At 40.7% G+C, this 72,089-nt stretch overlaps 1 long non-coding RNA gene across 1 annotated transcript; it reads left to right on the top strand.

The window, feature by feature from the left end:
• The first annotated feature begins 57,227 nt into the window (after positions 1 to 57,227).
• Positions 57,228 to 62,429, top strand: LOC124882546. Its single transcript, XR_007041933.1, has 2 exons — positions 57,228 to 57,359; positions 61,099 to 62,429. It is a non-coding gene; the product is annotated as an uncharacterized LOC124882546 (long non-coding RNA).
• Positions 62,430 to 72,089: the final 9,660 nt, after the last annotated feature.

Genomic DNA, 72,089 nt, shown 5'->3' with positions numbered 1-72,089 from the left:
ATAGTATTGTAATTTCTGTGCGTAATGGACGTTATAAAATTGGCAGTCTCAGCTGCTTTACGCACAGGCCTCATTGCGCACAGCTGTAGACACAGGCAGCTCATTGTTTCAACAACTCTCTTCGACGATGTTTTTTTTTTTCTCCGATGGATTTCTTTTATTGTAATGGCACAGAAGAGGAAAATGGCTGCTCTGGAAGCATTGGAAGAAATTACAAGGTTGAATGACATGTAAATAGAGGATTCTTTAGACACCAGCGTGGATTTTGATGAGGAGGAAGAGGAGCAACTTCTTCTTCATATTGACCCAATTCATAAATAAGTAATACCATTACTTTTATTTCCAGCATCTTTATATTACATGGCTGTTATTTCAAAAAGAGATGATACAGCATACTTATTTTTGTTTTGTAACCAGAAAACCTAGCAATGACCCCCTAAGCAAAACAAAGGGGTACATACCTGTCCTATATGGTTGACTCGTTGAAAGCCTGCTATTCAATACAATTCAATTCAAAAATACTTTATTAATCCCAAAGGGAAATTAAATGTTGTTGTAGCTCATTATGAAAGTTTCTTCATAGAGCCGTTGTAGATGCTGATGGCTGTGGGCAGGAAGGATCTCCTGTAGCGCTCCGTCTTACAGCAGATCTGAAGAAGCCTCTGACTGAAGACACTCTGTTGTTGTAGGACAGTCTCATGAAGAGGATGCTCAGGGTTCTCCATAATGTTCTTCATTTTCTGAGGAATCCGTCTTTCCACAATGATCTCCAGAGGTTCCAGAGGAGTCCCCAGAAGAGAGCCAGCCTTTTTTATCAGCTTGTTGAGCTTTTTTAAGTCCCTGGCTCTGATGCTGCTTCCCCAGCAGATGATGGCAGAAGAGATCACACTTTCCACAACAGACTTGTAGAAGATATGCAGCATCTTGCTGCAAACACCAAAAAACATGAACTTCCTCAATAAGTACAGTCTGCTCTGTCCCTTCTTGTAGATGACTTCACAGTTGCATCTCCACTCTAGTCTGTTGTCCAGGCGAACACTGAAGTATTTATACTCCTCCACCACCTCTACCTCTTCTCCCATGATAGAAATAGTTTTTGACTTATTCCTGTTTCTCTCAAAATCTAGAATCACCTCCTTTGTTTTAGTCACGTTCAAAATGAGATGATTGTTTCCACACCATGCCACAAAGCGGTCCACCACCTTCCTGTACTCAGCTTCTTGTCCATCTCTGATCCACCCCACAACTATAGAATCATCCGAGTATTTCTGCAGATGACAGGAGTCTGTCTTGTACTGGAAGTCTGAGGTGTACAGAGTGAAAAGGAATGGTGAGAGTACAGTCCCCTGTGGTGCTCCTGTGCTGCTGACTACCTGGTTAGGCTCATAACCCTTCAGTCTCACAAACTGTGGTCTGTTTGTCAGGTAGTCTTTGATCCAGGAGATTGTTGAGGCCTCCACCTACAAGCTCCTACGTTTTCACCGAGGCATCCTCCAGGACGCAGGATTGACACCACTAAAACATGGTCACCGTTCAGCCTGTTCAAACCTTTTCTTAAGTGTAAGCACCATCCGGACTATTATTCAGAACACAAATGAAAATGAACAAAGACTCATTTTGGCAGGGAAGAAATTCAAGTGCTCTCCTCTTACAGCTGACAACCTCTTTGTCTTCATGACCATTATAATATACAATGGGTTAGTGCAGGTCCCCTCTAGAGTTGACCTCTGGAGAACAAAGTGGACGTTGTGCATTTGTTTAGATTGTTTTCCATTGAAAATTCTTGTTTTCAATAAAATCCCTCTGTTGGGACACAAACCTATATAATTCAGCTTGTTTTCTATACATTACTTTGATACTATGCTGTGCACAGAAGGAGTCCTACAATGAAAGGCCCTGTCCCAATACCCACACTACGCCCCTCTATGAAGTGTGCACTTTGTAAAAGTGCACGTAAGGGGTCAAGTGCACAGGTTACAAGCGTGCAAAATTGCAGAAATGGGACACTAGGAGTTATCTCATCAACTTGCACCTCTGCATGGTAACTACGATATCAAAAATGGCGGGAGCCGTCTCAGTTTTTGCATTTTTGCTGGTAAAAATTATTTTTAAACTACAACAAATAATTATTTTGAGGAGAAGAAAGCGCAAGGAGGTTTATACACCAGACTCTTGCTGCGGTGCCAGTGTTTGCTCGAAAGGTAATTTCAATGTTATGGGCTATCTCTCTCGATAGATAGATAGATAGATAGATAGATAGATAGATAGATAGATAGATAGATAGATAGATAGATAGATAGATAGATAGATAGATAGATAGATAGATAGATAGATAGATAGATAGATAGATAGATAGATAGATAGATAGATAGATAGATAGATAGATAGATAGATAGATAGATAGATAGATAGATAGATAGATAGATACAGGTCCTTCTCAAAATATTAGCATATTGTGATAAAGTTCATTATTTTCCATAATGTCATGATGAAAATTTTACATTCATATATTTTAGATTCATTGCACACTAACTGAAATATTTCACGTCTTTTATTGTCTTAATACGGATGATTTTGGCATACAGCTCATGAAAACCCAAAATTCCTATCTCACAAAATTAGCATATCATTAAAAGGGTCTCTAAACAAGCTATGAACCTAATCATCTGAATCAACGAGTTAACTCTAAACACCTGCAAAACATTCCTGAGGCCTTTAAAACTCCCAGCCTGGTTCATCACTCAAAACCCCAATCATGGGTAAGACTGCCGACCTGACTGCTGTCCAGAAGGCCACTATTGACACCCTCAAGCAAGAGGGTAAGACACAGAAAGAAATTTCTGAACGAATAGGCTGTTCCCAGAGTGCTGTATCAAGGCACCTCAGTGGGAAGTCTGTGGGAAGGAAAAAGTGTAGCAGAAAACGCTGCACAACGAGAAGACCCTGAGGAAGATTGTGGAGAAGGGCCGATTCCAGACCTTGGGGGACCTGCGGAAGCAGTGGACTGAGTCTGGAGTAGAAACATCCAGAGCCACCTTGCACAGGCGTGTGCAGGAAATGGGCTACAGGTGCCGCATTCCCCAGGTCAAGCCACTTTTGAACCAGAAACAGTGGCAGAAGCGCCTGACCTGGGCTACAGAGAAGCAGCACTGGACTGTTGTGGTCCAAAGTACTTTTTTCGGATGAAAGCAAATTCTGCATGTCATGCGGAAATCAAGGTGCCAGAGTCTGGAAGAAGACTGGGGAGAAGGAAATGCCAAAATGCCAGAAGTCCAGTGTCAAGTACCCACAGTCCGTGATAGTCTGGGGTGCCGTGTCAGCTGCTGGTGTTGGTCCACTGTGTTTTATCAAGGGCAGGGTCAATGCAGCTAGCTATCAGGAGATTCTGGAGCACTTTATGCTTCCATCTGCTGAAAAGCTTTATGGAGATGAAGATTTCATTTTTCAGCACAACCTGGCACCTGCTCACAGTGCCAAAACCACTGGTAAATTGTTTACTGACCATGGTATCACTGTGCTCAATTGGCCTGCCAACTCTCCTGACCTGAACCCCATAGAGAATCTGTGGGATATTGTGAAGAGAACGTTGAGAGACTCATGACCCGACACTCTGGATGAGCTAAAGGCCGCTATCGAAGCATCCTGGGCCTCCATAAGACCTCAGCAGTTCAGGTCGTTGGCGAGGCGTCGGTTGTTGATGGAGTGGGGGGCTTTCGGCTTGTTGTTGGTGATCTGCCTGAGCCCTTTCCACACAGATGCGGGGTCGTTGGCTGAGAACTGGTTTTGGAGCTTCTCAGAGTACAGTCGTTTGGCCTCTTTCACTGCCTTGCCAAACTTGTACTTTGCCTCTCTGTATATGTCTTTGTCCCCACTCCTGAACCTCTTCCTTATCCAGTCTTAACCTTCTGAGTTTGGCTGTGAACCAGGGTTTGTCGTTGTTGTAACTCACCCTGGTGCATGATGGTACACAGCTGTCCTCACAGAAGCTGATGTAGGAAGTCACAGCCTCTGTGTACTCATCCAGACTGTTGGTAGTAGTCCTGAACACATCCCAGTCTGTACAGCCTAAACACGCCTGGAGATTCTCCACAGCCTCACTGCTCCACTTCCTTGTCATCCTCACAACAGGTTTTCAGAGCTTTAGTTTCTGCCTGTATGCAGGAATCAGGTGGACCATGATGTGGTCGGATTGGCCCAGTGCAGCACGTGGGACGGCATGATAAGCAACTCTGATGGTGGTGTAACAGTGATCCAGAATGTTGTCCTCTCTGGTCGGACATTTTATAAACTGTCTATATTTGGGGAGTACGTGGGTGAGATTACCTTTGTTAAAGTCGCCAACGACGATAACTAAGGAGTCCGGGTTGGTCCGCTCCACACTCAGTATCTGGTCGCCGAGCATGCGCATGCACGTTAGCTTGCGGCGTGATGTAAACAACAACCAGGATGAACGAAGCGAACTCACGGGGGGAATAGAAAGGCTTACAGTTTATGATGAAGGATTCCAAGTCTGGAGAACAGTGCTGCTGAATCACTGTCACGTCGTTGCACCAACCACTGTTGAGGTAGAAACAGATTCCTCCACCTTTCGCTTTGCCGGAGAGTTCCGTGTCTCTGTCCGCTCTGTAGAGCTGGAATCCTGCCAACTGCAGCGTAGAGTCTGGTATTAATCCACAAAGCCACGTCTCCGTGAAGCACAAAACTGCCGATGAATAAAAGTCCCTCTTTTTCCCCAACAGCAGTTGTAGTTCCTCAATTTTGTTGGGAAGTGAGCACACGTTAGAGAGAAATATTCCAGGTAACGGTGTTCGTAGTCCACGCTGGCAAAGACGTACCAGCACCCCAGCCCGTTTCCCTCTCTTCCGGCGTTTCACCGCGTGAGCAAAGGTGAGTGCACCTTTGACCAGAATGTCCAAAAATCCCAGAGCAGTAGGCAGAAAAGTGGGAAATAACTCCTCTGGTGTTGTAGCCCTGATGTTCATGAGTTCTTCTTTGGTGAGAGAGCTCCAGGTACCATCACAGAAGACCGTTTGAAAGCAAAAAACAAAACAAAACAATGCGCATCAACACGCCGAGGCGACCATCTTCGGCGCCATCTTGAATCTTAAAATATTCCACCTCTTTGCACAAAACGTCACATGCAGCAATGAATTGTGGGTAATATACTTTGACGAAGTCCGCTTCGATGCGCCCTCAGCCGAAATGTGGATTGAGGGCGCAAAGAGGGCGGGGCTATGGACAACTCTGGAGAATTGGGACACACTACGCACTCGAACCCATCAACGGGAACGCGCAATTCAGGGACACAAGGGTGGAAGTGCGAGTATTGGGACAGGGCCAAAATCACCACTTTTGACCAGATTCCCATTTATGACGTCAAAAACCCATCCGGCACAGTTTTGGCACATTTGCCTAAATTATGCCTAAATCCCAGCTCCGCCTGTCACATTGCAAACTAAAACCTTTGTGGAACTGTAATGGAAATTATTTTATTAAGTGTTCCAAAGTGTATGACCTTTAGGTTACCTCACTCCTCAAAACATCTGTGTTAGAGGAGGAAGCTGTAAAGCCATTATCAGAAGTTTAATGGTTAAAACCCATGCTTTAGGGTGATGCCTCAGGAAGAGCAGGAGGGTCTAGGGCCATAAAACACAGACTCTTTGAAGTTGAGATAACACTGTCATGTTTGGTATAAATACTGTGTGTAAATGTTGATCGGGGCTCTGCTTCACTGACTAACCTCATTGACAGGGTCTTCAAACGCTGAATGCCTTTGAATAAAACTTATAAAGACAAAGTCCGGATTTTCTCTTGTTGTGAGTCAACTTCTCTCACACTTTGATAAGAAAATTCCACTACAATTTTATCATCAAGAACAGGATCTAACGTGCCAGAGGAAACCGCAGAAGGGGACACGGACACCTGGCCAGCCTGGAGACTAAGTTGTCCTCAGTCCACCTCCATTTTACCGAGGGGAATCCTCATGCCCGCCTGCGGCTTCTGGCCGATTGGATCCAAACTATTTGTCTACAAATATATCTGGGTGAGAGGTTGCTCTGTATGATATAATGTATATTATTTTTTATTACACATTAACCATCATCTCCTAACTAATTAATTAGGGTCCGGAGTTGTGAGAGGAAGGACATCAGCTGAGGGCCAGGTCACCCTGTTAGGAAAACAGGGAGGTTCTTATTGGTAACAATAAGATAAAGCAAAACACAAGGTTTTGCGGGTGGTTTTTTGCAATTTTCTACACCTCATAAAAGAGAAAAGCCAGACGGCAGACGTGCCGCTGAATGGGTAAAAAGGAAAAAAAGGTTCCGGAACCTTGAGGCATCAGGGGTGCCTCCTTCTCCAGACTCTGATGGAAAAGGAAAAGGTGGAGATGATTGTGTTAAATGTGCTTTAATTTGGAAGATAAGTTTGGGTTTTCACAGCGTGGAAGTTTGAATGTAAATAAGTTAAATAGTAAAAAAAAAATTTATTGTTATAGTTTAAAGTAAAACAGTTGATGGATGGAGATGGGAAAAATAAAAAAATATAAGAAAAAGATTAAAAAGCACAGAGTGCATCAATTAAGGGGTTAAAGAGTTAAAACTTTCCTGCAGGAAATTTCGTTTGTCTTAAATATTGTGATCAGCCGGAAAAGAAGGTAAAAGTGAAAAGGGACATTAGAGATGCGAAAAGAAAGTTGTTTTAGAAAGGAGTATAGTGCATGTTGTGGAAGGAAGTAACAGGCAGGTGGACAACTGACTGACTGACTGATAATATTTCTGTGTGCAAAATCTGAACCTATACTAAACTTTTTCTTCTGCCTCTCTCACACACACATACACACATATATGGGATTTGAGTGCAACATCTGCGTTTTTGAGTCTGGACTTTAGAAACCTGCCCTTCCCATGGCTACTCCACCAGAGACGCTTCTCCAGCATGGTCTGAAAGAGAGGGAGCCTGCCTGCCTGCCAGTCTGCCTGCTTGCTGCAAATGACAGTGTGAGTTTCCACCAGAACGAAACTCAGAAGAAGTCTGGCCCCAAACCCACTGAGATGGACAATGATCCATGCTGTTTGTCAGAGCCAGAAGAGCGATACACTGGATTTATATTGAAAGCACATCTTATGCACATCTTATGCGAGCAAAGTTTCTTCTTTCTCCCTCCTGGAGAAGTTAAAGTGGACAAGGAATGATTGAATGTCCCACCAACAGACCCGGGAAGGGCCTGGGTTGTTTTTTGGACTGATAGAGGACTGTGTGCCATGACAGTCTGACTGGAGCGATTTAGAAACTGATGGGGATAACGTACAAACACACACACATTTGCATAAACCTTTTCCTATTTTCCGCAACGAAGAACGCTTATTAACCGCTGCTCATGTGACACGCTTGCTTGAGGTTGACAGATATAGCGGGTTAAAATATTATTTTAGGGTTAGAAAAGTATCTTCAAAAGGGTGATAACTTAGCTCATTTGATACTTTCCAGTTAATTCTTTTAGAGAAGCAAGTTCTCTTTCGTCGTGGAATATTCAGGGTCAATTATTCTAGTTATTAAAAGTTATTAAAAAGCAGAGGAAGTTACAACATCTCCAAAACTCAGCAGTAACCATGTGTTTTCCATGTCATTCTCAGGACAGATCTCATGAAAGTGCATTTTCAAAACCCATCGCATGTGTAACACCTGATGGGCTTCTCCTGCAGGTATTATTTTCTGTTGTCAGAGTTTCTATCCCATAAATCTAATGGTTAGAGACCTCATTAAAACAGGCTTAGTTTTACTGCAGATGGTCTTCATACAGTCTCTGACACAGTACTTACAGTGGGGTGCAGTTTTTGTCTGCAAGTGCTAACTGACGCTTGTGGAAGGTACAAATTCATTGTTTTTCACAGCGGCTGCTGGGAAGAGGTTATATTAGGTTTTTTTCCTTCCCTCTTCTGATTCATGCAGCGTGTTGATTTACACTGTACCTTATATCAGGTCCTGACAAAAACTATGAAAGGCTTGGTTCTGCAGTTTCTTTTTTCTCCCTTTGGAGAAGGAAAGAGAAACATAATCAGTTCTGTGTTGCATAGGAATCTTAAAACACTTGTTGTTTTCTAAGATATCACCAGCTAAAACTTTTAAAACTTTTGAGAGTAATTGGTTTTGTTAAACACATTTTCCTTGGTAAAACAAACCTTTAAAATGAGAATGAAAAAAAAATAGTACAGTCTGCTCTGTCCCTTCTTGTAGATGACTTCACAGTTGAATCTCCACTCTAGTCTGTTGTCCAGGCGAACACTGAAGTATTTATACTCCTCCACCACCTCTACCTCTTCTCCCATGATATAAATAGTTTTTGACTTATTCCTGTTTCTCTTAAAATCTACAATCATCTCCTTTGTTTTAGTCACGTTCAAAATGAGATGATTGTTTCCACACCATGCCACAAAGCGGTCCACCACCTTCCTGTACTCAGCTTCTTGTCCATCTGTGATCCACCCCACGACTGTAGAATCATCCGAGTATTTCTGCAGATAACAGGATTCTGTCTTGTACTGGAAGTCTGAGGTGTACAGATTGAAAAGGAATGGTGAGAGTACAGTCCCCTGTGGTGCTCCTGTGCTGCTGACTACCTGGTTAGACTCACAACCCTTCAGTCTCACAAACTGTGGTCTGTTTGTCAGGTAGTCTTTGATCCAGGAGATCCAAAGATAATTTGTGGCTAATCTGAGTAATTACGCCAATAATACTCATCAGTTGATTCGAAGAGAGATTCATCACTTTTCTGACTACTATGATCATGCTGATAATGTCTGGTGGCAACTGATACATCAAACCGTGAGGAAGATAAGAAATGATAGTTGCTATGTTTGTTGTTTGATTCCACATGCTATTAATGATCAACCATTTTTAGTACCTGTTCCTATTGATACTACTTTCTTTCCAGTTAGGCAACATAACCAGCTGGTGGAGGTTATGTTTCCTTGGGTGAGGAATTATATTGTAAGGCAAAGCAGAAATGTTAGTAGATTTTCTAGTGAGCCTAATTTAATATGTGCTACTACAGGAATTCTTTATAGATTTTGGGGTAATAGGAATCAATAAGATATTCAATTCAACTCAGTTTATTTATATAGCGCCAATTCACAACACATGTTGTCTCAAGGCACTTCACAACAGTCAGGTACATACATTCCAATTAATACTAACAGTTGAACAGTGCAGTCGGAGTTAGCTTTTTATTCAAATTGGATAAAATGTTCTTCTATCTAAGGACCCCCAGCAGATTGCATCCATTCAGTGACCTGCAGCATTCCCTCCTCCTGGATGAGCATGCAGAGACATCCAGATATCCAGATATAGGTACAGATATTTGTATCGCACAGGAGGAAAACACACCTTATTTCCTTCGAAAGACAGAAGGTTGCAAAACTATTATATCTGTTTCATGTGCTTTAATCAATAGACATAAATTTGAGTCATGTCCCATCAGAACTGCTGCTTATACTATTTCAGGAACTTTGGTCCCAGATCCCTTTGTGTTAACTCTTAATCTTACAGTCATACCGAATAGAAGTAAGTTGTATGGCCAGGCGGGTAAATTGACCAGGGTTCTTGTTACTTTTCCTAGTAGAGATGGGTACTCATGTCCTAAGAACATGGGTTGGATGTGTGGAAATAGATCATATTTGTATCTGCCTGCTAATTGGTCTGGCGTATGTTATCTAGCTCACTTACTACCTACAGTCACAACTTATACTTCAATCAGCCCATTATTAAAGAGAAAGGGTTCGCTGTTCTGACCAAGGAGCAGCAAGCTCTTAGAACGATGAGTTTGCAAAGTAGAATGGCTTTGGATTATCTGTTAGATGAGAGGGGTGATGGTTTTGAAGAATTTTCCTTTAGTTGTGATTATCTTGTAATCAGAAGAAAGGGGTTGTAATGGAAATTATTTTATTAAGTGTTCCAAAGTGTATGACCTTTAGGTTACCTCACTCCTCAGAACATCTGCGTTAGAGGAGGAAGCTATAAAGCCATTATCAGAAGTTTAATGGTTAAAACCCATGCTTTAGGGTGATGCCTCAGGAAGAGCAGGAGGGTCTAGGGCCATTAAACACAGACGCTTTGAAGTTGAGATAACACTGTCATGTTTGGTATAAATACTGTGTGTAAACGTTGATCGGGGCTCTGCTTCACTGACTAACCTCAGTGACAGGGTCTTCAAACGCTGAATGCCTTTGAATAAAATTTATAAAGACAAAGTCCGGATTTTCTCTTGTTGTGAGTAAACTTCTCTCACACTTTGATAAGAAAATTCCACTACAGAACAAATATGCTTCAACTGATTCAGTCCAAATTTGCTCCCGTTATAGAGAAGATTTGGATGAATATAACCTTGGGGATCTTCTAGGATTTCCAAAGGATTTTCATGGTGTTTTACAATGTTTATTTAGAAAAAATGTAGGCAAGGGCAAAAAAATTAAACATTTTCTATGTTTAATTACGAATAAATCAAACATAGTGACAGTTGCAACAGTGGTTCCACTGGACATATGTTCATTCATATGTCTTACCTTTACACAGGTACCAAAAGTTTGCATATAGACCTTATAACTGTGGAGCTATACTAGATTTATTTAAGTCATGTGATTTCAGGCGGAAATTGCTTTAAAACCCCTACAGGCTTAACAGGTAAAGTACAAGTACACAAATTGCATTCTTTAAATTACACATCAAAAACCTGTTACATTCACGGATTTGCTCCTTGTTCCGAAACCATTGGTGCAAAGCTATTTGTGCACTGTAACTGTGGAATTTTGCCATTGCCACGTGGGAAACGACAGTGACACCTGGAGAGGCGTGATCAGGAGGAATGGCCTCCCCGATTTGAATCCGAGTGGTGTTTTGTTATTGGACTTCTGTGCTAGTCCCGGTTTGTCCATAATGAACACCATATTCAACCATAAGGGTGTCCATCAGTGGACTTGGCACCAGGACAGCCTAGGCAGGAGGTCGATGTTGACTTTGTTGTCATATCGTCAGACCTTCGGCTGCATGTTTTGGACACTCGGGTGAACACAGGTGCTGACCTGTCCCCTGATCACTACTTGGTGGTGAGTTGGATCTGCTGGAAGAGGAGAAAGCCGGACAGACATGGCAGGCCCAAGCGCATAGTGAGGGTCTGCTGGGAACGTCTGGCAGAGCCCTCGGCCAGGGATGTATTAAACTCCCACCTCCGGGAGAGCTCTGACCAGATTCCGGGGGATGTTGGAGACATAGAGTCTGAATGGACCATGTTCTCCACATCTATTGTCGACGCAGCTGCCCGTAGCTGTGGCTGTAAGGTCTGCGGTGACTGTCGCGGCAGCAATCCCCGAACCCGGTGGTGGACATCGGCAGTAAGGGACGCTGTTGTTGTGACTATGAATCTGAATATATTATTTAATATTTAATATTAATACCATAATATTTTATCAAATAAAATTTCGGCCTGTTAAGGGTTGTCCTGTGAATACCAGCCCAGTAAGGCAGGGGCCTTAGGACAAAATTGAAAAGGGTGAGCCAAGCTCTGACATTATTGAACAGCAAAACTCTGCACACACATGGAATGAATTCACACAATTTCTTAAAATACAAAAATTTATTAACAGAAATAAGTCAACTCAAAGTCAAACATATGTCAATCAACAAAATCTTCACCATGCTAAAACAATCCAACTAAACTACCAAGCAGAATTTAAGAATAAGGCACACTAATGGGCTATATACAATATAAACAAGTGGATTAAAGATGGTTGAAACGATGACCGAAAACGTGATTCAACATTACCATACAATGTTTAATGTTTGAGAACCAAGGATTATCTTGAAGAATCTGGAAATGAACTTAAATTAGTCTTGGAACAAACTTAGGCAATAATCAGCATATCTTTAGACAACCATTCACAATGTAAGATCAGATAAAATATAATTTTAATAAAATAATGGGACTCCTGAGGCAGCTGACAGGTACCGTAAGTCCAAGCGTGGGAAAAAACCCGGGCCCGGGAGGAGTTCGGTGAAGCCATGGAGAAGGACTACCGGTTGGCCTCGAAGCGATTCTGGCAAACCGTCCGGCGCCTCAGGAGGGGGAAACAGTGATCTGGGAGGCTGCTGACCTCGAATGGGGACATTATAGGGTGGTGGAAAGAGTACTTCGAGGATTTCTTCAATCCTGCCATCACGCATTCCCTGGTGGACAGAGAGGCTGGGGAATCGGGGTTAGACTCTTTCATCACCCATTCTGAAGTCACCGAGGTGGTTATAAAGCTCCGCGGTGGCAGGGCTTCGGGGGTGGATGAGATCCGCCCTGAGTACCTCAAGTCTCTGTATGTTGTAAGGCTGTCATGGTTGACACGCCTCTTCAACATTGCGTGGCGGTCGGGGACAGTGCCTCTGGACTGGCAGACTGGGGTGGTGGTCCCCCTTCATAAGAATTGGGACTGGAGGGTGTGTTCCAACTACAGGGGGATCACACTCCTCAGCCTCCCTGGTAAGGCCTACGCCAGGGTATTGGAGAGGAGAGTCCAGCAAATAGTCGAACCTCGGCTTCAGGAGGAGCAGTGTAGTTTTCGTCTTGGCCATGGAACACTGGACCAGCTCTATACCCTCTACAAGGTACTCAAGGGTTCATGGGAGTTTGCCCAACTGGTCCACATGCGTTTTTTGGACCTGGAGAGGGCATTCAACTGTGGTGTGTGGGGGGTGCTCCACACGTATGGAATCAGGGGCCATTTATTAGGGGCCATCCGTTCTCTGTACAAGCAGAGCAGGAGTTTGGTCTGCATTGCCGGCACTAAGTCGGACCTGTTCCCGGTGCATGTTGGACTCTGGCAGGGCTGCCCTTTGTCACCGGTCCGGTTCATAACTTTTATGGTCAGGATTTCTAGGCGCTGGTTTGGGGACCAGTGGATTTCGTCTGTTCTTTTTGCGGATGACGTGATCCTGCTGGCCCCCTCTAGCCAAGACCTACAGCATGCGCTGGGGCGGTTCGCAGCCGAGTGTGAAGCAGCTGGGATGAAGATCAGCTCCTCCAAGTCCGAGGCCATGGTTCTCGACCGGAAAAGGGCGGCTTGTCCTCTTCAGGTTGGAGGGGAGTTTCTGCGTCAAGTGGAGGAGTTCAAGTATCTCGGGGTCTTGTTCACGAGTGAGGGAAGAATGGAGCGGAGGATCGACAGACTGATCGGTGCGGCTGCCGCAGTAATGGGGGCACTGTGCCGGTCCGTTGTAGTGAAGAGAGAGCTGAGCCAAAAAGCGAAGCTCTCGATTTACTGGTCGGTCTACGTTCCCACCCTCACCTATGGCCATGAACTTTGGGTCATGACTGAAAGAACAAAATCCTGGATACAAGCGGCTGAAATGAGCTTCCTCCGTAGGGTGGCCGGGCACTCCCTTGGAGATAGGGTGAGGAGCTCGGCCATCCGGGAGTAGCTCGGAGTAGAGCCGCTGCTCCTCTACATCGAGAGGAGCCAATTTAGGTGGCTCAGGCATCTATATCAGATGCCTCCTGGATGCCTTCCTTTGGAGGTGTTCCAGGCACGTCCCACCAGGAGGAGGCCCAGAGGATGGCCCAGGACCGCCTTGGGCTCCCCCCGGAAGAACTGGAAGAGGTGTCTGGGAGAGGGGTTTCTGGGCATCCCTGCTGAGTCTGCTGCCCCTGCGACTCTATCCCGGATAAAGCGCAAAACGATAAGTTCGAATACAGGCATTGTAAACTGAACTTGACTGCTCTCTTTTCTAACTTAATTCAGTTCAGTGTAGTTTACTTCATTTGCACCAATTCACAGTAAATTCACAAAACAAACAGATGCAATGCAGTGAAGTGCAGTATTATGGTTATTAGATTTCTGTCTAAGGAAACACAGCTGCATTGAGTCACCGACTTGTCAGCAGTCCCTCCTCCTGAATGATTATGCAGCAACCATGGACAGTTGATTGCAACAAGTCGTTACTGTTGCGGAATTGGAATGTTTGTAATTGAATTTTTTATGTGATTTGATTGAACAGACCATATTTGTAGCATATAAATAGGATCTGTTTGTTCTGTAAGTTGAGTTGAGATCCATTTTGCTATTATATGTGCCATAAAAATAAACTGAATTTAAATGAATTAAAAAACAACAGTTTTAATAGTTTTATGAGTTATATCTTTTCTAAAGTGACTCAACATTTCTGGAAAATGTTACACCCAGTGGAAAATGTATTTATGCAAAAACTGATAACATGCAACTTGTCTTTTAAAAAGCCTCTTTACAAAGGATCAGGGCTATGCTATGATGTAAAAAGTCAGAAAGTGGATGGTTTTATTTCCATGGTGTTAGAGGGATCTTCTATGGTGTATGTAGGATAAACTCTCTATTAGGCCTACCAGATTTGGTACTTTAATAATTTGGTGGTAGTTTAACAAGGTACTAGGAGGCGTATGAGGACATATGGTGGCAGTGTATGCAATACATTGGGCCCACATGTCCTAAAGTTTCTTAGTCATTGAGAATTTTAAGCAGGACTAGGAATACTATTCTCATTATTGACTATGACCCCATCATGCCCACACTTTGCTAGTACCACTTCAAGTAAGTTATCGCTCTTGGCATCATTGCCCAATGTTGCTCTTGCTGCAACTAAAAAGAACTCACCATGCAGCTGCAACAAACAAGCCTTGATGTCCACTTGCTAATACACATCACACAGACCCATGTGCTGAACTTGCCACTGGAGTAAGGCTCCCAGGTGAGGAAAATGGTGCACAGCTCCTAATTGTGTCCATGCTTGGCTGTGCTTGTTGTTATGAGACCAAAATAACTTGTGAGCTTTTCATTCTGCAGATCAAGCATGCAGTTGTCAAATAAAAGACCTAACAACAAATGGGGGGCTTTCACTGACATCACTGAATGGTAAATGGACTGAGCTTATATAGCGCTTTTCCAGTCATACTGACCACTCATAGCACTTTACAGTAGAGCCACATTCACCTTCAAAAAAGTTTCATGCTTTTCACAACATTGCAACATTGTAAAGTTTTTCGACCCTAGATAAGTATCTAGAGTTGCTACAACCTCCTGATAAGGTCATGTGCTTCTAGAAAATTGCGGTAATCAGCAAGGTGGATCCATATGTACTGCTTGTTGGTCTGTTTGCCACAAATCCAGACGATTGGCCGCACATAATTTTTAGACAAGTATGCAACTATTTTTTCATAGCCACAGCATAAGCAAAAATCCATGGTTCAATATTGCCTTTTGTAGGATAATTAGATAATATTGATATTACTAGATAATACATTTACAGCATAACAGTAAAGGTAAATTGCAGCCTACATCTAGCTGGTCAAGGCGTGAGAGTGCAGCTTGCTGAATTAGGTCACAGCCCTGAGTGCTGGGTGGCAGTGCTGAGCACTGATAAGCTTACAGTACTGGCAGACTGCTTTCTAGAATATTATTACAACACATGTAGACAAACATTATTTATTTAACTGTCACAAAATATGCGCTGCACACTAGCGTGTGAATGAGGTTCGGGCCATCCAAATCCGCCCTGAATATCCGATTCAGCCACAGTAGTCAATGTGTACTCAGTGTTTTTGTTTTCTCAAACTGATTTACAATCACGGCTGGCAGACGATAGAATGAACGTTGGTCTTCAATACCACATGCAGCACAACCCACAATTAAGCAAGTTTTACCCATAGTTAAATTGAATGGTCCAAAGTTTTTCTTCACTGATCATGCTAAAACAACCAAAACAGACTGCGGCTGCCAACCAATGTCATTTGAAAACAACCCATTCATGACGAAGTGAGAGGAGTAGTGTCTCCTAGGGATTTGTGTTTTCATTGGAGTTTTAGAGAGTTTCTTAAGTTGATGGTGTCAGAAAGGCAACAGCTGATACATTTGTCACAGACTGTGTAGGGGCTTATAAGCTGTAACCAGTCCACAGCTCTGTACTCTTGTATTTTGATAGCATCTTTCTTCATGTATCCTGGGTCTTAAGACACAATTATAGATAAATAACAAAGAGACCAATTAGAAAAACACTGCACTTCTGCCAATTATACTTACACGAAGCTGCCCTTGAGCCAACGCACCATCTCTCCCCTGCAACTTACCCTAAATCAACCCCCACCATCACAAACTCTAAGGAATCATCTACAGTCATCAGCCCTATTGGCCTCCTTGAAGAGTAGCCACAACAGCTGTCCATGATGTGAAATGAAGTTAAAAGGGTGTACCAGAAGGTAGTCTGTGTCGGTTGTCTCATTATGAATGCCTACGGCTAACATACAAAATAGGGCAGTTGACAGCGCCTATTTGAGTGAAAAAAACAGCTTCCAACCCTATGTTTGACTCACTGACTCCAGTTTTGAATTGCTTTACTATGAAGGAAAACATGACCCTGTTCCTGGCACATTGGCTTTTCATGCTGTTTTAATGACTATCCTATCACAATGAAACAGGCATTATGACATTGTTATTATTTAAAGTTTAGTTATTTAATCAGACATAAGATTCCTTGAAATGTCTATCGTTTCCTCAGAATCAGCTATATTTATCTATATTTGGGAGGTTTCTAAAGTTCCACCATCAGTTTCACCCTTGCTTTAGAGGGGGAAGCGCCATCAGTGTCTTTTTTGTGAGCCCATCTACAACTTTTGGAAAATTATGATACAAACCCTTTGGCCTGCTGCTCGTGTGTATTTCTCCTCCTCCTTCATACTCTCTTCAAGAATAATGATTTTTGGACTCTGACATATAGATTTTAAATTTAAAGTTTAGCCTGAAAAATTTACAGCTTGTATCATTCTCTCAACAACCTGCTTAATGATCACAATAAAGCTGTGCACACTCTACAATCAAAAGCCCTAACATGGCGGGAAGCACACCATATGAGTGCAATAAACCTTTCGTTGTTTTCTTTTTTGCGTAGAGAACATGAATTCTTCATTTTAGCTATTTCGTGAGACCCTGTTTATTGAAACCAGAGCATTGACAGGATGACATGGAGATAGCAGCCGCTGTACCAAAGTGTAGCAGGTGCCCACGAGCCTTTACAATGAACAACTGATCTCAGACACTGAGGAAAAAACAGAGAGCTTGTGTACACAAATTGCAGGTGTCAGTGTTGTTTTTACATTTTGACTTGTGACTTGATAGTTTATCAATGAAGCTCTCCTGTAGAGAAGAATTCTCTTATCTGAACAAACGTATAAAATGGCACTGATCACAGTTAGGACTGAAAGGACCAAGCTGGCCACATAGCTTTATTGCTTTCATTTTCTCTATTAGTCCTGTAACAAAATATACTGTTTGTTGTGTAAAGATTTAATAGCAGAAATAATAACTAATACTTACTATTACCAGAAAACAATACTTACGGTAGTATAACGATTATTTTGTTATTTTTTGATAACAGACCTAAGTTGTCAATGTGTACCATAGCCTGCTGATTTCAGTAGTGTGTATTTTATTTGCTGATGCTGGGTTGACCTCACTAATAGTATCCTTTTGACCACCGTGCTCATTCAGCTAAACAACCCTGACAGGAGCAGGTTTTATGTGCTCAAGTCGATCCAGGTTAAAGCCAGGTCACAGCAGTTAGACAGACACACAGGTTTGTTTAGCCCCTGGCCTTGGAGCATTTTGTCCAAAATGAGGGCATAAGGCAGGGTTCTGCTGAGCTGCTGGAAGTGGAGGAAACACTGACCCAGCGGCTTTGAAATACATTCTCCTCCCTGTACCAAGCTGCAGAGCTCTGAGTGATTGCTGCAGTGTGAAGAAAAGCGGAACAACATTTCTGTCAAAAATAAAAACAAGTGGTATGGTTTTGTACTGTGTAAGGGCACACATTCTTCGTTGCTTTGCTGTAGTTGCAGACAGTGTTATCTTGAATTCTCCTGTGATACAGTATTTATGTCTGGTGTCCTGAAGGTACAAAGAAGTCAGTAAAATAAGAAAATGCTTCTCCTATCCCTTGAGTTTCTACATCAAACAGGTCTTACTGTGCCATTTTTAGGAAAGAGGTTGTTACATCTTAACCTGTGGGCCGAAGGGAGAGCCTGAGATGAGGAGTGATGTCGCTGTCAGCTCTGTCAGCGGACCGCTTCCTGTTTGTCTCGTGTTCTCCGCCCGCTGAGAACAGCACACAATTTACTCTCCCTCAAGTCGAGGTGTCCATTTATCTCAAGGAGAGATGTCAAAGGTGTGACAGATGAAAAGAGGACCTAATATTTCCTTTAGTTGATGCCCAGTCAGCCGCCACATAAAGTGAGTGCCTCGATTATACTTTTTCACACAGTTTCTCTCCTTCATTCTATTGTTGGTTTCCTGAAACTATGAAGAATAATTTAAAACAAAAAACACAAAGATTTGAAATACACTAAAAGAATGATAATCATATTCTATCTTGTACAGATTTTGTTTTTGTTTGAAGCTTTTACAATTGTAAAAACTAGATATGTCTAAGCATTTATACCGTGCAGCCCTGACTGACTGACTGATTGACTGGCTTTTACAATTGTAAAAACTAGATATGTCTAAGCATTTATATTCTAAAATTGTCAAAAACATGGTTGTCCCAAGTGTGGCCTGGGGGCTACTCGTGGCCCTCAAAATAATTTTTAGGAATGGTATAAATTTGGCCCACCAGCATAGGCAGGAAGGCAACTTTTTTTTTTTTTTCACTTATGCAAGGCCTTTCAAAAATTATGCTGACTACTTAAAATCTTCTTAAAATAAAAAGGTCTTACGTACAAGACAAAGAGTTTGAGTTTTGTGTTAGGCCTAATCCTGCTTGTCTGTTTCTCTGCACTTCCCTGTTTATGTTCTTTAGTTGTTATTTTAGTTCATCCAATTGTTCATGTATTTCTTGTATTCCTGTAATTAGAGTTCTGTTAAATTCCTTTCTATATTCCTGTTCATCTGTATTTATTAGCCTCGATGTTTCAGTTGCTCCAATCTCTCCATGCTACCAGCTGCTCCACATTTTATCTAATTAGCTCTTCTTGTCCATTGGTCCATTTCACTACCTTGCCTCTGTGGTTTTCATTGCTCGCCACTGGATGCTACTGTTGCACGCCATTCTGCACATGCTCTGTGCTTGCTTTCACTGCTGTAAGTTATGTTATCTGTTATTAAATACTTCAGCACACCGTGGGGCTCCTACACTTCTGTCTGCATGTTGGTCCTGTGAAACACCCCCACATTGTGACAGTAATGTTATAATTGATGAATTCCTTGTTAACTATTACCACAAAATTACCTTAATCGTCCATACAAATAAAGTAGCGGATATACCCCACTAATGCAGGTTGATGCATATTCCACACATACCAATGATATTTTTGGAAGCACACTGCTGCCTTCCATTGATCATAGTTATGTCAAATTATGCCTCATTTCACAGTAATATAGATCAAACAGGTCCACAGATGACGCCATTGCTCTAGGAGTCCACACCTCCCTCAACCACCTGGAGAGGAAACACCTTTGTAAGAATGCTCTTTATTGACAACAGCTCAGCATTCAATACATAATCCACTTCAAGCTGGTCACCAAGGTCACTGCCCTGGGACTGGAAAATCCATTTGCTGCTGGATATGGGACTTTCTTATCAACAGACCAAAAGCAGTGAAAATTGGCAGACAACTCTCCTCCACACTAGTCCTCAGCACCGGTGCACCTCAGGGCTGTGTTCTCAGTCCACTTCTCTACTCGCTCCATACATATGACTGTACTGCTAGGCACAGCTCAAATGTTATCCTGAAGTTTGCTGACGACACCACCATCTTGGGCCTTTACATACAACGACAAGAGTACCTACAGGAATGAGGTGAAATCATTGACCAGTTGGTGTTAGGAAAATAACCTCTCTCTGAACTTCAGCAAAATTAAAGAGATGATAGTGGACTTATGAAACAGCGTACAGGCCAGCATTCTCCCACCTATATTAATAATGCTGAGGTGGACCAGGTCAGCAGCTTCAGGTTCCTCAGCATTCACATTACTGAGGACTTATCCTGGACAGTACATGCAGACACTGTGGTCAAGAAAGCCAGATGGAGACTCTACTTCCTGAGAAGGCTGAGGAAGATTGGTATGAACACTAGCATCCTCACAAACCTCTTCAGGTGCACTATTGAGAGCCTGTTGACAGGCTGTGTCACAGTGTGGTACAGGAACTGCACCCGTCAGAGCCGGAAAGCACTACAGATGGTGGTGCAAACGGCGGAGGTCATCACTGACAGGAGTAACCCCCCCCCCCCCCATCCAGGACATTTACCACAGCCAATGTGTGCATAAAACACGCAGCATCATCAAGGACCACACTCACCCAGCAAAAGGACTTGCTATCAGAAGGTAGCAGAAGGACAGTCTGCTCACAGTGAGAGCCTCACTATCGTGTCTCTATATCATTCTGAAGTCCTGGTGAACACCAAGATTTTCATACTCTTGTCTATCACTGATTCAACCGCAACCGACAATTGCAGAGTCATCCAACTATCTTCGTAGATGTCAGAACTCCATATTATCCTGGAAATCTGTCATGTCCTAGAAATTGCACAGAAGAAAAAGTAATGGTAAGCGTACTGTCCCCTGTGGTGCTCCTGTGATGCTGACTACCTGGTCGAACAAACAAACCTTCAGTCGGTGGTCTGTTTGTCAGGTAGTCATTGATCCACATGATTTTTGAGTAATCCACCTGTGTCTTCAGGAAATTCTGACAAAGTAAATAAGAATGAATTCTGTTAAATCTACTGGCGAGATCAAACAACATGATCCACACTGTGCTGCCTGCTTTTTCCAGATAATAGTAGTTTTGTAGAAGTGGATGTATGATAGCGACGTTTTCTGGAATTCCGCAGCAACAAACTGTAGGGGTCTGGAAGATGCTTGTTTGTCTACTCAAGTTGGCCCGGAGTCTCTCCAGGACCTTCATGATTTGGGATTTTATGACATGTCTATAGTTAATGAGGATGGATTTGTTTTTTTAGGCAAGGTGTCTTTCAGAACACTGGAACCATATCTTTGGTCTAACAAAGGTTGAAGAGGAAATACAGAATTCTGCAGTCATGTTGTGGTTCAGTCTCAGCAGCTGCCTCTTCACCTGACTTTTGGAGACAGACAAATGGGAAGGAGAGACCAAAGGCTCACCAGCTAGAATGTAGAAGTAGAATGACCAATGAGTGATGTGGAATATAACATATTTGAGGTGTAGCCTTAATGTCACCTCACGGAATGTCTTCAGCTTCCTGTGACCGTGTTCTCACAGTTCTTTTTATCACAGGTTGGCTCTAAACAAGACTCAGCTGGGATCTCTAACTGCAACAAGGCAGAATAGGCCCCATCCAGAAGGTAGTGTGAAGAGCTGAAAGGGTCATTTGGGTGTACCCTCTTTGAACGATTTGTTGAACAGAAGTTTGGATATTGTCAGACACGCCACACAACTGCTCCATGAACCTTTGAGCTGCTGCCATAAGGCAAATCACATTATCTCATCAAAATCAGAACCAGAGCTTTCTGGCTCAATCTTTAAAAAGCTGAAATGCTGTCATGCTTGTTTTTTTTTTTTTTTATTATGAAACCTATTTTCTATGTTTCTGTTTTGGGTTTTTATCCATTTGGGTTTTATGTGTGTATGATTTGTACACCAATACTGTGTCATTTTGTTGTATGTTCTTTAGTACACCCGGAAATAACAATGAATTGGTTTGATTCAATTTAGCTTGATTTGCTAAAATGTTTTGGCTCAATAGCTCCTAAGATTGCCATGCCACTTGATTGCCAAATTCAGACAGTGCTAAATAAAAAAAACGTTATATCAGAAATAATGTTTGTAGCAACCTTGGGGCATGGTTTGAATTCTTACAAGGTAATTAATTCTCCAGCAAGGTTTTCACACTGAATCAGAGAACCTGAAACTGTTTGTTATGCCTTTCTGAAGCAAACAACACTTTCATATTTTGTACAATGCTGTCAGTGTTCACATGGAAACATTAATCTGACTCTTTTACTTGACAAATACGGTTTGCCCCCTATCCTCCTATGGGGACACAGAATACAGAGTTTTATGTTTTCAATGTCTGTTTCTGATGTATTGCAACAAAACCAGTTTCCCTCTGGGTAAAGTAAATGCTGAGTTGAATTGATTTCAGATGAACTGAGTTGAAATAAATAACTCCACAGTATAAATCCACAGTAGAAACTGTTAAAAAGGTTGTTTTGTTCTGTATCAGCTGTGTTGTCAGTGAGAGCATGTGCTAAAGAATAGACCATTGAAACCAGATATTAACATACACTGCAAATTAAGAGATATAACCTTTTATTTCACGACATCAAATCAGACTAAATCTTTCAATTCAATTCAAAGATACTTTATTGATCCCCGAGGGGAAATTAGAATTCCAATACAACCCATCCAAACATACATTATGACACAAGACAAATGGGGGGACGGGTCACCGAGGCTTTGCTGCCCGCTCACAGGCGCTGCCCTTGCTAGATGAGAAAAGAGGCCACATTAGGTAAGTAGAGGGAAAAAAAATCATATTTCACACTTTATCCTTAGCAGGATACAGTTTGAGATTGCACAAAACCTCAGCACAAAGAAGCAACACATTTACAAAATAACATCATGCTGGGAACAGTGAAGGTGGTGTGAGGGGTGCATATGTTTATCTTGAGCATGTGTGGGTGTGCAAGTGAGTGTGTGCAAGTAAGTCCATGAAGCACTGTCACAGAGGCCATTGTCCTTGATGGTTCGTTGGAACGTACATCAACCAGCCAAGTTCTGAGCAGGTCCACAGGTGTCCTCAGGGAAGGGAGGGAGCAGAGGGAGCAGAGCATCATGTTTACATAACTTCCGGGAGAAGTTGAAGATAGCCAGCCATCAAGGGGAGCCAGATTCAGAAAAACAATAATTATTTGGGTTAGGCTGACTCTTAATTTTCCGTCAGCCTTGAGAGTCTCACTGGTGCTTCTCAAAGGCGAATCCAAATAGACAAATTCCTGGTCTTTCTGCCAGATCCAAGCGAACAACTTTCTCCAAGATTTATACCATTTCACCCCTGAGTCCAGGAACCGCAACCCGCTTGCGATCCTGTATAAGGATCACATCCAGTCTGCGATTCAGCTCACGTAACATCTCAGTCTGAGTGTTGATCGCTCTGAAGATCCCATCACACATGCCAGGCAGCCTTACAATGGCCAGAACAGCTGCTGACATTCTCCGAATTTCCCGATATGCCAGGTAACCGCTGACTCCAAAAAGCAGAAATCCTGATATCAAACATCCAATTATATACACATCTTCCACATCCTCGACTGACATTATCGACAGACACACAATCCTCCACTTCTGCCAGGAGTCCATCGTGTATCTGGAGAAAAATGTCCCGTCCGGGCAAGTGGGCTCTCCCGAACCCTGTCTTCTCGTCGAGAAAATTTGATCAATTGCATTGAGAGACCAGCTGACCAAATCCATAATTTGGAAGAATTTGGAAGATGTGCAAAAAGAGGCTCCAAAAAAAAGACAAGACACAGAGCTGAAGCAGGGCAGATATGGGAGGGTTGCGGGAGACAGAGAAAAAGCGTCCACCTCCACCGAGAGCAGGAAAAACTGTTTTAAATCAGTTTAAGATTAGCAAAATTATTTCTATTTGCTAAAATAAATGCCAGACTAACTTTAATGTGTTTTGCAAATTCATATGTTTACACATTACTGTGCTTTCAAACAATTAGGGAAACCTCAGTTATGTCGGAATCTGCTAAAAGCGTCATGGACATGAGTTCTGTACCTACAATACATGGACTTAAAGAGCACTCAGAGAGGAATGCTAGCTAGGCTGAGGAGACAGCCACACAGACCGCTGCTTCCCAGCACTTTTCTCACTGACACTAGATCCCTTCCCAACAAGACTGATGACATGTCTCTCCTGACAAATCAAAAACAGATTAAAGTTATCCACCTGCCTTAATCTGTCTTTCTGTCTGTATTCATTTTAGATTTGACTCACTGAAATACTTTCTAAAAGAACACAAATATAATTAAGTGCTTTATTAAGTAATACACATTTAATAGTGAATTTGTAATTTTGTACTGTATTATTTGCAGTCAAATTTAGCCTGGATATCGCTGTAATAACACATCTATCTGTGGTCAGTAGTAGTCTAAAGTGAATGGAATAAATGCCAGTGAGTATTTGTTTGTTTTGAACAATATGGGACATGGTTCTCAGCAACGCATCCTGGCTGGAGCGGATGAACAGCAGCCATCTATTTATCCTCTCTTACCTTCATCACTTCTGTCTTTTCATCACACTCTTGTAAATATATATATTTATTAAGTTTTCAAAATACAGCATACATAAATCATACACAAGAGTATGAAGCATATATATATATTTAACAAGTTACTGTATAAGAAAAATATAATCTTATCAATACAACAATAAAAATAAAAACATACACTAACTAAAAATCAAATCAAAATAAAGACAAGTCAGGGAAATTATCTAGATAACTGGTAACACTGCACTGATTACCATTTACACTTTGGGATGGTAATATCTGTCCATAAAGGCACGGGTTGCATACTAAGAGGCTGAGCGAGCGTTGGGGTCAACCTTAGACTGAGAAAGATGGTCTAAAAACGGCTGCCAGATACTACAAAACTTATTTGTGGAGCCCACAACATCATACCGCAGTTTCTCCAAATGAAGAATCTCCGTAAAGTCACTTAACCACATTTTAAACTGAGGAACCTTATCAGTTTTCCACAACCTTAATATTACTTGCTTAGCTATTCCATACACATTCCATACACCACAGTCGTTTGCATAGAAATGCTGCGGCTCCTAAATGAAGGAGAATATCCAAACAATGCAATCTGGGGGTCTGGAACCAACATGCACTTATATATTTCAGAAAACAAGTTAAAAATGTCACACCAATATTAGAAGAGTTTGGTGCATGACCAGAATAGATGAGACAGGGAGCCATCAGCGGACTGACATTAATCACTGTGCAATATTCTGTGCAATTTAATTTTGGAATAGTGAAGTCTATGAAACACCTTGAACTGAATTAACTGGTGCTTTACATTGATAGAACATGAGCGAATCCTCCCAAGACCCTCCTCCCAGGTCTCATTCCCAATCTGCAAACCCAGCTCCTCCTCCCACGCAGCCCTCAAAATGTTTGTAGCAAAATTAATTCGCTCTGCAAAAATGTCAACAAAGCTTGAAATAATGTTTTTTGATTCTGGAGAGCCCAACAGCATTTTGCAAATCTTATTTTCTTCTGGAGGAGATACAAAATTCGGAATGTTAATTCGAACATAATTTCTAATTTGCAAATATCTGAAAAAATCTGCAACTGTAAGAGAGAAAACGGTCCCTTAAAATTGCAAATGAAGCAAACTTTTTGTTGATATACAAATTTTTCAGTGTAGTGAGGCCCTTTAGTCTCCAAGTTTTAAATGATATATCCGATAATGATGGGGGAAAAGCATGGTTATGGTAGACTGGAGCATGAACTGATGTCTCCGGTGAGTTACAGTGTGACTTAATTTGTTTCCATATTTTCAAACAATTTAAAACAATCAAATTATTTACTCCACTATTTGTTGGAGAAATTGGCGCTGAGAAAAGAAGTGCCGGAAGAGAATTGTTTCTAGCACTACTTCTTTCAATAGCCACCCAAGGAGGGGAATTTGCAGACAGTTCTTGAGCATCACCTTCCTGCCAGTATACCAAGGCCCTAGCATTCTCTGCCCAATAATAGTGCTGAAAGCAGGGTAATCCTAATCCCCCATCTCTCTTGATTTATGTAAGTGAGTTTTTGATATTCTATGGGCTTTAAAGCCCCAGACAAAAGGCAAAATTATTGAGTCCAACGATTTAAAAAAGGCATTTGTTAAAAAGATAGGCAGACCTTGAAAATGATATAAAAATTTAAGCAAGGACACCATTTTAATAGCATTTATGCAGCCCATCATTGAGAGTGGGAGTATTCTCCAATTATCAACATCTTTCCTAAGATTATCCACTTTTTCTAAGAAGTTCAATTTGAAAATTTGTTTAGGATCTTTTGGCAAAATAACTCCAAGATATTTCAGTTTGTCAGTTATCTTGAAGGTTATCTAAAAATTCAGAAGTAAGGCTTGTGCCTAATGGCATAAATTCACTCTTCTCCCAATTAATAGTATAACCTTATAGTATACATTTTGCTCAGAATAGAGTTTGAAATATGATTTTTTTTCCTCCTATCTTATTTTACCTAAATGTGCACCGACTACGCCAAAACAAATTCCTTGTATGTCCAAAAACGTACTTGGCAATAAAGCTTTTCTGATGTGTGATTTCATTACTTTTCATAGATTTTCAGATTTCTCAGAAGGATTACCAGCAAAAGCCAATTATTATTAGTATTTCATTACTTTTTCATTGATTTTTAGTTTTATCAGAAGGATTACCAGCGACAACCAAATATTACTAGTAATTTGGACTTTAGCTGCTCTTACACCAATGACCCAGCTTTCTTAATTAGACTACAATGGACTGTTATTACTTAGTTCAACTTCAGTACCAGTAAAAGCTTAGCACAAGATGCTTTCTCCGACATAGAGGACTTAATGATATAATTACCTCTTTAGAAAGATTGGTTTAGAACCAGCTCTTACCAGTAAAACCCAAAGGATTATTAATGTTATCTGTATCATTGTAATGTTGGCCAGAGATTTTTAGATTTCTCAGAAGGATTCATAGATTTTTGGATTTCTTAGAAGGATTGTACTATCATTTGATTTGCTTTTATGTGTCTGTATCTGTATTTATTTTCTTTGTGATTGTATTGTAATTGAATGTACAGCCCTTTGAGTGTCTCGTTACTGAAAAGCACTATATAAATAAACTTACCTTACCTTACCTTACCTTACATGCCTCTGGTTAGCCATAATGGCCATTGTTACATTTGTAGAAAAAAAGGGAGAAGCTTGTCTGCCTGAGAAAACCATGCCAGCTGTGAACTTTAGGGCTGGAAGCATTATGTTGTGGGAATGTTTTGTTGCAGAATAAACTAGTGCACTTCATAAAATAAATGACACCACAAGGAGAGACAATTTGCGAAAATGTTGAAGCAACATCTCAAGACATCAGCCAGGAAGACTTCCAATCGCGCAGTGGCACTGAGCATAACACAAATTAGTTACAATGTGACTTAATGACTACATGTCACTGTTTTGGAGATAACGAGCTCTGACCTCAATCTCTTAAAAGTATTAGTACGTAGAGCTGGAAAGGTGCCTCCAAACAATGCAGTCTACAGACCTGACTCAGTTCCACCAGTTCTGGCAGAATGCTCCAAAATTCCAACAAACTCTTGTAAGAAACTTCTGGAAGGATACCCAGAATGACCCGGGTCATACAGTTTAAAAAATAATGTAAAGTAAATGTATGTAAACTTATGAATGTAAAAAAAAGTTTTAAAATATGCTTTAAAAATGGTTTGCTTCATTACATTGGCATTTGACAATAATAACATTATTTATAATCCTAACTGACCTAAAACAGAAAAAGTCTAGTCTGATTAAATGTGAGAAAATTAGGTTTCCTTTGATATAGTGTTTGTATTATCTGGTTAAAACAATGTGAAGTGTTGGCTATCTGTCTTGTTGATAGGAATGACACTGAAGGTTGCCAAATGCACCTGTTATATGATGAAGAGTCTTTGCTGTATTAAAACACTCTCACATAGCCGTCAGCCAAGTACGATTGTCTCCGACCACCCAAACCATTTCATGCGAAAACTCATTTTCAGTCTCTTAATTATTTTTCATTATAGCAGTGCTGAGAAGGATAGGAATTGGGCAGTAATTGCTCGGCCTGAGTGCTGAAACACTAAAGCATCACTCTAGATGAAGTGTGACAGGAAGACATCTCACCACTGTGGAGGACCCATTAGCCTGCTTCCTCTTTTCTGATCATCTAAAAAAATGGGATTATGGTCACGGCAAGGTCAGAGTGGCAGCCTTTTAAGGACCCAAAATGCATGTGGCAGTCGGTGCAAGATGTTGATAACCTTGTTGTTGGGACTGCAGCTGTCTTTAAGCGTATCCGATTATGAGTGGCTGTCACATTGCCGTACTTTACTATTTTCCCGGAGCTGCCACGCTGGAACTAAAGGGGGCAGCTTCGGCAGGTTTAAGAAGGATGTGTTCAGCACAGCTTGTGAGGTTGCTGTAAGGATTATCTTTCTTTATTTCCTTCATCTGTGCTGTGATAGAAAATCTTCTCCAAATGTGCTATCAGGAGCTGTGCTGCCAATCAATACAGCTCACTGCAAGAGGTAAAAAGTGGTCTCCGCTGTCATTTTGCCTCAATGCCCCCATGCCTGTCCTAAAATCTCAGTTTATCTTCCCTGCATTTACCAGGTTTTTTGTCAAACACCAGAACTAAGAACATTAACTGGCAAGGAATGTGCTTCACTAATAGGCAACAACTTCCAGTCTGCTCAGATGTAGTCACCAATTTGGGTCTGTTTAATCTTTACCTTTTCTTTTTATTATCTGTTTGTACAGGCTAAAGATTCAAGCAGTTGTTTCTTAAGATGTTTTCCCCCAATCAAGTTAATAATATTTTAATAATTAATTAAAAACAAGAAAAAAATATCCAAAGTGTTTTCTGTAAAGTGCCCCTTAAACAGCAAAACAGCATATCATACTAAGGAAGATGTGAATAAAAAAAGAGTATGTAACAATCAACAATTAATTGTCACATTGTTTTGGGGTCTTTTACAGTTTTTTTATGATTGCCTCCAGCAGAGTTGGTTTCTTAAATAATAAAACTAGTTTATAGGGTCTAGGATTATTAAAAATAGATGGTGTCAGGATCTGCCATTTTGTTCTTTGTGTTTGTTTACTTTTTCCATTTGGTGTTTCTGTTCCTTTTGGTGTAGTAGTTATGTTTATTTATTTCCGCCTCGTACTACTTAGTTTTGTGACTGTTCCGTCTGTAGTTCTACCCCTTTAGTTCTAGTGGTGTGTCCTCCACTTGTCCTTAGATTCCCTTTAGTTATTGTTTTTTCAGTGGTCTGTTTTCCTTAATATTATTTGTTCCCCCAGCCTTATTCCTAGTATAGTTCTGGGTTAGTTCCTCTTTGACTAGATTCTTGTATTTGGTTTTTCAGCAGGTCAGTGCCACTTAGTTGTTAGTTTTTTTTCTCCAAGTCTTGTGTTCCCTTCTGTTTATTGTTACTTTAGATTTTGTTTTTCCCCAGGGTCGATATTTAGTATAGTTCCTCATGTCCCTGCTTTGTCTAGCTAGTGTTACTTCCAGATTTAGTTTTGTGTTTTATGTAAGGGGTTATATTTATATAGGTTTCCTTAGGTCTATTTTCCATTAGTTTAGCTTTTCCCCATGCCCCTGTTTAGTTCTTTCTAGAGTTACTATTTATATTAGCTTATGTTTAGGTTTCTATTCCCTGTTCCTCCCAGTTAGTTTAGTGTTTGTTTACTTTTTTCAGTCAGGTGTTTCTTCTGTTCCCTCTAGTTTCTCAGTTTACTTTAGTTAATGGTTATTCTATATTCTTATGCTTCATATGGTCATTTATCTTTGCCTATAGTTTTGCTTAGATCTGTTTTCCCCTGGTTATGTTATGTAGTTTAGTATCTTGCCCAGCTCCTCGTGTTCCTGGTTACCCCTGCTAATTTCACTTATTCCCTCAGTTCCCTGTAGTCTGGTCCACACCTGTTCCCCGCTGGTTCCTCCCGTTAACTACCCTCCTGTTCCTCTGCCGACTCTCTGAACTACCTTGTTGGAAATGTTTTTGGAAACCTTTTTTCATTAAAAGAACCATATCTCTAATCATGCTGCTGCGCAGTGTCTATCTGCGTTATGGTCCAAACCCACCACATACTCTGACAGATGGTGCAATTTCCCATAGTACTTTATTTCTTGGTATCAGTATGTTTTACCTCTGTTGTCCGCTTCAGCCTTGGGGGCATGTCCAAGGGCCTCCAAGGCTAAAGAGGCAAATGTCAAGACATTTTGGGACAAAGTCTGTTTTTCTTAATTTTCTTAATTTTTTAAAACGTTATATTGAAAGCATTTTACTGTGATAAATTAGAGGAGCTTAGAATCACAGCAAAACAGTTGTAGGTATAAAGTGACATTTGTTTTGCTCGTCCGCTGTAAGCAAATTTATTCAATGTGATTTGCTCATCTCTAGTTTTTACAGAATTTTGACATGATCCAGAAATCAGACCTTGTAACAAAATGTTTGAGTACGCCTGTCCTGTCTTATCAGGTTTCCTCCAACATGGAGCGAACATGGAGGTTAGCTGGTCAGATTAAGCACAGTCCAGTGTTGTTTTTGCAATGGTACCCACCAAAGCAATAGACTGGCATAATTTAGTGCCTTTGCCGCAGTCAGGAACAACAGTCTAGCGTATTTACATTTATAGAGTGTTACATTCTTTGGAAGAAAAATATATTTCTACATAAGATTCACCCTCAGTGAGTAGATCACCACCAGTGCAGTCAACAATAATTAGTTCAGTGTCCTGTAAAAGTGCCAAATGCTTTGAACTTTTTCTACGTTTTTCAAATCACAGCCATAAACCTTGATGTATTTTACAGGGACTTTATGTGATAGACAAAAACAAAATTGTGCATCATTGTTAAGTCGAAGGAAAATGGTACATGGTTTTATAAGTATTAAAAACATTTAATTTGGGAAGTGTGACATATTTGTATTTGTAGTCAGGCTGCTTTATTGAACAACCTTTTGCTGTAGTTATCAATGCTGTATGTATCCTTCATTGGGGTGCCCAACTATAATCCTTCAGACACTTCCAACTTGCAACTTTTAGATGCATTCCTTCTTGAACACACCTAAATCAAATGGACACAATATTACCTGGCTTCTGCAGAGCAGAATGACTGAATGCTGATGAGGGAATTCAGTCATTTGTGTTGGAGAAGGGATGCATCCAACAGTCTCAGGATAGATGCTATTGAGGACTGGAGTTGGCACCCTGATCTACCAGCTTTGCACATCTAGACACTGAAATTTTACCCATTCTTTTTTGCAAAATCTAATGAAGCTCATTTCAGATTGGATGGAGTGGATTTGTGAAAAACAGTTTTCAATTCATTCAGCAGATTTTCAGTTCTTGCATCTGAATTTAGACTGAGACATGAATGACACATGAATATGCTCTGATCAAAGGTTTCTATTGTACCTCTGAGTGGTTGCACTGTCAGAAGGTGAACAATTCTCGTGAAGCCTTTAACAGGTTGCCACATCTTTAACTCCATCCATAATCCCATTTACTCAGATCAGCTTGCCTGTCCCTGATGAAGAAAAAGATCCCTCTGTGAGACGTTCAAAGCTTGAGATATTGTTTTGGAACCAAAGCTTGTTTCCCACAACTTTCTTCCTGACCCATCAACTGTGTTTCTTTATCTTCATGATGCTGTTTGTTCTGTAATGTTCCCTAACAAACCTCTGAGGCCTTAAAGAAACTAGAATTATATTGAAATTAAAATATACACACGCAAACAGTTTTTTTCTAATTAGGGTGAATTCTTAGGGCCATTGGTTACACTGGATTGTATTTAGGGGTATCAGAGTAAAGAGGCTGAATGCATATTCACACCACACTTCAGATTTTTAATTGGAAAAAAGAAAAGAAGAACAATGCAGGATTTTCCTTCCACTTTACAATTATTCATAGCGTTTTGTTGCTCAATTAGATAAGATTCCAATAAAATGGCCGTTGCTTTTTAGTTATCATTTCAGACTTGTTTTGCTGTCTGTCAAAGAAAGTGAAGGAAATTAGTGAAGGAAATTAGTAACAGCTTTTTTAGATGGTGTGCTTATCAAAGATGCCTGATGAAAAAGACACTTCCAACAACATAAACTAGAACCCTCAGGCACAGAACAAAACAGGCTAATTAATAGACTAATTTCTATAAAATAGTTTTTTTTTATTTGATCAACACTTTTAGTAAGCTGTAGATGCTTACTGTCTAAAATATGCCATCACAGAACTTCCTATCTCACATTGCATCTGCTGCAGGTTTTACAAAGTAAACCAGAAAAGAAAAAAATAAACATTTAAAGTTATTTCTAACTCAATAATTTTATATCCAGTTAAACAAATGACCGGAAAGGCCTCAAACTTGTCCTGAGCTGTCCTGAACCAACATGCTCTACTCTTAAACTTTCTTTTATGAAGACTTGGCTGCTGCAGCCTGATTTCATACATGAGTGGACAAACACCTTGAGAGTAAAAGCAAATAATTTAGCCGCCAGAATCTGAGTGCCTGGACTGCCAGAGCTATTCTGGATGTCTTCAACATTCAACTTAGCCTAGATGTTTCAAGGTTAGTGTCTGCTCTCTGAAACAAGACCATCTGGGTTGGGGGGGGGGGGGGGTGCAATGGCAGCTTTTTCTGCTATGGAGCATTCAATAAAAGATCAATAAAGATCTGAAAGGGTCTGATAGCACAGTCAATGTGTTTATTATACCAATGATGATGCAGAGCTCAGAGTGTGCTTTCTGAAGCAGTTTACATGAGGCAGGGACATTACTAGACTTATGGCCCGTATTCAGCCCTTTGGGTCTGTGGCCTCCTCTGTAATACATTTGCCTTTTCAAGAAGTATTTATATTTTGCACACAATGTGACAAATCTAAATGAAGACAGATTTAAGGTAGATTTATGATAGCCTTGCACATAGTTGAAAATCTGATTATGTCATGATGTTAGGTGTTTGTGTTTTGAGTTTTTTTGTCTGTTTCTCTGTACTTACTTTTCTGGATGTCTCCATGTTCCTGCTCATCTGTGTTAATTAACCTCCCTCCTTCAGTTCCTCTACATTCTTCCTGCCACCAGCTGCTCCACATTCCACTTGATTAGATAATTTAGTTAATTGGTCATATCTCCTCCCTGCCTCTGTATTTCTACTCACTGGTTTTCATTGCTCACCACTGGATTCTCCTGGTTACTACCTGTGCCATGTCCGTAACCCTGCCTGTGTTCCATGCCCTGCCATCGCCTGTAAGTCTACCAGTTTATATTAATAAAAGATTAATCTACTCACCATGTGGCTCCTACGCCATTGTCTGCACATTGGTCCACCAACAAAGCAGTTTCTGAGACATAAAGGATGGAAAGCATCACAAAACATACAGAAATAAGATTTATCAATGAAACTACACCAAATTTTATTCTACAGTTTGTTAGGAGGCTGGTGAAAATGTGGCAAAAATCATTGTTATGAAGATGTAATAAATGTGTTGAGACCTACAGCCATGGATTTCCACATTAAAACTCCGGTACAGACTTTTCTGGAACTTTTCAAAATAAAGTGCATTAACCTTCTTCCAGCACAGCCAGGAAAGGGGATAACTGCGGACTTCCTGTGGCGCCATTACCCAAAATAAGGCACAACTCCGAAGGGGGAAGGGGGGTAGCAGAGGACGTCCCAGTGATGCCACTGCCCGTATAAGACCCCCACCCTTCCCACATATCGCTCTCTTCCTTGCAGAGGGACCGGAGAGGAAAGCGCGCTGATGTCTTTTGCTGGCAAAAAGACATAAATTCAACTGGATCTAAAGCCATACGATCATCGATCATATGCAAAGTTAAGTAGAATGAAATACTGTCTGTGTATCCGGTATTTTCATTCATGAACGGGGAAATTAAGGTGTAAGAGTTGCTTACATTTTCTCTTCGAGGCCCCACAGAAGCAAAACTGTGTCGAGGAGAGACCCCGGTGGAGAAGCTGTTTCTACAAGCCGAGTCTGATGGAAGGACTATGGCCCGCATCACCGTGTTACGGTAACGAACAGCTGGTTGACGGACCGAACAAGCCGACCAGCTCCGGAGCGAACTCTTCTGTTCACAGAGCGAATGCAGAGGTTAGCTACAGAGCCAACCGCTTATTGACAGGATGCCTTCTTCAAACTTCGCCCTTGGACAACATTCCCTCAACATGGTCAGAGGTTAGGTTTGGGCAGATTAACAGATAGGTTTAGGATGAAATGATCTAAACGTTTTCATGTTATGAAGTTTTGTTTTTGTGGAACCTGACTATCTTTAGAGCTAGTAGTCTAGCTATGGCACGTGCCAGTTCTGTGTTCTTTGTATGTTTTAAAGTTAAGATAAACTTTATTTAAAGGGTGGTTTTAACCAGAACATTGTTCATAACGCGCCGTCCGCGCTTATGCATTTTAACCCTTTTATTAACCCTGGTATTTTAAAGGTATGTGTTGATTCAAAGAAGCTAGCTAAGGTGCTAAGCTAGAAGATAGCTTAGCACCTTTGCTAGCTTCTTTGTTAGCTCAACGGCTAGCCGGTAAGGACACGTGCTAGCACTAAGACTATTAAACAGAAAGGTTGTTGGTTTTCAAGCTAGTGAATAATAGTCCCTGAACATCATTTACTAGATTTGATACCTAAGTAAACACCATTAAGCCCCATTTCTCCAGAAAGATTTGGCTCTTTTCCAAAATACTCAATAATATTTCTTCAAATATTATTTCAATAAATAAAGGCAGTTAATTAGACACCGTTGAGAATTAGTCATCCATGAGGTGGGTTTATTCAGCAGATCATTATTTAAAACATTATTTTATTAAAATAATATGTTACCTGATCTTGCATTGTGAAGGGTTGTCTAAACGTTTGCTGATTAGTTCCTAAATTAGTTCCAAGACTAACTTAACTTCACTTCCAGATTCTTCAAGATAATCCTTGGTTCTCAAACATAAACATTGCATGGTAATGTTGCATCACTCTTTTTGGTCATGATTTCCAATCATCTTTAATCAACTTGTTTATATTGTACATAGCCCATTAGTCTTAATTATTCTTTAATTCTGCTTGGTAGTTTAGTTGGATTGTTTTAGCATAGTAAAGAGTTTGTTGATTGAAATATGTTTGACTTTGAGTTGACTTATTTTTGTTAATAAATTCTTGTATTTTAAGAAATTGTGTGAATTCATTCCATATATGTGCAGAGTTTATGCTGTTCAATAATGCCAGAGCTCGTCTCACACCTTTCTATTCTGTCCTAATACCATCGCCTTAATGGGGCTGGTATTCACAGGACAATCCTTAACAGACCGAAATATTATTTGATAAAATATTACTATTAAAATATTAATATTAAATAATATTCTCACATTCATATTTACAACAAATGGGTATATTGATCAGGCACAGCATTAAGTACTGACAGCTGAAGTAAATCACACTAATTGTCTCTTCATCATGGCACCAGTTAGTGGATGAGATACAGTATACAGTACAGTATACAGTGTTATATACAAAATTTGTGCTGAACAAATCAGTCGGAGCATCAGTGAAACGACAGCTCTTGTGGAATGCTGAAAGTTTGTTTCTGTAGTATTCCAAAAAATGTTGTTAGATTCACTGATGACTCAGTACCTTTAAGAGTTGGATATGAAAATGATAAAATATGAATATTATAATGTTCTAGTTAAAGAAAATACATTTCAGTACCTGTATGAATATAAATTTGTTGGAAATTAATTATTTGTTTCATTACAAGTAAAAGTTTTCTCTCTCTTTTTGCATGTTGCATCTAATGTTTTATATCTAATGTTTTATATCTAAGTTCAGCATAGTAATCCATTTAATATAAAAAAGTTATTATACTACCTTGATAATTTTATTATGCACAACCTGTAGGAGAAACGTTGTCGTCATTTTCCAAATTGGACAATATTTGTGAATGAATTCCTAAATCTTACGATCATGGTGTCTTGTAAATAAGCATGCAGCTGTAAAAACTCCTAAGAAAGCACCACCAAAAATAAAATAAAAATACTCATATGATGTTTTGCCCTTAATGGTTCTGCCAAGACTCCGTGAAGACCAGATGCTCGACTAGTGGAGGATATGTGTTAAAGGGATGGGAGAAGGGGTAGAGGTGTTTACCCAGAGCATCGGATAGGTCACAACCTCCTGTAAGAGCTGTTTCACCCATTTGGCAATATAGTCAAATGCTAAGGGCACCGTGGACTTCAGGGGGTGCAACAAAATGAGTAAAACATTCACCATCAACATAATTTATATCCAAACTAGATATTAACAAAAACTCTTAAAATTAAAGCTGTGGTGGAGATAGGTTTAACTACAAGTAGAACTAGAAAAAAAAGAATATTCAATATTTTTGTCACTCATTTCAGAAAGTGTAATTCATATTATATAGGTTCAAAACACAAAGCATTTCAAGCCTTTATTTCTTGCAATTTTGAGGATTATGAGTTTAGTAAAACAATTTTAATATTGTAAAACGTTAAATATTATAAAATTGTGCTGTCACACCCTAATCAGATTATTAACTCCAAACACCTGCTAAGGTTTCCTGAGCTTCTAAATGGTGTCTCAGTCTGGGTTAGAGGCTACACAATCATGGTGAAGACTGCTGACTGGACAAATGTCCAGAAGACAGTCATTGACACCTTCCACAAGGATGATAAGCCACAAAAGGTAATTGCTAAAGAAACCGGTTGTTCACAAAGTATCACGAAGATCAATTGAAGGAGAAAGTGTGGTAGAAAGAAATGCACCTGCCCTAAGATGATTGTCAACCAAAGTCCATTTTAATTTGGAGGAGCTTTGCATGTAGTGAACTAAGGCTGGAGTCAGCGCAGAGCCATGACACAAAGACGAAACGTATCCTGAACCACAGACAAGAGAGAAGCACATTACTTGGAATAAGGATTGATGGTCAGTGGGCCAAACTCCTCTTTTCAGATGACAGCAAAGTTTGCATTTCATTTGAAAATTAGTCTCCCAGAGTCTGGAGAAAGAGTTAAGAGACACATAATCCACGCTGCCAGAAGACCAGTGTGACGTTTCCACAGTCAGTGATGATTTGAGGAGCCATCTCATCTGCTGGTGTTGGTCGACTGTGTGCTCTGAAGTCCAGAGTCAACCCAAACATTTACCAGGAAATATTAGAGCACTTCATGCTTCCTTCTGCTGACAAGCTTTATGGAGATGCTGATTTCATTTTCCATTAGGACTTGGTACCGTCCCACACTGCCAAAAGTATCAAAAGCTGGTTTATTGACCATAGTGTTCATGTTCTTGATTGGCCATACAACTTCCCTGACGCAAACCCTATAGAGAATCTATGGCACAGGTGTAAAACTCAAGTCCTCGAGGGCCAGTGTCCTGCAACCTTTGGATGTGCCTCTGCTTCAACACACCTGATTCTAATAATTAGGTCATTAGCAGGATTTTGGAGAACTTGACTGCATACTGAGGAGGTAATTCGGCCATAGATTCAGGTGTGTTGGACCAGGGACACATCTAAAAGTTTGAGGACACCGGCCCTTGAGGACTGGAGTTTGACATCCCTGATATGGAGTATTGTCAGGAGGAAGATGAGCGACACCAGACCCAACAATTCAGATCACCTGAAGGCAGCTAACACCATTTTCTGACACCAAATTTGGGGTTTTCATTTTCTGTAAGCCATTCCAGAAAGGTGGTGGGCCCACGTTGAGGTGACTTCTATTGTCCTTATTGTCAGTGGTCTTTATGGGGGGGCACACTCCCAATATCTCATTGTAAGATTTATTTATTTATTCTATAGCCAAACATGGATAATGGATTTTACGTGAGTGCATATGGGGATATCTGTGCTAGAGCCTGACCTAAATGTCACTGTATGATGTCACTAACAAAGTGACATCATACACAATATTTTGTTTCAGAAATAATCCAACTACTCGTACTCATCGTCTTCCGCTTTATCCGGGACCGGGTCGCGTGGGCAGCAGACTCAACAGAGACGCCCAGACGTCCCTCTCTCCAGACACCTCCTCCAGTTCCTCCAGGGGGAGCCCAAGGCGTTCCCAGGCCAGCCGAGAGACATAGTTCCTCCAGCGTGTCCTGGGCCGTCCCCTGGGCCTCCTCCCGGTGGGACGTGCCTGGAACACCTCCCGAGGAAGGCGTCCAGGAGGCATCCGGTATAGATGCCCGAGCCACCTCAACTGGCTCCTCTCGATGTGGAGGAGCAGCGGCTCTACTCCGAGCCCCTCCCGGATGGCCGAGCTCCTCACCCTATCTCTAAGGGAGTGCCCGACCACCCTACAGAGGAAGCTCATTTCAGCCGCTTGTATCCGGGATCTCGTTCTTTCGGTCATGACCCAAAGTTCATGGCCATAAGTGAGGGTAGGAACGTACACCGACCAGTAAATTGAGAGCTTTGCTTTTCGGCCCAGCTCTCTCTTCACCACAACGGACCGGCACAGTGCCCCCATTACTGTGGCAGCCGCACCGATCCGTCTGTCAATCTCCCGCTCCATTCTTCCCTCACTCGTGAACAAGACCCCGAGATACTTAAACTCCTCCACTTGAGGCGGGAACTCCCCTCCAACCTGAAGAGGACAAGCCACCCTTTTCCGGTCGAGTACCATGGCCTTGGACTTGGAGGAGCTGATCCTCATCCCAGCCGCTTCACACTCGGCTGCGAACCGCCACAGCGCATGCTGTAGGTCTTGGCTAGAGGGGGCCAGCAGGACCACGTCATCTGCAAAAAGAAGAGACGAAATCCACTGGTCCCCAAACCCGACCCCCTCCGGCCCTTGGCTGCGTCTAGAAATCCTGTCCATAAAAGTTATGAACAGGACCGGTGACAAAGGGCAGCCCTGCCGGAGTCCAACATGCACTGGGAACAGGTCCGACTTAGTGCCGGCAATGCGGACCAAACTCCTGCTCCGCTCGTACAGGGACCGGATGGCCCCTAGTTAAGGGCCCCCGATTCCATACTCCTGGAGCACCCCCCACAGGGCATCACGAGGGACACAGTCGAATGCCTTCTCCAGGTCCACAAAACACATGTGAACCGGTTGGGCAAACTCCCATGAACCCTCGAGCACCCTGTAGAGGGTATAGAGCTGGTCCAGTGTTCCACGGCCGGGACGAAAACCACACTGCTCCTCCTGAAGCCGAGGTTCGACTATCGGTCGGACTCTCCTCTCCAATACCCTGGTGTAGGCCTTACCAGGGAGGCTGAGGAGTGTGATCCCCCTGTAGTTGGAACACACCCTCCAGTCCCAATTCTTATGAAGGGGGACCACCACCCCAGTCTGCCAGTCCAGAGGCACTGTCCCCGACCGCCACGCAATGTTGAAGAGACGTGTCAACCATGACAGCCCTACAACATCCAGAGACTTGAGGTACTCAGGGCGGATCTCATCCACCCCCGAAGCCTTGCCACCGCGGAGCTTTTTAACCACCTCGGTGACTTCAGCCTGGGTGATGAAAGAGTCCAACCCCGAGTCCCCAGCCTCTGTTTCCACCACGGAATGCGTGATGGCAGGATTGAGGAGATCCTCGAAGTACTCCTTCCACCACCCGATAATGTCCTCAGTCGAGGTCAGCAGTCTCCCGCCCCCACTATAAACAGTGTTGGCGAAGCACTGCTTCCCCCTCCTGAGGCGACGGACGGTTTGCCAGAATCGCTTCGAGGCCAACCGGTAGTCCTTCTCCATGGCCTCACCGAACTCCTCCCAGGCCCGTGTTTTTGCCTCTGCCACAGCCCGGGCCGCAGCACGCTTGGCCTCACGGTACCCGTCAGACGCCTCAGGAGTCCCACAAGCCAACCACAGCCGATAGGACTCCTTCTTCAGCTTAACAGCATCCCTTACTGCCGGTGTCCACCACCGGGTTCTGGGATTGCCGCCGCGACAGGCACCGCAGACCTTACGGCCACAGCTACGGGCAGCAGCATCGACAATAGATGCGGAGAACATGGTCCACTCGGACTCTATGTCTCCAACATCCCCCGGGATCTGGTCGAAGCTCTCCCGGAGGTGGGAGTTGAATACATCCCTGGCCGAGGGCTCCGCCAGACGGTCCCAGCAGACCCTCACTATGCGCTTGGGCCTGCCAAGTCTGACTGGCTTTCTCCTCCTCCAGCGGATCCAACTCACCACCAGGTGATGATCAGTGGACAGCTCAGCCCTTCTCTTCACCCGAGTGTCCAAAACATGCGGCCGAAGATCTGATGATATGACAACAAAGTCGATCATCGACCTCCTGCCTAGGGTGTCCTGGTGCCAAGTCCACTGATGGACACCCTTATGTTTGAACATGGTGTTCGTTATGGACAATCCGTGACTAGCACAGAAGTCCAATAACAAAACACCACTCGGATTCAGATCGGGGAGGCCATTCCTCCTGATCACGCCTCTCCAGGTGTCACTGTCGTTCCCCACGTGGGCGTTGAAGTCCCCCAGCAGAATAATGGAGAATAATCCAACTATTTAACACATATATGATTTGGTCCAGCATGTTTTAAAAATGATTTGGATCTATCCATAAATGTACAAAACCCCACACCACAGATTCCACCATGCTATCATTTATTAAAGACATAGGAAAGAGATTTTGAAAATGTAAGTAAACCCCAAACACCCCAAAGTACATCACCCCTGAATTTTAAGATGTTCTTTCTTTTTCTTATAACTGTTAAAATAAACATTTAGAAAATATACATTTATCCAATGTACAGTGAAAACTGTTTAATGTAAATAGCAATAGATGTCTTTTTTTAAACATTTCATTTTTTGACAAAAAGGATTATAAAACAATAATTTTTTTTTTTTGCTAAACAACAGCTGTTGTCTAAAATGATCTTATTATAATTTACATAGGTGCTGTCACTTTGACTGTTCCATAACTGTCTATGTGCTGCACTACTGAATATACAGGCAGATAAATGAGCAATAAAACTATTTTTCTGTTTTAGACTTCCATCACTTATGTGTTATATTAAATTTGCAGCAGTAAATTGCAAAGCTAGGTGAATGGATAATTTAAATTTTAAAACAAATATGTGTTTTGTTGAAAATCATTATTGTCCATCTAGATACTCCAGAATAATAACTCTTGCATGGAAGGAAATGGCCTTGTTGTGATAGAACAAAACTGCTTTTAAAATGAAAAGTTCTATTTTTATGATCCTTTCTCAGGAGAGGAGGAAGCGGTAGTAGGGGGGAGAAAAATACTCTTTCTGCACCAAAGCTGGGAGAACTGTCTAAGGGACAGCCGATCTGTATGCTTTACAGCCAGAGCAAGCCACTTACTTCATCATCACAGAAATCCCTCCAGTACAGGCTTTGCTTGTACATTTACAGGCCTGAGTTCAGTCCTGTATCCCACCTGTCAAGAAAGAGACCCAAACATGTCCATCTTTTTCCATTTCGCAAGAACAACGCAGAGTAAAGAGCTATAGAGGGGTGTTTCTCTCACCACTCTTTTCACTTTATTGCACTGTAATCACAGAGGCGAGTGAGTTGCATATTTATCAATATTTTATGGGGAAGCAAATGCATTGCACTTGGAAAAAGAGTGCCCACTTTGGCCGTAATTACTTTGGCACAAGATACCTCTTGGTTTTATTTGTAACATTCCTTTCTCTATTTTTGCTGAACTTTAAACCTGGACGGATATTCTGGACACATTTTTGAGTTGCTATTGAGATGGTAATTTAGATGCCCCCATTATATTTTAAATGACCGGATATTAAAAATCAACACAAAATATATTGTGACCTTCCATGTCAATCTGTTTTACTGAGCACACATGCTACTACCATCATCAGCAATGTTAAGTACTAACCTATGGACTGAATTAGCCATTTTCTAGACATTCCGACTGCTCAAAGCACTTTGCGCTAGAACCACATTTATCCAATCACATTTGCACACTTAAACTGCCTTAACCAGATTAAAGTAAATAGGCAAAATAAGTTGATAAATTTAAAATTTTTGATTGAAAAAGTGTTTCTACATACTACTGAATCCAACCTGAACTTATGTTTTGCACATTGCTTCTAGATTTTGGCTGAATATGTAATGACATACATCATGTGTTGACCACCTCAAATCTTAATTCCTGCCAATGATCAAAGTAATTTAGTGTTGAGCATGAAAAGGCTCAGAGCTAAAAAGACTATACTTGCCTTCCCAGTGGCTGCATGCTGTTCAGAGTCCTGGGATGGACCATGTACCAGCTGACACAGGGGGAGATGTATACCCTGGAGAGGTTGTCATTCCACCACATAGAGACAGTCAAGCTGTTTCACCTGACACTTAAATTGTGAAGGTCCGTGGTCAAGTTTAAAAGTAGAAACAGTCAGTTGCAGTTTCTCTTTCGTCTTATATTTCAAAGCACTTTTGTAGATTTTGAAAAGCGCTGTATAAATAGATTACTGGATTAATCAATAATTTAATAAAACTCTTCTTTTTATTATTTTGTTGCATGTAATGGCACACTAATTTATATTTCTAGCTACTTATTGGCCCAGTAATTTTATTGATTCATTCATTTATTTCTGTATTTATTTTTAATTATGGCAGGATCGGTCCTCCACAGTTTTTTACATAAACTGTCCATGCTGTATGTCTTACTAAAAAAAATATAGGAAGGCGCTTTTGTTTGAGCGTTTTATGAGACTGGATCACATGTGGTCCAGTCAGGATCATGTACTTGATCTGAAATCAAGGCAGCGAGTCTTTTGTTGCCCTTCCAGTCCTCTCATTATCACCTGGAGCTCACAAGGAAACTGGGGTTAGAAAGTCCTGTTCAACATTAGCATTTGCTTTTAGCACAAACCCATTGTCAAGACACATCATTTAAGAAAGCACATGAAGCAATAGGATAAGTTGCAAATGTTGGAACTCACAGCCATGGATTTCAACATTACACTCCGGTACGGACTTTTCTGGAACTTTCAAAATAAAGTGCATTAACCGTCTTCCGGCACAGCCAGGAAACAGGATAATTGCGGACTTCCTGTGACGCCGCTACCCAAATAAAAGCACAGTTGTTTCTACATCCGCCCTCTTCCACACCGGTGTTCATCGGGATAGGAGGGGAAGCTAACCCTTTGTTCACTGTGGATACCTTCTTCAAACTGCATCGTCTTTTGGACAACATTCCTCACCACGGTTCAGAGGTTAGGGGATTTGGGCAGAGACAGATTTAGAATGAAATGATCTAAACGTTTTTCATTTTATGAAGTTTTTTTGTGTTGAACTCAGCTATCTTGGTGCTAGCAGGCTATCTGCAGCACACGTGTTCAGATTGTGTTCTTTGTGTGTTTTTAAAGTTAAGACAAACTTTACTTGAAGGGTGATTTTAAACAGAAGATTGATCATAACGCGCCGTCCGCGCTTATGCATTTTAACCCTTTTATTAACGGTATTTTAAAGGTATGTGTTGATTCTGGTGCTAAGCTATTAGCTTCTTTTGTTAGCTCAAATGCTAACCGGTAAGAACACGTGCTTGCTACTAAAGAGTATTTAACAGAAAGGTTGTTAGTTTTCAAGCTAGTGAATAATAGTCCCTGAACATCCTTTACTAGATTTGATAACTAAGTAAACACCATCGAGCCCCATTTCTCCAGAAAGATTTGGCTCTTTTCCAAAATACTCTCTTGATAATATTTCTTCAAATATTATTTCAATAAATAAAGGCAGCTAATTAGACACCGTTGAGAAATGGTCATCCAGCAGGTTGGTTTTATTCAGCAGATTTAAAACATTATTTTATTAAAATAATATTTTATCTGATCTTGCATTGTGATTGGTTGTCTAAATAGTCAGTCAGTCAGTCTAGTCTAAGTTAGCTCCAAGACTAACTTAACTTCATTTCCAGATTCTTCAAGATAATCCTTGGTTCTCAAACATAAACATTGCATGATAATGTTGCATCACTCTTTTGGTCATGGTTTTCAACCATCTTTAATCAACTTGTTTATATTGTACATAACCCATTAGTCTTCGTTATTCTTTCATTCTGCTTGGTAGTTTAGTTGGATTATGTTAGGATAGTAAAGAGTTTGTTGATTGAAATATGTTGGACTTGAGTTGACTTATTTTTGTTAATAAATTATTGTATTTTAAGAAATTGTGTGAATTCATTCCATGTGTGTGCAGAGTTTTTAACAGACCGAAATATTATTTGATAAAATATTAAAATATTAATATTAAATATTAAATAATATTCTCAGATTCATAATTCCAACACAAATCTGGGATAGACAACAATAGTTAGGTACTGACTGAAAATAAAAAGCTAAATTCACAGAAGTATGTATCAATAAATGTTGAACATTTAATTCTCAATTAATGAAACACATTCTGTTTAAGATGGCCATAACTGCAAGCATTGTTTTTTTTTTTCTGATCTACCGAAGACCTACTGAGTAATTTGAATTCCAATTTAAGTCGACAGGAAAAATCGAGCTCAATAATCTCACCACACATTTCAAGGATGACCTTTTCAGTCTTTAGCATGTGCAGTGGTAAGGCAAAATTCAGACTGATAGGAGTCCAGAGGGGGGTATGGTTTATACTTGGTAGTGGTGGGTTTTGCCCTTGACTGGATGCTATAAATCTTGGATTTTTGAAATATCATGAGTGTGTGCATAGTTTGCATCAGTGTGTGATGGGTTTCAGTCACTAAAATCTCATATGCCACTGAATTCTCCCCCTCTGCACTTTACAATAGGTGTCATGTGCAGAGGAGTCCCACAATATGGAAAGAAGAATCTGGGGGGAAGTTAAGCTTCTCCATGGGACTCTGAAATAACTGGGAGGAAATCTTGATAATAGCTTGACCTCTATATGAAAATGGCAAAAGTGTATTCAAGATAAGATTCAAAGAATACCACATTCATGGCCAGTCTCTAATCGTTTTTGGGCAAGAAACACCTCTTGTATTCCTTTACAGTTTGCTTTGAATGTGCTGAAAGGTTTCTGTTCAAAGTTATCTTTTTTTCCACCTTAGACCTTGGAAATCTTCCCCTCCAGTGAGTATAGAAAAGAAAGACATGTCCATACAGTAAAATGAGCGGGTCTGAGTTCAGAGGCTTTCCCAATGTGACTCATAAAGGGGTGTTGCAGATAGCAAGACAGACTAGGACAATCTGGAAACTCAATCCTCCTTTGCTCCATTGCTGATGGATATGCTGCAGTGAGCCATCTGTCTGTGATGAAGTCTCATAAAGATGTCATTTACAAAATTGTGCACAAAATAGAACCTGTTATTCTTACAACTGTTCTGAAGGTCTTTGAGGGTGCATGTCTGTCAGAAACAGAAGCATGAAACAACAAACAGAGACATCATAGCTGAAGTGAAAATCAGTCACTCATTAGGAGCTGTTTTTTTAACAGCCATTAAATGATGTCTTCGTGGGAGTTTCCCACCGTCTCAGCAAAGTCTCTCATTATGTCCTGTAAAGTGTCTTATGATCTCAGGCATGTTTCCCATGATGCTCCATCTGTTTGTCCTGCTGTGACAGAGGGCCCGGCCTCATCTCATTCCCTTTGGACAGCTCCATCACTCACCTCTGACTGCAGCTATCTCTACATCAAAACAATACTGTACCAGGGTGAATTAGTATGTCCTTCACCTTGGGTGGAACCCTGTCATTACTTCACCCAGACACAAGAAAAGAAGATATGATTTAGGGCATGTTACAGGAAATCCAACGTCGCAATGTCATCAAAAGCTGCAGGCTTTGAAATGTGTCTGGTTAGTATAACAGTGAGGGCAATTCTGAAAAAGCACATCCAATTTACACGACTTACACTGTGATATAGGAGTGTTTCTAAGTGGCCACTCACCTGGTTTAATACCTGACAAACATATATTCTGCAACAGCTGCTATAAAGGGTGTACTGTATCTATGGTTACTGTGTTTTGGTAAATATCATCAGGTGAACCAAAGTCAATGGTGGTTGGTGTGGATAACATGCAACAAATGAAAACATGAACATAAAATCACATATTACGTTTTCCGAACTCGCGCTGTTTGCTAAATTGTTTGCTGAAAACCCAAGTAATGTTATGTTGTTTTTCTGAAATATGTATTACTGACTTTTTATTTATTTTTGATTACTTGTCACTACAGCCGCTCATAACCCTAACCCCTAACCCAAACATTGCAGTTGTTTGACCCAAGACCTATTATTTTAAAAGGCACAACAATAAGCTGAATTAGATAAAACATTTTTAAATCAGGCCTTTTAAACTTTGAGATATACACCAAATCATAATTCATGGCAGGAGCATTGATGAATGCAGAATTGGAAAACACTGATCAGAAATAACAGGAACTTTTTGGCCTACATGCACATGCAATGTGTTGTGGAAAACCAACACACCGCCCCCATGGTGAGAGATGCCAGTCACATTGTTTAACTATGAGATTATGTAGAGTCCAGCCATCCTCCACAAATAAGTTGTTGCATCTAAAGGACCAGCAAAATCAAGTAGATGCAACATTTTAGGTGGTTGGCTGTCAGATATTTTCACCCTAATTACATGGACTCAGCACTACTAATACCAACAAGAATGCTTCAATGTTTTTCTTTCTCCCTATGTGGCTCTATTGTAGTGGCATTGAGTTTCAGTCTCTGTATAAATAGGGGATTTATACAGAGTAAGGTACAGTTTTTGCATCACAAATGGTTTTTAAAATTTTCCAGTTCATTATTATTTAATTTTTTGTAGTGTAATACAACTTTCTGTTAGTATTAGAATTAAAAAGTTTTTCCTGTTTTCTTTTGAACTCAGCAAAAAGCATATCAAATTGATCCATTATGTGTGAAAGTGGTTACTAAATAAAGACCATGCTAATTCATGATCAAACCAAATCTGATAAAATATTTATCAACAGAAAGAACAAAGCAAAATAAAGTCAAGGGAACAGGTTTATTTGTGATTCAACTGATGTGTGTGACTGAAGTGGAGCTTGAATAAGAAGAAAAAAAAAACAAAAAAAAAACAACAAAAGCAAGTATTATTGCAACGACAGATCTAAAAAAAATATTACTCACTAGAGCAATGACCAAGAACAGACTAAATTCTACGTGCAGGAGTGGTTCTGTTTCAATTGAGTCTGTTGTAGCACAAATTCACAACAAATGCTGTCTCAAGGCAATTAATAGGACAAACGGGTCCAATTCATTTTTAGTTACAGAGAATCAATACATTAGTCAATCCAGTCATAGACAGATTAGTTTCATTGACAGCGCAATCTGATTCTAAATGTAATAAAAAACAGTCTAATTCAGATTACAATAGCAGCTGGTCAAAGGTGTTATATGTAAGTAAGCCCAGTCAGTTGCATTGAATCATTGACTTTGCATTAATACCTAATTCTAAGCAAACTTGTAACGAGAGACAGCCAACACTGAGAAAACAAAACAAAAAAAAGAAAATAAATGCAAGCAAGGCCCTGTCTAGTAGAGAAAATCTGTGAACCAGATATTCACTGAGCTACAGGATATATGAGATGTTAGGCAGAGAGAGTAAACATAGTAGCTGCAGCACCTATAACCTCAAACAACAGGGTGAGACAAGGCCAAGGACATAATTATTGGCCCAGCTGTAACCTGAGAGAGAGAACATGAAGGTTTTGGTTATCTGCATAACAACAGCAGTAGAATCAGAACAAACTTTACTGGCAAAGTTTAGGCACAACAGTAAGAAATTTGGCATTGGTTTCACACACTCTTAGGCTCTGATCTATAAAGATCCCTATGAGGGGTGCTAAATTGATCGCACAAAAACATTAACATTCAATAAGTGGGCGTGTTGCACATGATTTTCAAAGATTGGGCATTGTCAAACTAAGGTGAGATCTTTCCATGTAATCATGCAACATTTATTAAATGCTCACATTTAACATGTCTATGCACTGTTTCGTACATCTGAAATGGGCATGGAACATCCAGTGCTGGTCTGGACGGATCACAAGAACCTTTCCTATCTCCAGTCAGCTAGGAGACTGAACCCACATCAGTCCCGTTGGTCCCTATTCTTCTCTCGGTTTAACCTCACCATCTCGTACCGCCCTGGGTCGAAGAATGTTTAACCAGATGCCCTGTCCCATCAGTTCTCTCCTGACATGACCAGTGAGGCCCCCGTTACCATTTTACCATCTAGCTGTAAGATTGGCTCCTTAACTTGGGAGATTGACAATCTGGTAACACAAGCATTATGTACAGATCCATCTCCCAGCAACTGCCCCCCTAATAAGACTTTTGTTCTCTTGTCTGTCTGCCCCCGTCTGTTACAGTGGTTTCACGCTTCTAAGTTCTCTGCACACCCTGGTTCCTCCCGCACCATTGCCCTGATTTCTCGTCGTTTCTGGTGGCCCTCTCTCCATAAAGACGTCAAAGGCTTTGTGGGAGCCTGCACTATCTGCGCCCGGAGTAAGCGATTGTTCCTTGCTGGACCACTTTCTGGATTGCCTCACCTCCTCCCCCCTCATTGGAAGGCCCATTCAGTAACAACCAGAGACGTAAGCAAGTGTGGACCTTTTTGAGATATCAGAAGTTTGTCCTAAATTAACCATCGCTTCTCCCTCTAGACAACTCAAGAAGCCAGCGATCCTGCCTGTGCTTTCCTGACCGGAGTTCCGGTGTACTTTAAACAAGACCAGTAAAATAAACTTTCTAACCTTCTATGTTCTCCTGAGTATGGTTGCGTGTGGGTTAAACAAATCTCTAAAGAAATGACAAAGGGAATCTAAAGAGAAATGTGCTGCGCAGTGTCAGAAAGCTTGGTCTCAGTCACAAGTCATGGGTCTAGCAACAGGATGATGACCCAAAACATACAGCTAAAAACACCCAAGAACGGCTGAGAGGAAAACATTGGACTATTCTGAAGTTGCCTTCTATGAGGCCTGACCTAAATCCTATTGAGCATCTTTGGAAGGAGCTGAAACATACCGTCTGGAAAAGGCCCCCTTCAAACCTGAGACAACTAGAGCAGTTTGCTCATGAGGAGTGGGCCAAAATACCTGCTGAGAGGTGCAGAAGTCTCATTGATAGTTATAGGAATCGTTGCCGTGATTGCCTTAAAAGGTTGTGCAACAAAATATTAAGTTAAGGGTACCATCATTTTTGTCCAGGCCTATTTCATGAGTTTCTTTTTTTGACATAATTCTGTTGAAGTGGTTGCGACTCAGGAGGTGGAAAAGCTAAATCATTGCCTGCCCAAGAAGGGAAAGGGTTGGTAGTTTTGGCCTTTACCCGGCGTTCATATTCTGCTGTTTGCGTGCTTCTTTAGAGAAGCAATGGACAATGAACAATGGACATTAGTGCAGCACATGTCTATAAATAAGACAGGAAGCACAAAGGGTAATATTGACAAGAGGAGATGCAAGCTAGGAGTCCATTAGTCTTATAAAAAATTAAGTTAGGCATTAGCAGTCAGGCTAAAAAAAAAATAACCAAGCTAAACAATCAAAAAGTGTAATATTGAAGACAATGCACGCAAAGTCAGTGACCTGAAGTTATTCACCCAAACTTCTGCATTTTTCTTTGGTGAAAGAGAAGCGGCTGAGATGCATTTACCCAGTGCTGCTTCATACTACACCCTCTCTCCTATTTATTTGAAAGGTTTGAAAGGAAGTTATATTTAGTCAAAATCCATTGGATTTTATTTACTACATGCAGAGGGTACAACAAAGGGAGGCAACCTTTCTTTTTCCTTGTAGTCACAGAGGTAAGAAATTCCTCGTAAAAGTGTTCACTAATTATTTCCGTGAATAACCTCTTCACCACCTACACAACAATAGAATGAAACTGGATGGTGGCAAATATGAAAATCCTCCCTCAGTATGAAGACAAGCAGATCAATGCTAAACTGTCAATTCAGTATTATTCTTAATTCTTGTTCAGGGTTTTGTCACCTCCCTTATTGATTATTGCAACTCCATTATTTTGGGTCTCCCACAGAAATGCTATCATACGCTCCAAGTGGTCCACAACTCAGCTCCATTGGCTCCCGGTCAAATTCAGAATCAAATTTTAATCCTCCTGTTTACATTCAAGGTCAACCCCCCGTATCTGATTTCTTTCATGTTGCCTCCTTCTCCTCCATCCACACTGTTCCCTCTGTTGGCCTCAGCACCATTGGGGACAGACAGAGCTTTCTCCCAGTCTGGAACTCTCTCACAGCAGAGGTCCGTAACATTGACGATCTTCCAGAGTTAAAGCCCACCTGTTCAAGACTGCTTACTCCTTGTGATTGCACTGCTCCATATAACATATTTTATGTTTTTCATCTGGTTTTATTGTTGTTGTTTTAGTTTTATTTTTTGATTTTCCAGACGCATTACTGTCTTGGATAAAACAGCCACTATCCGTCTTTATACCTATTTAAAATATGTTTTTTCTGTATTCTTCTAAAGTGATTTATGATTTTCCAGAATTTGATTCCTGAGAATGATAAGCACATAGTGTTTTTAGATTCAGTTCTCCTTTTAAATTATACTGCCCTTTACTCTCTGAAAACAATTTATTTATATGTCCCATGAAGTCGCATGAAGGACTCCTTCCCTGACTTATTCCCTGACTGCACCTAGAAGAGCAGTGTTTTAATTTTATAGTTTTGAATGGAGATTTTTAAGAATAACAATAAACGGAATAATTCCAACTTTAGGGTTCCAAGTGAAAGAAATTGATAAAATGGGCAATTTTTTGGCAACTCCACTGGCACCTGTTGAATTTTGCTGATTCATAATAAACGGTAATTCTAATACTGGCTCAGTCTAATGAATCTGTAACTTCCAAAGTCCCAAGACAACAATAAATACAGAAACGTATTCACTAAATATTAACTATAGTAAACTCTGTCAATATACGCAACAGTGGGAACCTGTCAAAAAAAATAAATAAAGAAAAAACAGAACAACATGCTGGTGAACACGTTGCTCACATTTTACATATTCGGTTTATGTAAAATGTGTGACTGACAGTAAGGTGCATTTGGTGCCCAGAAACATACATTGATGAGCTAAATGCATTGTAAACGTTTTGTTGTGAACCTCCAAGTACATTTCTAGGGGAAAAAATCATGAACTCACTTTTGTTCCGGTGCACAGCTATTCTGCTGGGACAAAAATCTGCAATTTCTCTCCTACTCCACATGACAGGTCCAGACTGCAAAAAACAATTAGGTCTGAAGAGAGGATCACTGGGGCTGACATTCCCTCCATCCAGGACGTGTACAGGTCTAGGGTCAGAAAAAAACAACTAACATCCCTTCAGACCCTACACATCCTAGACACAAACTGTTTAGACTTTTACCGTCAGGTTAGCGCTACGAAGCACTATTTGCAAAAAACCAGTCGCCACATGTGGAAAATTATACTTTTTGATCCCATGACCAAAATGTCTCGAGATCAAAATGTGGATACCACAGCTAAGGTCATCGTAAAAGAGTCCTTCGTGAAATATGGGGTACCAGAATGCCTGCAGTTAGACCACGGCAGGGATTGCAGAGTTATGCAAACAGCATGAAGTCAAAAAGACTGCCAAATATCGCACTCCTGTTATCGAGTAAATTATTTTTGTATTTGAATATTGTTTTTGCTGTTTTAAAATAAATCAGATTCTGACATTGTATAACTTTTGATTTAGACTCTTCACATTAGGTTGGATATGGTAACAATCATTGGGCAATATAATGTAAAAAAAAATGTTTATATCTTGAATATATTTTATAGATAAATATGCCTTGTTTTCATCAGGAGAGCCATCTTTCCTCAAACCTATTTAATGTGGGGTTTTCAACAGATTTTACTGTCTAACTGACACCTAGGAATTTAATTTCACTTACTCTTTCTAGGTTTATATTATTATTACTTATTTTTATTTCATTATTTCTCTCATTATTTCCAAACAACATAAAAATGTTTTTATATAAAAAGAAAAGAAACACATTTTCTGACACTTTACAAAGGAAAACAAATCACCAGCTAAGACCTGTGTTTATTATCCTGTTTTATTTCGGTAGTATGCTTCCTTTTGTGTACTTTGTTCAGCTTACTTTCCAGTTTTTACTCCTTGTTTCTGAGTTTCTTTGTCACTTCATGGTTTGGTATTTGGAGTCATTGTTATACTAAGTAGGCTTGTCTTTGGAGTCTTACAGTTTTCTTTGTGTTGGTTCATGTATGCTAATTTCTGATCGGTCATTCCTTCTAATAAGATTCTTTCAACTATCATCAGGTTTCTCTCTCAGCTGTTTCAGGTCAGTTTGTTACTCCTGTTTCTTGTCTCCGTGTTTGGTTTGATAAAATTGTATTCAATCCAGCAATTGTCCAATACAATTTAGTGAAGTCAAACACATCTTTATTGCAATTCAACACAATTTAATTCAGGAAAAATATCAACTAAATGGAGATTAGGTTTATCCATTGTGTACCCTTACACTGCTGGAATAGACCTCCACCTACCTGTGATCCTGAGAGGGATAAAGCAATAACAAACAATGGATGGATGGATCAGGAACTTTGGATTTTTTTTTCTATTAGAGCTTTTGATGACCTTTTGTGTAATGAACTGTGTGGTCTTCTGAACACCAGTGCTGCAATAAACTTTCATAATATATTTCGAAGCCTAACGCTAAAACAATTTTAACTTCATTCCGAGCATCTTCTGCATAACCATCAACAATGAATAAAGACCTCTTCATGGCAGGAAGAAACAGAAGCACTGAAAAGAGATCTGTTGGATGCATGGACATCTGGACTACTGTGGGGTTTCCTGGCATGACAGGTGAGTGTTTGGCACAAAGCCAGAACAAGACACAGAAGGACCAGGTTTGAGGAGCTGCTAATTAGTACTGGAACAAACATCAGACCACAGCTGACAGCTATGCTAAATGCTGCTCACACCTAACACTGGACCTTGAAAGCTGCAAAATAAGTAGATTAAAACATTGGAGGATAAACTAAAGTAAAACAGTGATAGGTTTCTGGCCATTCCTCTTTTATCAGTCAGGAATATGCAGTTTTAAGTTATCACACAATAACATCTGGCACATTTATTCCAATGGCAACTAAGCCCAAGCATACACTGTATCATAAAAAGGAGGAGTAATTAACTAATTGTGTGGTTTTTTAGACTGAAAAATAAGTACATTTTGTGCTTCAATATTAATAAATTATTACTATAAGATGTTTCTAGAACAGTGTTTCTACTATAGCTTAGCTACATGACAGAAATAAAACCAAAGAAAAGCACATCATGAACCAACAACAAAAAAACTACATAAAACAAAAGAGGAAGAGGAGAAATATAGATGAAAGTATCTTCAGACCATTGTGACAGTCTGCCGATATATTAATACAATAACCCTAATGTTGGTACTGTAGCAGTTAGAGGCTAGCTTTAGCCCAATTAAACCTCATTCAAACCCACTCAGTTTTGTCTCTGAGCCATCTTCTGTTTCCCAACCAACACATGAATCATCATATTGTTCAAACAACCCTTGTACTCTTCTTCATACCTTTTCCTCATATCAAACCCTTGCATTAGGCCAGTGTAGCCACTCCTGCTTTACATTCTCAAAACCAAGCCATGGCAACTGGGCAGAATCTTGACACAAGAAGTATTTTTGTAAGTTTAATACCCTTTGCGCACTCTCGGGCTCTACTGTGCGTAATGAGGAGCGAGCTGAGTTCATAATACAGCCCAGAAGATGTTACCAAGACTCTGCAAAGGTCATCCACACTCTACACAACTTTCTTTTACATTGCAGCTCAGCCATCATCCACTGTAAGCCACTGTTACATGAATGTCTCAGTGAAACCATTATCATTTTGGTGGACAGTATTTAAGCTAGTTATTACTGCTAACATAATGAGTTGGCTCATCCTTTACGGTTTGGGATCTGGTGTCTCAAAAGACATTTAGTGCTTGCTTGCTGAGGACTAAGAACTCTCTGCCATGAGGTAGCTCAGCTCTTTCTCCTCCAGCCTTTGTGAAGTGCTCTCAACCCACACTGAGGGTTGTGAAGTTATTTCTAATCAAACCACTCATTGTTACAACAATATATGAACAGATTGTCTTTTTTTAGGTTTTTATGGGGACCAAAACTAGCTTGTGGTCTGAAAACTTCAGTTCCATATGTGTTATAACTAACAGTAGATATGTTGAAACCACTGAGTACTTTTGTATCTGCTAAGATGTTTAATTCATCATCAGTACTAATAATGGTGGTAATTATATTTTATATTGGTTACAACATAAACCAGAAACAGCACATGGAAAGCTAATCATAGTAAACTGTAACTTTATTGTGCTTGTAGCATGCTATTCATTTGCTTTAGTAACATATACATTATTCACTTGATTTTTTAATGCTGGCTTCCTTCATCTAATGCAGCAAATGTCATACTATATTAAACTTCTAGCTGCTGCATTTATATCTTAGTTTCTCAGGCTTTTAAAATGTGGTTGTGGTGTTAGAGAAACTGGATAAAGCCACAAATCCAGGACTGAGCAGGCTCAATTTACTGCTGTCTGTGTGCTTACATTACTGGACAATGTCATGTAAGCAACAGGCTGACAGCTTGTAATTAAATGTCTCCATCTTCTGTGCCACCCATTCTAGAAGCACATTTACAGAAGGCCGTATGAATTTCCTGGGAGGTGTGCATTTGTTACACCCACCTACTTACTGTAGTTTCTGAAAATAAGGACAGCCACAGAAATGTGTTGGAGGCCCAGAAATGAGCAGCTTGTGAATGTTTGCTAATGGAAACGAGAGGCTTGGAAGAATTGTAAAACTTGTACAGCAAATGATAACATGGCCAGTTATCACTGGACAAATTCAGTGCAGGCTTCCCAGATTCAGTCTGCATACTTAATGTTTGCTTTTGTGTAACTTGGCGGAGTGTGAGACACTTACACAATTGTGTTGGAGTAAAAGCAAGCAGGGTGTTTTTCCACAGGAACCAGCTGGACCTGATGGATTCCTGAGCAGCCAAGCTCAGTTTCAACACAACATTTTGAGATGTAGTTCTTTGTACTTCTGTTGTTTTTTCTTTGGATTGGTTTGGCCACCACTTGTATATCCAGCTGCTGATATGAGTAATGACTGTTTATTTGTGGAGCTAAAGGAGTGGTTAATTATGCTGTCAGCCTTTTCCTACTCAAAATTGATTAACTGTGTCTGTGTCTTGATGCAATGCAGAAAAATAGCACCCTAGTTTCTAACACATAACGGATGTTTTTACAATTTGTCTTCAAGTAGGCTTGTTTTTTCTAGCAATGAAACTTATAATGCACCTATATTAATTGTAGTATTTCTCCTCATTCTGATATAGTTGGCATGTATTGTTCTGAGCAAATAAAAACAAGTAAAAAAACATTTTAAATTCATACAAAGTTCAAAAAGCAATTACACTTTCATGAACAATTATTTTGCCTTTTACGTATTTCTTTTGTGCTTTTTTGGTCACATTTAAATGTGTCAGTTAAAATTAATTTCAGACAGAGTTAACATCTGTACAAACAAAAAACATGTTTTAAAAGATCAGAATGTACTTAGGTATAAATGCTTTTCAAACCAGCCTGACTATGTGAAAAAGTAATAAGCCACTTAATCCCAACCAATCCGTGTATCATGAGCTTATTAATGAGTGTGCTGGGTGACTTAGACCTTAGTGCAAAACTGCTTTTAGTCACTGATGACTAAAAGCAGTTTTGCACTTAGGGTTTTACTATTAAAATGCATTTGATCATCTAAAACACTGAAGTGAGACAAAAAAGCAAAAACAGAAAAAATCTTTCAGCAGCCAAACACTTTTTATGCCATTGTAGCAAATTGTTTACAAAACTGAGACATTTTAAAAGTTATTGAAAAGTTAAAGTTTTATTTGATAACGATTTGATAAATATAAACATCATTAAAATATTCCATGACATCTTGTAAATATTCATGTCCTGGAATTATGTTTTATAGAGGTGAATCTCAATAAATTACAATATTATTATTAAAAAAGGTAATCGATTTCAGTAACTCAATTCACTACGTAGAACATATATTATTTCATTAATTTAAATATGTATCAGCCATGTACAGAATATTAAAAAAGATAAATTAACATTCTAGTTCACTTAGATGTACTTTTACCAATAGTTTCACATTTCTAAGTCAGTAATGCCAAATATAGCTGTATTATTTACCGATCATTTGACCCATCCAAATATGTGAAAAATGTAACATGTAAAATAAAACATATGCTACAAGGCATTTTCTTAGCACTTTTATTATCCTTTATAAATAATATTAAGTGGACAAAATCTCTCAGCATTAATAAGACAGACAATTTCATAAGGATGATGACTTCTAGGTATGTTAGTAAAAATTAAAAAAGTGTATTATTTAAACAATATAATTTCAAAGAGCTTAAGAAATACTTTCAAATAAAAAGCAGGAAGGTACGACATAAAATGGGTCTAGGTTGGTATACAGTATATTGATACAGTTGATTTTTGGTGTAGAGGAAAGTGTTTTTTTAAATAAATCTTAAAGACAATTAGACATTTGGTTTTTATGACCCAAATACTCACTATAGCAACATACCTATGATTACTGAAAGTACAAAATGTAGTGCCACAAGAAGATGTATTGTTTGTTTATTTGTTTTTACACTGATCTAGATTGGTACATGTCAATAAAAAAGCCAAAGCTAGGTGATGTTTCTTAAAAGGTCAAGGTAGCATCCAAATAGGGAATATATACAATTATTTTGTTTTGAATATAGTTGTTGATAGTGAGTATTAGAAACACTGGCTCAGTTTATATTTAGTTGACTTTGTTTTACTAATATTTATTTTATTTTTATTTTACAGAGTAAACTATCTGGCATAATTAAAAAGACATTGCAGACAAACAGTTTTTTTTTCCTTCAGCATGATTTCAGATGTTTGGGACACAACAAGGTAGAGCAGAGCTTCCTGTAGCTTCACTAAAAAGACAAAAGGCAAAAGTCTACTTTGTTCAACAGGCTTGAGATGTGTCAGATGCCTTTTCTGTAATGTCCGGTGTAAAGCTTGCTGCGTCTTTATTATGCTTGACAGCCTCGGTGCACTATTAGTTGTTTCTGTTTGTATTCTCTGTTAGTTTACTCCCAGTATCTCTATTTAGCTTCATTCATGTTTATTAGTTCCTACCCTCAACCATAGCCACCATGTAATCAACTACATTTTACACACCTGCGCCACCTCGTTCCATTCCATTGCCTGCACCTGTTTCTCTTCCTATTTAAGCTCCTTTCTTCTTTGTTTGCTTGACTGTTTCCATGCCAGTTATTATGCCTGCCTCTTTGTCCATGGTCCATGTCTAGATCTACTCATGTCACACTTTTAAGTTTTTTTTTATTAAAAAAGCTTTAATTTGCCCATGCCGCTCCTTAGAGTTTGTCTGCGCCTTGGTCCAGCTCCAAAACCATACTTTTTGACAGAAGAGACCGAGTAAAATATTGTTCTTACATTTTTACTGTATTTTAGAGGAGAGAAGAACTATAGCAATTAGGCTAATGTCACGAGCTAGACTTCAATGAAATGTTTTTAAAAGAAACACAGTTATTCAGTCCAACAAATGTTATTTATTAAGTGCAAAGGTAACATGCAGAAATGTTAAACTAAAGTTATTGACATTTATTATTTGAGTGGTTCTTATCATTGATATCAGTGATGAATTTTACTCAGCAAGCTTAAAAATAGGCAATAAATTTGCTTTATGAATATGTTCATTTGCCTGTAGTTAAAAAATAAAAATCTAAGCCAACAGTACAAAATGAAAACAAAATGAATGATATCTAATATTAGGTTGTATTCCAGCCAGATATGAGTCTGATTGTGTTGGCACTAAGAAATCAGTCAGGAATGTCCTGTTTTTTTGTCTCTGTGAGGAATATGAAACTGCCTCATATCTTGACCTAATGAAAATATATGGAAACTACACATGAATCATCGATGCAGAAATGCTCACCTGAAGCTTTAGCCTAAACAATCCCTTATCTATAAAGAAACACCACCCCCCCACCCCCCACCCTCCGCCCCAGTTCTTATGTTGTTAATGATTGATGCTTATTAGTTTATTTAAGCCAAGGCCTTAATCAAATACCTACGTAATGCTTAATGTCTTGTTAAACCTGCAGTGCAAAAATATCTTTACTGATACATAAAAGTTGCCACTCAAGATCCTTAAACATGTGTTTTAAGTCGGCCCGTCCATCCATCCATCCAGCTACAGACATCTGTTATATAAGTAGGTTTTTCCTCACTATGGGGGATCTGAAGCCATTCACAAGCCTAAAGGGAGTCTTGAATTTGGCCATGACTGAAAATCATTGTTAGCCAACTAGTTTCAATGTTAATTTTCCATTTAGCTCCAAGACATATGGTAATAGAGGCTCTAAAATACATTTCAATTCATATTTTGAGGTTTGTATCCGAAAATCATTCAAACTTTGAGATACGTAGATAATAATCAGTCACAGCTTTTTAAAATGAAAGTTGCATGACTGTGCTTCAAGGATCAGTTGATTTGCCTTAATGTATGAAGATGTGTTATTACTGTTAGTGAGAACTCATTTGGCACCATATTCAATTCACACTTTACAATATATTCAACTAACAGGAACTGTAATAGAAAGCATAGCAGTTGTGCAGTGTTTATTTTCCTTTGTACGTATATCTTAACTTTGCCTACTTAGGTCATATTTACAGTTTCATTAATAATCTGACAATTGGTAATTTGGCATCACAAAGTTTTAGCCTCAATTGTTTCTTAAACCAATAGGAGTAGTAATGACTGATGATTGTCGATGCTCCAGCTAATAATAACCCAATCACTTTTCCAAGCACTCCATTAAATACTATGAGGTGCTGTCATTGTTTAATGACATATGGATGAGTGTGTTTAGCAAGACAACAGCCACAACAACACTCACTCTCTTTTTTTTTGTACCCCGCATGGGTGTCATCTGTCACTCCATTTCCAGCTAATCAATATCTCAGGAGACTCTTGCAGTATACCTGCTGGTGACGAGGCACATTAAAAATGTGGCGCTGTTATCTCTGCTAGCTATTCATTAATTTTTCATGGTTTGGAGAAGCCCTCGAAAGTGTGCAACCCACAGTGCTTGTTTTCTTCAGTTGACACCAACTGTGCTCTTGTCACAAAAAAATTATTTTGTGTCCCTTTTGACACTAATTACATGGGTGTATTAAATGATCAATTACCAAGGTGGCAGGGCAATACAAAATAATCACATACATTTAGTGTTATATCTCCTCCTGTTGAAGACTTTGAAATTTAAATTGATTGTAATTTTACATTTATGATGAACTACTGAAGATCTCGTCTAGTCTCTTCAGAGACCGTCCATGTCCAGGGAGATTTTTAATGGCATGATGCGGGCTTAGTCTACAGGTCCTTCTCAAAATATTAGCATATTGTGATAAAGTTCATTATTTTCCATAATGTAATGATGAAAATTTAACATTCACATATTTTAGATTCATTGCACACTAACTGAAATATTTCAGGTCTTTTATTGTCTTAATACAGATGATTTTGGCATACAGCTCATGAAAACCCAAAATTCCTATCTCACAAAATTAGCATATTTCATCCGACCAATAAAAGAAAAGTGTTTTTTACAAAAAACGTCAACCTTCAAATAATCATGTACAGTTATGCACTCAATACTTGGTCGGGAATCCTTTGGCAGAAATGACTGCTTCAATGCGGCGTGGCATGGAGGCAATCAGCCTGTGGCACTGCTGGGGTCTTATGGAGGCCCAGGATGCTTCGATAGCGGCCTTTAGCTCATCCAGAGTGTTGGGTCTTGAGTCTCTCAACGTTCTCCTCACAATATCCCACAGATTCTCTATGGGGTTCAGGTCAGGAGAGTTGGCAGGCCAATTGAGCACAGTGATACCATGGTCAGTAAACCATTTACCAGTGGTTTTGGCACTGTGAGCAGGTGCCAGGTCGTGCTGAAAAATGAAATCTTCATCTCCATAAAGCTTTTCAGCAGATGGAAGCATGAAGTGCTCCAAAATCTCCTGATAGCTAGCTGCATTGACCCTGCCCTTGATAAAACACAGTGGACCAACACCAGCAGCTGACACGGCACCCCAGACCATCACTGACTGTGGGTACTTGACACTGGACTTCTGGCATTTTGGCATTTCCTTCTCCCCAGTCTTCCTCCAGACTCTGGCACCTTGATTTCCGAATGACGTGCAGAATTTGCTTTCATCCGAAAAAAGTACTTTGGACCACTGAGCAACAGTCCAGTGCTGCTTCTCTGTAGCCCAGGTCAGGCGCTTCTGCCGCTGTTTCTGGTTCAAAAGTGGCTTGATCTGGGGAATGCGGCACCTGTAGCCCATTTCCTACACACGCCTGTGCACGGTGGCTCTGGATGTTTCTACTCCAGACTCAGTCCACTGCTTCCGCAGGTCCCCCAAGGTCTGGAATTGGCCCTTCTCCACAATCTTCCTCAGGGTCCGGTCACCTCTTCTCGTTGTGCAGCGTTTTCTGCCACACTTTTTCCTTCCCACAGACTTCCCACTGAGGTGCCTTGATACAGCACTCTGGGAACAGCCTATTTGTTCAGAAATTTCTTTCTGTGTCTTACCCTCTTGCTTGAGGGTGTCAATAGTGGCCTTCTGGACAGCAGTCAGGTCGGCAGTCTTACCCATGATTGGGGTTTTGAGTGATGAACCAGGCTGGGAGTTTTAAAGGCCTCAGGAATGTTTTGCAGGTGTTTAGAGTTAACTCGTTGATTCAGATGATTAGGTTCATAGCTCGTTTAGAGACCCTTTTAATGATATGCTAATTTTGTGAGATAGGAATTTGGGGTTTTCATGAGCTGTATGCCAAAATCATCCGTATTAAGACAATAAAAGACCTGAAATATTTCAGTTAGTGTGCAATTAATCTAAAATATATGAATGTTAAATTTTCATCATTACATTATAGAAAATAATTTACTTTATCACAATATGCTAATATTTTGAGAAGGACCTGTAGTGTGAAAGGAGCCTAAGTAGAGATCGTGCATGATTTGCTGGAGTCTAAACTATTGTCATGACACGCACCTGTTTGTATTTTGTTAATTGCACCCAACTGTTTTCCACATCATTATTTTCACCTCTGTTGTATTTAATTTCCTGTTTTCTGTCTCTTTGTTGTTAGGTTCTCCATTGCTGGCTCCCTAGTACCTAACCAGAAAATGAACCATGCAGACAGTAAGACTGCAGAAGCTCTGCAGTAGATTCAGCAGCAACTGGCGGAGGCAGAACAGTTAAACAAAGATGCAGAGATCCTGCCCTCTCCACTACTGCTGGAAGAGATGCAGCAGGCCTTTCGGGGTTTTACATTCTTCACCAGGGTTAGCAGCGTTTCACGCCACAGCCTCTTCACCTCTCTCCAGTCTCTGAAGGACCGACTGGGGTCAAGTTGCCTTTGACCACCAGAGCCTGCACCAAGCTGCCTTTGACCACTATTGCCTGGATCAAGCTGCCTTCAAGCACCAGTTCCCACTTCTCACCTCAAGCTGCTGCTGCTGCCTCCAAGATTCCTGCATCTGTGCCGCTGGCCTCTAAAACGCTGCAGGATGATCTGTGGGTTGTCCGCCTGAACTTTGAGTTTTGTTTTGTTTTTTTGCCCTCCCTCTGAGGCCCCCTCCACCCGCCCAGTTTAGGTTGTTTTTTGTTTTCTTGTTTTTTCATGGACTCATGTGGACATCTGGTATCCACCCTTAAGGGAGGGGTAATGCCATGATCTGCACCTGTTTGTATTTTATTAAGGGCTGCAACTAACAATTCCTTTGCTTCGATTAATCTGTCGACTATTTTTTTGATTATTTGATTAATATTCTGATAGCAAAAGGTGCTTAAAGGGAGAATTTTTACAGAATTTGAACCAGGTGAAGCTAAAGCTAGGCCACTTGAGAAGTTCTGGATAGAGCATATTTACATCTTAAAAGCAAAATGTATGTATTTTTCGTACCATTCTGGCCTAATCACTGCTCTGAGTGGGTTATTCTTTCAGCAAATGGAATGTTTTAGGGTCTGTATACTTCAGTTAATGATTGTTCGATTACTAAATTGGTTGATTATTTCAACAATCAATTCATCCAACTAATTGTTTCAGTCCTAATTTTATTAAAGGAGCCCACCTGTTTTCCGCATTTTTCTTTTTACCTAAGTGGTATTTAGGTTTCTATTTTCTCTCACTTCGTTGTTGGGTTCTCTATTTGCTGTCTCCCTAGTTCTTCCCTAATAGTGTTTCCTTCATGGCTGTGAGTTCATCCTTTTTCATTAAAAGATTTCCATCTACAATGCTCCTGCTGATGTCCTGTTGTCGCTTTAGTCCTCCAAACACTCAAATGTGACACATACAGCTTAAATAAACCAAGAGTACAGTGTGTCACCACAGTACGTTACAATCACAAACATCTATGTATTTTATTAGGGCTTAAATGTGATAAATTTGTTTTCTTAAATAAAAAATCTGAAAACTGAGGTGTGTATTCGTATCAATACAAGCATTGGAATTACAGTGGTACGTCTTGTGGAGTATGTTTTTACTAGTTTTACACATCCAAAGATTGAAATGTTGTTTCTTCTTTGCGAAATTACTCAGATTCAGTCAGATTAGATGGGGAATAACTGTGAACATCAGTTTTCAACTATTGTCAGTGATTCTCGATTGTAATTCAGCCTAGACTTTAACTGGGCCATTCTAATACACGAAGGTGTGTTGATCTAAAACATTACATTGTACTTCTGATTGTATGTTTAGGGTCATTGTCCTGCTGAGAAGTGAACCTCTGTCTCCAGTCTCAACCCTCATTCATGTTTTCATCAACAGGATGTTGTGCAGAGATGGTTTTTCGGCCCACAAGACGTTCTGCACCAAGGCCATAAAGTTTAGCTTTGGTCTCATCTGACCAGGGCATCTTCTTTTCTATGTTTAGTGTGTCCCCGACATGGCTTGTGGCAAATGGGAATTATTGTGGATCTCTGTAGTTCCTCTGGAGTTACCATTGGCCATTTGGTTGCTTTTCTGATCAATGCACTGCTTATTTGAACTGTCAGTTTAGGTGGACATCCATGTTTTGGCAGGTTTGGAGTTGTGCAATGTGACATTTCCATTTACAGATGATTGATGGAACAGGGCCCTTTTGAGATGTTTAAAGGTTGAAATCTTGTTTTAGAACCTAACCCTGCTTTAATTTGCATACAACTTTCTCCCTGACCTGGCTGCTGTGTTCTTTGTTCTTCGTGATGCTATTTATTCGCTAATGTTGTTCAAAAAACCTCTGAGGCATTGACTAAACATCTGGTTATACTGTGATTGAATTGCACATAAGCGGACTCTATTTTAAGTGACCTCTGAAAACAACTGTTTGCAATGGTATAAGAATAAAAGGACCTTCTGTTAAGGTCTTTAGGGTTTTTATTGTCTCTTTTTATTGTACATTTTGAATGATCTCTGTTAGATTCTCCCTATTGTTTCTACGTTCATCTCTTCTGTGCTAATTAGTCTCCCTTCTTACCTTCTGCCAGCTGCTCCTCATCAGTATCTGGTTAACACAACTTTATCCTATGTCATTCTCTGTTACAACCCCACTCGGTCTAGGGGGGAGGGGGAAGTAAACATTCAACCAGGTGTTATTGGTTTTGTGAAAGAAAGGGTAATTTATTTATTTTTAGTTCAGTTTCCGTTATTTTTAACAAAACAAACAAAAGGAGGGTACTTAACAAAGTACAAACCGTGTGAAAATAAAAAGGGGTAAAACCCAAAATACACACTAACCATAAATTTAAACAAAATATCCAACAACCAGTATTTTAACACAAAATAATCTCTCAAAAGGAGGGGTAAGCTAACTCAACCATTACTTAAAGCAAAGAGTCCCAGCTAACAACAAAACAAACCATCAATTCAAGATAAAGCTTAAGAAGCTTAAGATAAACTCCTCAGAGTCAAGGGGGAAAAGTATTCACAACAAAGCAAACAAGCTGATCAGCAAACAGGTAAGCAAACAAAATAAAACAAGCAAGTTAATCAACAATCAAGTAAGCACACAGTCCAAGCTAGACAGCCAAGTCAGAAATGGCGAGCTGTTCAGTCTAAATCAAAGCTGCCTTTAGTGGCAGGTGCAGAGAGTTTATATAATGTAGTCCCTTATTGATTGGCGGCGAATTCAGAAGAACCAGGAAATGAATAGTCCAACATGAACTCCCGGAGACATCCAGCAGGAGGAGTGCAGAGCGCGCAGGGAGATCCAAGTCCATCAGGAACAGCGAAGAAGAGTGTATCCAGCGAAGAAGAAATCCGATCCCATCAGAAACAGCGGTACCGATAGCACGGAGGAAAACGGTGCTTTTCAGCGACATCGGCTGGCCAGTCTGTTGATGAATGTACAAAACAAAACACACATACGGCCACCAGCCGTAACATTCTCCATTCATTCCTCAGTATTTATTGCAGCGTTCCATTAACCTTGGAAGTTGGAACTTTTAAGTCGGCCATTACGTCATCTCCGAGCTGTAGCATTCTTACAACAATATCAATGACAATAACATTGTTCTACGCAGTATTTTGTGCATCTAAACAGCATTGAAACATGTCTTATAAACACTTGAAAGTAGTACATGTATGACTCACTATGTGTTACATAAATAATACACATAACACATAAACTGCTTAAAACAGTCAAAGTAAGAAGGTTTTAGTACTATTATTGCGAGTGGCAACCATCTTCAATGTGAAAGTCTGATGTTGCCCTGACTGTCCGACTCGTAATTTTGAGTTTCGGGGCCGTTCCAGTTAAAATTTCCAACTTGGAATTTGGAAATTCCAACTTCTGAGTGCAAATGGAACACACAATAAGCCATCTGTTAGTCATTGTTCAAAACATTGTTACACTCCTTGTTGGTGTGCCTGTGACTCTGCCTGTTTTCCTCATCCTGTTCTCCTAGTCTTGTTCTCCTTGTGCTCTCCTGTAAGATTATTTTCTTACTTTATAAACCATTATGGCCTAGCGTTTGAGTGTCTCTTTACTGAAAAGCGCTATATAAATAAACGTACCTTACCTTAAAGCACTTCCATCTGCGCCTGGGTCTAACTCCTAACACACGCTCCATGAGACCTTCATATACCTGCACACTATATGATTCAGCTATTTATTTAATACAATTTAAAACCTTTTGTCATTTTTGTTCTACTTCATATAAAATGTGTACACTATGTTGGTCTATCACATAAAATCACAACAAAATACACTGACATTTGTGGTGAATACCACTGCTGGGCAACTGTGCCAAAAGCTATTGTAGTTACAGGGGTTGGACAATAAAACTGAAACACCTGTCATTTTAGTGTGGGAGGTTTCATGACTAAATTGGACCAGCCTGGTAGCCAGTCTTCATTGATTGCACATTGCACCAGTAAGAGCAGAGTGTGAAGGTTCAATTAGCAGGGTAAGAGCAGTTTTGCTCAACATATTGAAATGCACACAACATTATGGGTAACATACCAGAGTTCAAAAGATGACAAATTATTGGTGCACGTCTTGCTGGCGCATCTGTGACCAAGACAGCAAGTCTTTGTGATGTATCAAGAGCCACGGTATCAAGGGTAATGTCAGCATACCACCAAGAAGGACGAACCACATCCAACAGGATTAACTGTGGACGCAAGAGGAAGCTGTCTGAAAGGGATGTTCAGGTGCTAACCCGGATTGTATCCAAAAAACATAAAACCACGGCTGCCCAAATCATGGCTGAATTAAATGTGCACCTCAACTCTCCTGTTTCCACCAGAACTGTCAATATACACGGCCGGGCTGCTATAGCCAAACCTTTGGTCACTCATCATGCCAATGCCAAACATCAGTTTCAATGGTGCAAGGAGCGCAAATCTTGGGATGTGGACAATGTGAAACATGTATTGTTCTCTGATGAGTCCACCTTTATTGTTTTCCCCACATCCGGGAGAGTTACGGTGCGGAGAAGCCCCAAAGAAGCATACCACCCAGACTGTTACATGCCCAGAGTGAAGCATGGGGGTGTATCAGTGATGGATTGGGCTGCCATATCATGGCATTCCCTTGGCCAAATACTTGTGCTAGATGGGCGCGTCACTGCCAAGGACTACCGAACCATTCTTGAGGACCATGTGCATCCAATGGTTCAAACATCGTATCCTGAAGGCGGTGCCGTGTATCAGGATGACAATGCACCAATACACACAACAAGACTGGTGAAAGATTGGTTTGATGAACATGAAAGTGAAGTTGAACATCTCCCATGGCCTGCACACTCACCAGATCTAGACGAGTCAGGAAACGTTTTCCTCCACCAGTATCACGTAGTGACCTGGCCACTATCCTGCAAGAAGAATGGCTTAAAATCCCTCTGACCACTGTGCAGGACTTGTATATGTCAGTCCCAAGACGAATTGACGCTGTATTGGCCACAAAAGGAGGCCCTACACCATACTAATAAATTATTGTGGTCTAATACCAGGTGTTTCAGTTTCATTGTCCAACCCCTGTATGTGATAGGTTAAAGAAAGGCCACATATGTGAACAAATTACCTACAAATTTACAGCAGCAAGTGCATCAGTATCCTATTTTCTATGCATGTTCTGCACATCTGATCACATCTATGTTAAAACACCTAAGGATGCAGCTTCTCAAACTGTTCTTATTTTTATTCAAAAGACAACTATAAGGGCAACTTAATACAAATTTGAGGCATGTGAATTCATTCGATAAATGTAATGAATGATTTTAATAATTCTTTTTTTAGTCATTTTTATCATCTAAGGTTATGAAGCAGTTGTGTTTTTACAGTGTATATATTGTCATTAATGTATGTAGACATGCGTTAATATACAAGACACACCACAACAATTCTGCCATGCCAGACCCTTAGAGTTGTTGATAAAAATCTTAAACAACGCTGAAATATATTATGAATTTCTTAAAAATCAACTACTGTAAGTAATAATTTATCACTTTATGCAAGACTCTTTAAATAAAATGTGTTGTTTTTTTTATTTTTTACCTTTCATCAAAAGTTGACCGCCTCCAACAGAGGCCAGACGCTGATCTTGTCAAGACTAATAGCTCGGGGTCAGAGTGATTCAAATAGCACTTTTTAATTAGTACCTTCTCAGCTTGGCCAGACTCTGATCTACTTGATGCTACGTGGTTCGGGTCATTTTCCTTTACAACTGAGTATCAGCTCAATGTGTTTTATTTCTTTGGCACTCTGACCCCAGTGGAAGACGTGAATGCTGAGGATGACATGCGCTTGAATTAACATCTTAGGTTTAGATTTAAAGATGTCTTCCCCCTGGGATCCGATCCTGGTGGTGGAATGGAGGCCTGAGGAGATTTGGAAGGAGTTTGGAAGCCAAATGGTGGAGATGGGGTGGAGGAGGGTCAAAGGTCAGCTGCAGAACGGAGGGTTCCATGGAGGAAGATCTTTTAAAGCAGAGCCTTGAAGGATGATTGGCCGGGGAGAAATGCAGACTTGACGCTAATTGGTGGAGCAGAGCCGCATGGAGGAGTGATTAGACGAAGCTGGACGTGATGGTGAGTCTTCCATGTTGAATTTTCGTTTAAATTCCATTAAGTAAAATAGGACAGACTCCCATACAACAGAGAGCAAATAACTCAGGACATACACATTTTGCATGTCCCTTAACGACCACTTTCACCCTCTTAACGACCACTTTCACCCTCTTCGCTACATTCTCACACTACTCTCCAATTTTGCATTGTTTGCTGTTATTTCAGCTTTTAACCTTGTTCTCTCTTTTCTCTTCCTAGAAGCTACACCTGGCCTGGCTCTGTGTCTGCCTGTGACACCTTTCTGGAGAGGGGAATTGTCCGAGCTTCTGCTGGCAACAACTTAATGCTCACCCTCTACCGATGATCCACATAGCCCTGTCTTTTAGTGTTTAACCCTTTCTCTCTCCTAGACATGGAAATTGACTGAGCTTTTACTGTAACTAATTATATGTGCTCTCTTTCAGACTCTAACCTTGAAAACTGGGTCAGAGTTTATCTGTTCTTTCTTTCTAGGTGAAACGACTAATGGAGCTACATCCATTAACATTTACTTTTCCTTCCCATAGAAAGTACTTCTGGATCAGTGCTTCTGTGTTCTTTTTGTGTCTCTGCTCTGTTCTCTCAAACCCCAGTCGGTCGTGGCAGATGGCCGCTCACACTGAGCCTGGTTCTGCTGGAGGTTTCTTCCTGTTAAAAGGGAATTTTTCCTCTCCACTGTCGCTACATGCATGCTCAGTATGAGGGATTGCTGCAAAGTCAACGCCAGTGACTGTCCACTGTCTCTACATGCTCATCCGGGAGGAGGGAATCCTGCAAGTCACTGACTGGATGCAATCTGCTAGGTTTCCTTAGATAGAAAAACTTTGTATCCAATTTGAATAAAAAGCTAACTCCGACTGCACTGTTCAATTGTTAGGATTAATTGGAATGTATGTACCTGACTGTTGAGAAGTGCCTTGAGACAACGTGTGTTGTGAATTGGCACTATATAAATAAAACTGAATTAAATAAAAGGAGGAGGCACAATGCTGCATTAGGCTGTGCTGTGTTGAAGCTGGTGCAGAGGAGACAGCGAGTGAAAATCTGAGCAGAACACAGAATTAGAAATTATACTATTTTTTTTTTTATTGTCTTCATGCAGGAGACAAAGGCATTACTTTCATAAAATCTTTGTTCCTATTGTATTTTCACTTGGTAGGAGTTTATCGTGTAACCCCCAACAGGTGGGTTGCCAGTTCAAACCCCCCCTCTCTCCATCTCAGTCGTTGTGTCCTTGGGCTAGACACTTCACCTGCCTTGCTTGCTGATTGTGGTCAGAGGGCCCAGTGGCGCCGATTGCATGGCAACCTTGCTTCTGTCAGTCTGTGACTGTGGCTGTAGGTGAATGAGTGATTGTAGTGTAAAGCGTTTTGGGGTCCCTAGGGAATTGATAAAGTGCTATACAAGTGCAGGCCATTTAACACTTTACCATTTGTTCACTCAAGGTAAGCTCATCACTGATGGAATGAGCTACAGACTTGACTTGCTTGGAACCCTGGCGAGCTAGAACTTTTAGGTGCTAAAAAAGAGGCTGCTACCAAGTAACCTTTACTAATGGAAAAGCCTAATAACCAAGTCAAGCTGCACTGAGTAGGTGTTGAAAAGGGGCTAAAGAAAGATCCTAATGATTTGTCAGACTGCATGAAGAGGTGCCCAGATTAGGGAGAAGGGGCGGCCTCTTGGAGTTAAGACAGTGGGCCTTTGGCCCATTGGAACTCAGCTTAGCTAAACCTGAAAAAGCTAGGAAGCTCCCTCCACTTGCAGGAAGAAACATTGAGGCTCTTTAGATTTGTCCGATCCTTGTATGCCTGTGTGGTTTGGACTCCACTAGGTCTACCCCTTGTCACTGATCCTGTTTGTGTTGTACATGAAAAGAATATCAAGGCAGAGAAATGGAGAGGGAGGTCTGGTTTCACTGTCATCTGGGGGGAGCTCAAAGAAAAGCTGCTGTTTCTCTGCTTCAAAAAGGAGTCAATTAAGGTGGTTCGTTCATCTGATCAGAATGCCTCATGGGCATTCACCTTTGTAGGTGTTCTGGGCATGTACCATGGGACGGAGATCCCAGGGAAGAGCCAAAAATTGGTGGAGGAACTAAAAATCCCTTTTGGCCCAGAATAGCCCTGGGATCCCCCAGAAAGAGCTGGAGAGTGTTGCCCAGATGAGGGATGCCTGGATTTCCCTCCTGGACCTGTAAATCCTGTAACCAGATGACAATGGGTTCATGAATAGATGATAAATGTTTCATTTCTTTTTGTAAAGCATGCAGTTAGAGCACAATTATCAAAAAATACCATTTAGACTGATATTTGAAAAATATAAGACAATATAATCTCGTACTTGTACTCGTTGTTTTCCGCTTTATCCGGGACCGGGTCGCGGGGGCAACAGGCTCAGCAAAGACACCCAGACGTCCCTCTCCCCAGACGCATCTTCCAGTTCCTCCAGGGGGAGCCCAAGGCGTCCAGGTCCACAAAACACATGTTGGGCAAACTCCTATGAACCCTCGAGTACCCTGTAGAGGGTGTAGAGCTGGTCCAGTGTTCCACGGCCCGGACGAAAACCACACTGCTACTCCTGAAGCCGAGGTTTGACCATTGGCCGGACTCTCCTCTCCAATACCCTGGAGTAGGCCTTACCAGGGAGGCTGAGGAGTGTGATCCCCCTGTAGTTGGAACACACCCTCCAGTCCCAATTCTTATGAAGGGGGACCACCACCCCCAGTCCAGAGGCACTGTCCCCGACCGCCACGCAATGTTAAAGAGGCGTGTCAACCATGACAGCTCCACAACATCCAGAGACTTGAGGTACTCAGGGCGGATCTCATCCACCCCCGAAGCCCTGCCGCCGCAGAGCTTTTTAACCACCTCGGTGACTTCAGCCTGGGTGATGAGTCTAACCAGAAATTGGGAAAACGTCGGCAGCAGTTCTGGTCATTGCAATGCTGCCCTGCTTATGTGAAGGGATCTGCAGAGCTATCAACATTCTGAAATTCTAAGGGAGCATAATCGCAAACTGGATGTGATCATATAAGATCGCAGGCTGGCTGCGGTTCCTGGACTCAGAGGTGAAATGGGATAAATCTTGGAGAAGTTGTATGCTCAGATCTGGCAAAAAAACAGGAATTTGGCTGTTTGGATTCGCCATTGAGAAGTAACAGTGAGACTCTCTCAAGGCTGACTGAAAATTAAGAGTCAGCCTAACCCAAATAATTGTTGTTTTCTGAATCTGGCTCCCCTGTACGACCTTGATGGCTGGCTATCTTCAACTTCTCCTGGAAGTTATGTAAACATGACGCTCTGCTCCCTCTGCCCCCTCCCTTCCTTAAAGACATCTGTGGACCTGCTCAGAACTGCTTGGCCGGTTGATGAACATTCCATCGTACCATCAAGGACAATGGCCTCTGTGACAGTGCTTCATTAACTTACTTTGCACACACTCACATGCACACACGCAAATGTTCATATAAACATACGCACCCCTGACATACAGCCTTCACCGTATCCCTGCAATATGCTGTCTTGTATATGTATTGCTTATTTGTGCTGAGGTTTTTTTGATATCTCAAACTGTATCCTGCTAAGGATAAAGTGTGAAATATGATATTTTTTCCCCTACTCTTACTAATGTGGTCTTTCTTATCCTCTTTTTACCTAATAGACTTGTAGATTGCTTAGAAGGATTCATAGATTTTTAGATTTCTTAGAAGGATTGTATTACAACTATTTCAGACCAGTAAAAGCCAAACATTATTAGTATTTGAAAGTTTGGACTAAACTGTTTTATACCAGTGATCCAGCTTAGAAGGATTCATACATTTTTAGATTATTAGAACGACTGGATTAGTCACCGGGGGGGTCGTGTCTACTTCTTGGATGTGGGGTCACCGGTATCTGGATCAGCTGAGCGGCGAATGTAGAGCTAAGCTGGATAATGTTTCTACCTGGGCTATTGTTGCAGTGGACCAGCGCTGTGTGTGTAGCTTGCGCTGTGTGAGTGTTGCTTCGTCGGCTTTTCGAGGATGAAGCTCACCTGTGGGGGTGTGCCCATGTGCTGTTGGGAGGAGATTCATGGCATTTGCGTTCAGGGGCATGTGTTTGATATCTCTTTGGGCATGAGACAGGCCTCTTCACTCACTGTTTTTAAGTCACTCCTAAGACCCATCTTTTTTCTTTGGCGTTTGGCAAAATCTGAGATGTTTTTACGTGATTTATTGTGTCTGTACATTAATATGTATTTTATATTCAATCTCTTTCCATTTTGCATTGTTTTTATGATTGTGTACAGCACTTTGGTCCTGTCAGTGTATAAAGTGCTTTATAAATAAAGTTGGTATGGTATGGTATCTCTGTCCTGGTTGGGGGTGGCCCTGTGGGGAAATTCATGTCGGGGTTCAATAGGGGTGAGGGACTGATGCGGTTGGGATCAGAATTCATTGGGAGGTTGAGACTGTTTTATTCTGTGGCAGCTCTGGTTGGCGGGCTACTTTGGAGCATGAAGACCCTTCTTTTGTACATGGCCCCCTCTCCAGATAAGGATGGGGGTCGTTGGGGA

The sequence above is a fragment of the Girardinichthys multiradiatus genome, chromosome 15 (assembly GCF_021462225.1).
Source record: "Girardinichthys multiradiatus isolate DD_20200921_A chromosome 15, DD_fGirMul_XY1, whole genome shotgun sequence".
Taxonomy (NCBI): Eukaryota; Metazoa; Chordata; class Actinopteri; order Cyprinodontiformes; family Goodeidae; genus Girardinichthys; species Girardinichthys multiradiatus.
Note: the sequence above shows the minus strand (reverse complement) of the source record. Positions and strands in the feature narration are given on the sequence as shown.